Source organism: Palaemon carinicauda, chromosome 32 (assembly GCF_036898095.1).
Source record: "Palaemon carinicauda isolate YSFRI2023 chromosome 32, ASM3689809v2, whole genome shotgun sequence".
Taxonomy (NCBI): domain Eukaryota; kingdom Metazoa; phylum Arthropoda; class Malacostraca; order Decapoda; family Palaemonidae; genus Palaemon; species Palaemon carinicauda.
The window spans coordinates 25418294-25490382 of record NC_090756.1 but is presented as its reverse complement, the minus strand read 5'-3'; the positions used below and the strand labels follow the sequence as shown (position 1 = coordinate 25490382).

The window sequence follows — 72089 nt, the reverse complement described above, 5'->3', positions numbered from 1 at the left end:
CAAACGATCTAGGCCAAGGACGTGAAGGAAGTTCGTTCTTTGCTAGGAAACCAAGCTGAAAAGAACATGTTGCAGATTCGGTCATGAAACCAATGTTCTTGCTGAAGGCATGAACCTCACTGACTCTCTTAGCTGTTGCAAGGCAGACGAGAAAGAGAGTCTTGAGGGTAAGGTCCTTGAAGGAAGCTGACTGGAGAGGTTCGAACCTAGGAGACATAAGGAACCTTAAGACTACGTCTAGGTTCCAGCCTGGAGTGGATAGACGACGCTCTTTAGATGTCTCAAAAGACTTAAGAATGTCTTGAAGGTCCTTGTTGGAAGAAAGGTCCAAACCTCTGTGGCGGAGAACTGAAGCCAACATACTCCTATATCCTTTAATCGTAGGGGCTGAAAGGGATCTCTCATTCCTAAGATGTAGAAGGAAGTCAGCTATTTGGGTCACAGAGTTATTGGTAGAGGATATTGAATTGGCTCTACACCAGCTTCGGAAGACCTCCCACTTAGACTGGTAGACTCTACGAGTGGAAATCCTTCTCGCTCTGGCAATCGCACTGGCTGCCTCCTTCGAAAAGCCTCTAGCTCTAGCGAATCTTTCGACAGTCTGAAGGCAGTCAGCCGAAGAGCGTGGAGGTTTGGGTGCAACCTGTCTACGTGTGGTTGACGTAGAAGGTCCACTCTTAGAGGTAGAGTCCTGGGGATGTCGACTAGCCATTGAAGTACCTCTGTGAACCATTCTCTTGCAGGCCAAAGGGGAGCAACCAGCGTCAGCCGTGTCCCTTCGTGCGAGAGGAATTTCTGCAGAACTTTGTTTATTATCTTGAACGGTGGGAATGCGTACAGGTCGAGATGGGACCAGTTCAGTAGAAAAGCATCCACATGAACTGCTGCAGGGTCTGGAACAGGGGAACAGTACAGCGGAAGTCTCTTGGTTATGGAGGTGGCAAACAGATCTATGGTAGGTTGACCCCACAAGGTCCAAAGTCTGTTGCACACACTCTTGTGGAGGGTCCATTCCGTGGGAATGACCTGATTCCTTCTGCTTAGGCGATCTGCTGAGACGTTCATATCGCCCTGAATGAACCTCGTGACCAGAGTGAGGTTTAGACCTCTTGACCAAATGAGGAGGTCCCTTGCGATCTCGTATAGGCTCCTCGAATGGGTCCCTCCTTGCTTGGAGATGTAAGCCAAGGCTGTGGTATTGTCTGAGTTCACCTCCACCACTTTGCCTAGCAGGAGGGACTTGAAGTGCAACAGGGCTAAATGAACTGCTAGTAGCTCCTTGCAGTTGATGTGGAGTAATCCCTGTTCTTCGTTCCACGTTCCCGAGCATTCCCGTCCGTTCAAGGTCGCACCCCAGCCCGAGTCCGATGCATCTGAGAAGAGATGAAGATTGGGGGTCTGAATAGCCAACGATAGACCCTCCCTGAGAAGGAGGTTGTGCTTCCACCACAGGAGAGTGGTCTTCATCTCTTGGGTGATTGGGATAGAGACTGCTTCGAGAGTCGAACCCTTGTCCCAATGAGCTGCAAGATGGAATTGAAGAGGGCGGAGGTGGAGTCTCCCTAGCTCGACGAACAGGGCCAGTGATGAAAGGGTCCCTGTGAGACTCATCCACTGTCTCACCGAGCAACTGCTCCTCTTCAGCATGCTCATGATGCACTCTAGGGCTTGGCTTATCCTGGGGGCCGAAGGAAAAGCCCGAAAATCCTGACTCCGAATCTCCATTCCCAGGTACACAATGGATTGGGAGGGAATGAGTTGAGACTTTTCTAGGTTGACTAATAGACCCAGTTCTCTGATTAAGTCTAAAGTCCAATTGAGATTCTCCAGACAGCGACGACTCGTGGAGGCTCTCAACAGCCAGTCGTCCAAGTAGAGGGAGGCTCTGATGTCCGATAAGTGTAGGAATTTTGCTATATTCCTCATCAGATGAGTAAAGACCATAGGAGCTGTGCTTAGGCCAAAACACAGGGCTTGGAATTGGTAGACAACCTTTCCGAAAACGAATCTCAGGAAAGGTTGGGAGTCTGGATGAATAGGAACGTGAAAGTAGGCATCTTTCAAGTCCAACGAGACCATCCAGTCCTCCTGCCTGACCGCTGCTAAGACCGACTTCGTCGTCTCCATCGTGAACGTCTGCTTGGTGACATACGCGTTGAGCGCGCTGACGTCCAGCACCGGTCTCCAACCTCCTGTCTTCTTGGCCACAAGAAAGAGACGGTTGTAGAAGCCCGGGGATTGATGGTCCCGGACTATAACCACTGCCTTCTTCTGCACAAGTAGCGACACCTCCTGGTGCAATGCTAGCCTCTTGTCCTCTTCTTTGTAGTTGGGAGAGAGGTTGATGGGTGATGTGGTCAGAGGTGGTTTGAGGCAGAATGGAATCCTGTAACCGTTCCTCAGCCAACTGACAGACTGGGCGTCTGCACCTCTCTTCTCCCAGGCTCGCCAGAAGATCTTGAGCCTGGCTCCTACTGCTGTCTGGAGATGCGGAGAGTCAGTGTTTACCTTTAGATGTCCTGGAGCCTTTCCTGGACTTGCTCCTGAAAGAGTCTGGACGGGAGCTTCCTCGGCTGGGGGCTCTACCACGAAAGGGCGGTATGAACCTCGTAGCAGGGGTATCAGCCACTGGTGAGCGATAAGTCTTGGGGACTGAGGTAGTAACCTTAGACTTACGAGCCGATGAGGCTACAAGATCGTGTGTGTCCTTTTGTATCAGGGCAGCAGACAAGTCCTTAACCAGCTCTTCAGGGAAGAGGAACTTCGAGAGCGGAGCAAAAAGGAGTTGTGACCTTTGGCAAGGTGTAATGCTGGAGGAAAGGAAGGTACACAGCTGTTCCCTTTTCTTCAAAACCCCTGATACAAACATCGACGCAAGCTCACCAGATCCATCCCTAATGGCCTTATCCATGCAGGACATTAATAGCATGGCAGAATCCTTGTCCGCAGGAGAGGTCTTCTTGCTGAGGGCCCCCAGGCACCAGTCAAGAAAGTTGAACATCTCAAATGCTCTAAACAGTCCTTTCAGTAAGTGATCAAGGTCTGAGAAGGTCCAGCAAACCTTAGAGCGCCTCATTGCAGTTCTCCGAGGCGAGTCCACCAGACTTGAGAAGTCAGCCTGGGCAGAGGCAGGTACTCCCAAGCCTGGTGCTTCTCCTGTGGCATACCAAACGCTCGCTTTCGAAGTGAGCTTGGTCGGCGGGAACATGAAAGAAGTCTTGCCTAGGTGTTGCTTAGACTGCAGCCACTCCCCTAAGATCCTTAATGCTCTCTTAGAGGACCTTGCTAGGACTAGCTTAGTATAGGAGGACTTAGCTTGTTGTATGCCCAGCGAAAACTCAGATGGCGGAGAGCGGGGAATAGCAGAGACAAAGTGGTCTGGGTAAACCTCCCTAAGCAGAACCAAGACCTTACGAAAGTCAATAGACTGTGGAGAAGGCTTGGATTCATCCAAGTCTGATGAGGGATCCAGGTGTGCCTCCTCATCATCAGACGCCTCATCACCAGAGTGTAGCGAAGGTATCGGACAAGAATGCTGAACAGCAGAGTCAGAACGAGTAGGAACAATAGTAGTGGTTTCCTCTACAAGTAACTGTTGAGGGAGAACCTGAGGCTCAGACTGCAAAGGCTGATTAGCAGACGAAGCAGAAGGAAGGCGCATGGGTGGAGGAGGCTGACTCCTAGCATGAGCGGTTGAACCCAAGGATTGCGCTTGCTGAGCGGTTGGTGGAAGCGGAGTAGCAAGTTCCTGTTCCTGTGGTGTGAGCGGAGCGTGATGAGGTTGAGGCTGCGCAGAACAAGGTAAATGTCTCGCAAGCTGAGGCTCCTGAGGCGCAAGGCCAAGGTGTAGTGGAGCTTGCCTTGTGGATGGTTGAGCTCGCTGCAGCGAGAGCTGAGGAGACTGACTCATGGACGGGAGAGGTTGTTGTACCTCAGCCAAGAGTTGCACCACTGGTGGAGCAGCAAAGGGAGGCGGAGGAAGAGAGGTATAATCCTCCTGATCCCATAGCAAAGGTTGCCTTAAAGAAGGCGGAGGCTGAACACCACTGGGAACAGCAAACTCAGACCGTGGCTCAACATCGTACGCCTGGCAGGTGGTACTGCGATCAGGCGGAGCAAGCGCAGGCGGAGCGAGCGCAGGCGGAGCGAGCGCAGGCGGAGCGAGCGCAGGCGGAGGGAGTGTAGGCGGAGGCGGAGGAGCAACACTCTCAGCCCGACACTCACGCATCAAGTCCGAAAGCTGTGCTTGCATGGACTGAAGTAGAGTCCACTTAGGGTCGACAGTCGAGCTCTGTTGTGGCAGAACCTTACTCCTCTTGGGCGGAGTGCAGTCGACAGATGACTGCGGCGAGTCAGAGCTGAGCCAATGACTGCAACCTGGCTGAGCACTCGCGGACTGGACTCTGCGTTTAAGTGGTCTCGAGACCTGAGACCAACGTTTCTTCCCTGACAGATGATCAGCGGACGAGAAAAAGACGGGCTCAATCGTCTGCGGGTGGGAGTGACGGTCTTTGGAAGACACGCCCGCAACCACCGAGGAAACTTCTGTGCGCCTAACAAGGCCTGCCGAACCCTTATGCCCTTCGACATTGCTTCTCCCCTGGGCATGGGAGCTTGCAAGAGGTCCCGGACTGGGAGGACGACTGGCTCGCACAAAAGAATCCTCACGCACCACACTGGCACTGACACTAGCACTTGGCACTGCACTGACACTAGCACTCGTCACAGCACTGGCACTAACTCCACCCACTGCACTCTTGACCTTAAGTTCCTTAACTTCGGCCATCAGAAACTTATGGTCACTTACCACTGACTCTACTTTATCGCCTAAGTCCTGAATAGCACGCAAAACAACAGACATATCAGGCGGAGGGCAAACAGTAGGTTCGGGGGTAGCCACTACAGGGGTAGGAAAAGGTAGGGGATCATGAGGTGAGGAAAACATTGAAGAGTGAGAAGAACTCCTCCTAACTCTACCTCTCTCTAACTTAGATGAATATTTTAAAAGACGGACAAATTCCAGTTCCGAAAGTCCGGCGCATTCCTCACATCGATTTTCTAACTGACAGGGCCTGTCCCTACAGTCAGAACAAGCGGTGTGAGGATCTACCGAGGCCTTCGGAATACGCCTATTGCAAGACCTACATCGTCTATGGGAGGGGGCTTGCGAAATGTCAGACATCTTGAATCCAAAGAGTTAGCCAAAGGGGTTTCCAAAATCAAGCAAAAGATCGTTAACCGTTAATCAGGACTATATAAAAGCTATCTAGCTAATATAAGAAGGTTTTCAGTAATGCGACAGCCGAAATCTGAGAGAATACTTCACCAATTAGCCGTGAACAAACTCGAAGATCATAAGCGTATCCCAGAACGTCTTGCCGGAAGCACGACAGAGGAATAATTGAGGAGGTGTCAACAAGAAGTACTTGAGTACCTGGCCACAGGTGGCGCTGGTAAGTACACCCCCTTCTAGTATTGTGATAGCTGGCGTATCCCTCCATAGAATTCTGTCGGGCAACGGAGTTGACAGCTACATGATTATCGGGTAAGTTTAATATTGAAAAATTAGTATTTTTCTGAGGTATACAAATGAGATGAGATCATGGTGAGGGATAGATGGAGATGGTTTGGGCATGCTCTTCGCACTTCCCAAGAGAGATTAGTTCACCAACCTTTCAACTGGGCTCCACAAGGTACTAGAAGAGTTGGAGGACCCAGGCCTACATAGCTGAGGACTAAGAAGCTCGAAGTGAATGATGATGAATAGAGAAGTATTGAATTAAAAGCACAAGATAGAGACAACTGATGATATCTAACCAAGGCACTTAGCATCAATAGTCGTAGGAGATGATGATGATGATGATACAAACTTTATATGAAAGATTTACTTTAATATTGTTACTGTTCTTGAAACATTTTACTTTAATTGTTAATTACTTCTCTTGTAGTTTATTTATTTCCTTATTTCCTTTGCTTACTGGGCTATTTTTCCCTGTTGGAGTCCTTGAGCTTAGAGCATCCTGCTTTTCCAACCAGAGATGCAGCTTAGCTAGTAATAATAATTAGAGTCATTTAAAATATATATGACTGTGTGGGGCATTGGAATAACCTTTTAGTAGTTAAAAAAGTGGTTATTAATACAATTGGCACTAGAGGGATGCTCAGTTCACCTGCCTTTCACAAAATAGCCACTTTGTCCTTAAGCTTAAGATAAGGAAGGGTGGTTAGCGGGGAATTCAATTTAAAGGATTTTATTCTTTCAAGGACTATTTCAACTCCATCTTTTTCCTGGGATGGTTCAAGGGCCAACTCTTTACAAGGGAAATTTGAAGTCTCTCTCTCTCTCTCTCTCTCTCTCTCTCTCTCTCTCTCTCTCTCTCTCTCTCTCTCTCTCTCTCTCAGTAATACAAAAGAAATAAATAGATCTATAACCTCCCAATTGGAGTCAAGTGGCCCGCAATGGTAAAAAGAAAATCCCTGCGGCCAGACATAGATGCAAAAATGATAGCTTAAGATCTGCTTGTTTGTTTGGCTTAGAGATGAAGGTCTCTAGATATTGTGGTTCAACCGTGAAGGTAGTGCGCTTAAATATCTCTGGGAGAGGCAAAATAATCCCGATATAAAATTGTGGAGGCTGGGGGAGTTATATTATTAGAGTCTTGGTGCTACCAATATCCAAAGAAGGTTTTAACCGAACACATTTTACAAGAGATGTTTTCAACTCTACGTCTGGAACATAAACATTTTCAAAGGATGTTTTCAATATACTGTACTGTAAATCATCATTTACAAAACTATACTTGAACGATAACTCTGACCCAAGACAGTGGAAGACGTGGTAAATTTGAAGTTCTATTTCCAGAGAAGGCTTTAACCCAACACATTTTACAAGAGATGTTTCCAACTCTACGTCTAGGACATAACCATTTTCACAGTTTGTTTTCAATACAATTTAAATCATCATTTACGAAACTATACTCGAACGAGAACTCTAACCCAAGACAGTGGAAGACGTGGTAAATTTGAAGTTCTATTTCCAGAGAATGTTTTAATCTGACGCATTTCGCAAGAGATGTTTCCAACTCTATGTCTGGAATATTACCATTTTCAAAGGATGTTTTCAATATAATTTAAATGATTATTTACAAAACTATACTCGAAAGTACGTACCACTGTACGTCCCAACGGCAAAAACGGCAGGATTCGTCGGATGGAACGCGACGCAGAGAACGCACGACGATACTTCTATGAGTTTTTCCGGCTGGTTGCTGTCAAAATCACTCCTGGAAATTCAACTCTATTAGAACATTTTCTCTTCTAAAGCAAAAATACAACTAAAGTTTATAAAAATTATCTTCATTTCCCAACAGAAGGCTTCCTGCTGAACAAAGAATCAACTCTATCAGAATGATTAGTCCATTCTGATGTAAAAATAATACTAAAGTTTATAATTATCATTTCATGAGTTGTGATAAAGGCTTTCTACTTAATGTAACATTGCAAGATAAAAAATGGCCTTCCCTTAAAAATTCTATTGTTACCTCAGTCAACAATGTTGGAAGGAGGTTATGTTTTACCCTGTTTGTGTGTGTGTTAGTTTGTGATCAACTTCCTGCCCACAATTTTAATTGTAGAGTAACGAAACTTGCAGGGATTAACTGTTATGTAAAAAGCTGGAAATGATTAAATTTTGGAAGGTCAAGGTCACAGTCGAGCAAAAGGTCGTGAAATAAGCTGCCGCGGCGGAGGCATGCGCTCTACTAAGTACCCTTCTAGTTTTCAGTAAATTAACGATAAATCAGAGAGTAAAATCTATGATTAATCTACTGAATGTAACATTGCAAGATGAAAATATGGTTGTCTAATACCTTCCTTCAAAATTCTATTATTTTCAATAAATTAACAAGAGTAAAACAGAGAGTAAAATCTAACCGATTAATATTCCACGTGGTAACGACTCCTTTGTGGTCGCACCAATCTTCGTGGAACCTGCTGCCGTAGGCGACAACAACCACGGATCCAGTACAGCTCCAGTCGATGCCCGTCACAACGTGCTGGAATGGAAAATTAATAACTTAACTGTCGATGACCTATGAGACAGAGAGAGTCTCTTCTTTAACAACTTTACTGTCGAGGACCTATGAGACAGAGAGAGTCTCTTTTTTCTCGCTGTTATCCCTACATTAAGATGTTGGTTACCTAATGCGTCCTCTCCAATGCCTTCTATCAAAAGCATCCTCTTCCACTAAACCTCTTCTCTCCATATCATCCTTCCCCTTATCTCGTCACCTAATTCTCTGCCTCCGTCTTGATCTTCTCCTCTTAACAGGTTCCTCCCAAGCATTCTCACTCCCTCCCCACCATTCATCCTTAACACATGCCCATACCATCTCAGTCATGACACTCTAATCGTCTCTGTAACCTTTACTACGCCTGCCATTCCTCCTATTTCATCACTTTCCAGTCTATCAAGCAGCGATATTCCTTAAACCATCTCAGCATTCTCATCTGTCTTCTCTCAAGTTTTGCTTCCTGTTTTCGACTTACAGACCAAGTATCTGATCCATACATTAACACTGGGCTTATTACTGTGCAATAAATTTTGACATTTAGCTTGATTGAAATAATCTGGACATTTGTAAAAAGTAAACTAGATACTAAAGCAACAGTACTTGTTCTTTATGATGATAAATGGAAGAACTAGAATTAATGAAAGTTAGGGAAGAGCCACTATAGGACAGAGGAGGGTAGAGAACTCAAAGGGAGACACTTGATGTAAAATGGATTTTCATGAAAGGGATGGATTGATAGTCGATGGAAGATAGAGAATATCTGAGTATACATAATCAAAATACATATATCGTCAAATGGAAATTGAAAGTAACATTTTAGTTTACAAGTGAAATGTTCTACTTATAAAATATCATCATTAGTCTCTACGACTCAAAGTAAAGAAGTGAAAAGTCGTACTTATAAAATATCATCATTAGTCTCTACGACTCAAAGTAAAGAAGTGAAAAGTCGTACTTATAAAATATCATCATTAGTCTCTACGACTCAAAGTAAAGAAGTGAAAAGTCGTACTTATAAAATATCATCATTAGTCTCTACGACTCAAAGTAAAGAAGTGAAAAGTTCTACTTATAAAATATCATCATTAGTCTCTAAGACTCAAAATACAAAAGTGATAAGCTGCCGTAAACGCAAACTACAGCTACTGATATTTTACGAAGATAATTACCGGGTCACATAAAAGTTAAACAGGTCGTTAAGACCAAAATAATTAAAACCTAGCAAATAATAACTCAAAATCAAAACTCTTATTATTATCTTTATCATCACTAGCAAATCTGCAACCATAGTTGTACAGTATAAGAAAAATACTACACATCCAAGGACCATAACAGGCAAACAAGCCCAATGCTATGAAGAAATAAAGTAAAGAATAAACTATAAAATATAAATATAAAATATCAAGATTAGATGATAATGTTAACCCTTTTACCCCCAAAGGACGTACTGGTACGTTTCACAAAACTCATCCCTTTACCCCCATGGACGTACCGGTACGTCCTTGCAAAAAACTGCTATTTAAAATAATTTTTGCATATTTTTGATAATTTTTTGAGAAACTTCAGGCATTTTCCAAAAGAATAAGACCAACCTGACCTCTCTATGATGAAAATTAAGGCAGTTAGAGCAATTTTAAAAATATATACAGTGAACCCTCGTTTATCGCGGTAGATAGGTTCCAGACGCGGGCGCGATAGGTGAAAATCCGCGAAGTAGTGACAGCATATTTACCTATTTATTTAACATGTATATTCGGACTTTTAAAACCTTCCCTTGTACGTAGTACTGTTAATAAACCACCCTTTAATGTACAGAACACTTAATGCATGTACTACAGCACCCTAAACTAAAACAGGCACAAATATTAAAGGCGATTTTATATCATGTGTTTCCTAAACACCTAAAAAGCACGATAAAAAATGGCAACCAATGTTTTGTTTACGTTCATCTCTGATCATAATGAAGAAACAAACTCATTTAGTGTACACATATATGTACGTATAGGTTAGTTTTTGCATCGATTATATTGATTATACAGTACTGTATGTTGATTTTTTTATTACCAATGTTTTAGTTTACGTATTTTTCTTAGGACTTCCAAATGAAATCTTTTTCTTTATGACGCCGCCTGAAACGACGGCGTGTACGCTCAGTAAACAACCACGCTCAGAACAAACAAGGCATTTAACGCGCATGATGATAGTGATAAATAATGATACAGTACATACAGTATTTACAGTAAAAGCATTTACAAAATATGTTACCTTACAAATATAAATTATACAGTACTTGTACGTAGCAAAGCAGGAAAACAATTTGAGAGAGAGAGAGAGAGAGAGAGAGAGAGAGAGAGAGAGAGAGAGAGAGAGAGAGAGAGAGAGAGAGAGAGAGAGAGAGAGATTGTTTTACGTACGTAAATGTAAATTTTAAACAAAAAAAATATGATAGGTTACAACATGTAGACTTTTAAAACCTTCCCTTTAACTTAATGCATACAGTACGTACATTACTAAACTATAAAACAGGTTAAAGTAAAAAATAAAGATTGTTACTGTACTCACCACGAAAGAAGTTCAAGAAAAACTTGAATGACGATGGCGATGAATTTGCTGCACAGTAGAAATGATGATGATGAAGCTGATGATGTGTTCTACTGTGCAGTCAATGATAGTATTTTACGTCTCTTCAGACGGAGGTGTCTTTTCCTGGGACACCTCTTCAACTTCTTCAATTTCTTCCGAAGGCGTACTAGCAGGAGGAACTGGCTCTTTTTTGCGAGGCTGGAAGAACATTGTGATCGGAAGTTGTTGCCGCTGCTTCTTTTTTCGATCCAAGAGCATCCTGTAGGGAGTCATGATGTCATCGACCTTATTTGAGAATTGCATCGAGCGAACCATATCCTCGTCCCACTCTTGTAACATTTCTTTCGCCTCCTTCATATGGTTGCAGAACTTGGCAAGCCGTTCTAATGTTAAGCCCGTTTCTTCGACATTTTCTTGGGTCTCTTCCTGGGTACCCTCACTCTCTTCCTCACTTGCCGATTTCGTCAGGTCTTCGAGGTCTGCGTCAGTTAGGGGCTGGGAATGGCAGTCCAACAACTCGTCGACGTCTTCAGTCGTCATGTCGCCAAACCCGTCACCTCCAATTATGGCAGCCAACTGCACAGATTTCCGTATTGCAGAGTGTTGGATTTCCGACGGAGTAAATCCCTTGTCGTCGTAAACAATATCGGGCCACAGCTTCTTCCAGCTCGCATTTACGGTTGCAGGTTTCATCTCTTGAAGTGCCTTTTGAATATTCTGCAGGCACGTGGCTATGGTGTACTGCCGCCAGTACGCCTTCAAGTTGAAATCTTCATCCTCGTCATCTTGGGCAGCATCCACACACGCAACGAGGTCCGCCAAGGTATTCTTCGTGTAGAGGGCCTTGAACGCCCTGATAACCCCCTGGTCCATCGGTTGAATTAATGACGTGGTGTTGGGTGGCAGGAACTCAACCTGAACGCCCTCACGCGACAGGTCAGTTGCGTGTCCACCAGCGTTATCCATAAGGAGAAGGATCTTGAATGGCAAGCCCTTCTCTAAGAGATATTCATGGACTTGCGGGATGAAACACTGGTGGAACCAGTTGGAGGTCAGCATCTTCGTAATCCATGCTTTTTGATTATGCATCCAGTACACGGGAAGGAGATTCTTATTTTTATTTTTCAAAGCGCGAGGATTTTTCGACTTATAAATAAGCCCCGGCTTTAACAAAAATCCAGCAGCATTGCCACACATCACGAGGGTAACGCGATCCTTGAATGCCTTAAAGCCAGAGGCTTTGGCTTCCTCTTTGAACAGGAAAGTTCGCGACGGCATTCTCTTCCAAAACAAGCCGGTTTCATCCATATTAAACACTTGTTCCGGCTTGTATCCACCTTCAGCGATAATGTTCTTGAAAGTCTGGTTCACGTAAGTTTCAGCAGCGGCAGTGTCAGCGGAAGCAGACTCCCCATGCAGGGAAACGCTTTTCAGGGCGAAGCGTTTCTGAAACTTCGCGAACCATCCTTTGCTTGCGGAAAAACGTTTCTGAGGCTGGGAATCAGTGGATGTCCCTGGTTGAGGATCATCTGCATCATCATCATCTTCAGCATGGTTGCCGTCGTCGTCTTTAGGTTCCTTTGCAGCAAAATTCTCATATAAGCTCAAAGCCTTTGTTTGGATGGTGTTCGTATCCAACGCTATGTTCTTCTTCCGGCAGTCGGCAATCCGCACAGCTAAAGCACCTTCCATGCGTACGATCGTTTTATTACGCGTTGTAACGACTCGCTTCGCTGATCTGCTAAAGGTGATTGCAGCAGTCTTTCTAATGTTCGCCTCGTCCTTCTTGATGTAGCGAACGGTGGATTCGTTGATGCCAAAATGGCGGCCGGCGGCCGCGTAACTTCTACCATCTTTTAACATGTCGAGAAGCGTAACCTTCTCAGCTATCGTCATCATCCTTCGGTGGCGTTTAGGCTCACTACCAGCCTTACTAGAAGCAGAACGCTTGGGAGGCAGTGTAACAGAAAGTTCAACAAAAAGTTCAACTTAAAACAGTCGCACACAGCACAGATTAAACTTCACAAACTTAAGAACGTCTACTCAGCAATACGCGGAAAGAGGAAGTGAACGATCCAGCCCCGCGAGAACTTTGATGATGCGGGTAGAAGATGCGGGCAAAACACCAATCACAGGCTAGATAACAAAACTTGAGTTTTGATTCGTCATCTATCAGCGCTTGAACCAATCACAACCCGTCTTACAGTACTATGGTGCGTTGGTTACTCATAGAAGATGCCCCCGCGCATACTGAACGTACGTAGATTAAGTACAATACCGTAATAATAATAAATAATGATAATAATACTGTACAGTAATAATAATAATAATAATGATTAATAATAATAACAATAATAATTTTATTAACAACAACAACAATAATAATAATAATAACAATAATAATAAAAATTTACGTACGCTATTTTACGCTCTCTCTCTCTCTCTCTCTCTCTCTCTCTCTCTCTCTCTCTCTCTCTCTCGTACGCTTACAGTATTCGAAATGTGATTTTTGCAACAAAGAATATTATTGGATGCAGTACTGTACTACGTACGTATACATACAAAAGATTCATGGAAAAGAAGCACATCCATTACAGTACACACCATTCTAATATGGTATGACTGCATCTGATTTGCGTTTCATGTTCGATTTAATTTTACTACGTACTGAATTATCGTATGATCACATTCTCTTTTCGTGTTTTATTTCTTTCTGTGCTGAATTATATATCATATGTAATGCAATGAACAATCAGTAAGAGCAGATATTACTAATTACAGTATTAATGGAATTACAGGTAACAAAATATCGTATTTGGTTGTCTTCAGATTTCGCGGTATTTTCGAATTTTCCGGAAAATCCGCGATATGTATATATATGGGTTATGGGAAAACCCCGCGAAGTGGTGAATCCGCGATTGTCGAACCGCGAAGTAGCGAGGGTTCACTGTACTGCAAAATGGGCTTCAAAAAAAGTAACCCCTGGGGGTTAAGGGTTGGAAATTTCCAAACACCCTGGGGGTAAAAGGGCTAAAGTAACAAAAAAAACTTCGACAGGAGACTTACGTTAACCTGCCAAACAGCGTACGAATACTCACGTTACTCTGGAGTTGATTCAGTCGTATTTCCCAAGAGAATGAGACCAACCAGACCTCTCTATGACAAAAACTAAGGCAGTTAGAGCAATTTTAAAAATATATACTGCAAAATGGGCTTGAAAAAAAATAACCCCTGGGGGTTAAGGGTTGGAAATTTCCAAATACCCTGGGGGTAAAAGGGCTAAAGTAACATATAAACTTCGACAGGAGACTTACGTCAACTTGCTCAACAGCGTACGCATACTCACGTTACTCTGGAGTTGATTCAGTCGTAACGTGTGCAAAATCTTCCCGCCGGACGATTCTTCTTTTTCCAACAGCGAGAATCCGTCAAAGGCCCGGCTCCTGTTCTGTCTTTCTATTTCCCGGATAACTGGAAAAACGGGAGAATCAATGAATGAAAAGGAAGATCTTTTCCGTTTAAAGGATGACATGTAAGATAGGATAGTAGAGTAATTCGTACATTTTAACTAACACTTGCTTGTGATCAAACTCTAGCATAGCATTAAAGGGATTTTGACGAAGGAAAAATCTATTTCTGGGGAGAGACCTGTGACGCCCAAGAAAAAGTCCTTCTTTACACTTTTTCTGATATAAATCTTCCAAATATACCAGAGAAAGATAAAAGCATGGAATGCAGAGGTTACTACCCTCGCGCGAGCACCTCGTTGGTGTCGTGTATACATCAGGGGCGTGTGAAAACCACTATTCACAGGCTGTCTTCCATTTAGATAACTCCTTCATCAAAGGGAAGGGCCCGCATAGGCAACATGCGGCCCACGGCCCTTGAGACTTTATAGGTTACTAAAACTATATTCAATTATACTGGAAATGATCATCATCATCAATAGTTTCTATGTAAACATTAATAGTAAAAAAAATATAACATAGAAAACTAATAAAACAAAAATGAGAATATATTGGACAAGTAATATATCTTGCATATGTATCAAGGATGTCCTTCGATCAAAGGGAATAACTGGTGATGAAGTGTGGGACAGAGGTAGATGGAGAACACTGGCCAGAAACATCGACCCCACATAAAAGTGGGAAAAGATGCAGACAAAGAAGAAGAAGAAGAAGAAGAAGAAGAAGAAGAAGAAGAAGAAGAAGAATATATCTTGCATATGTGTATTATCATGCATCCCTCACTCACTTGGATAGAGTAAAATGTAACCTCCAGCTGATATACACTTGCCCAAGCCTGTAGTAGAGTATCATTAAGCTGGGCTCCACAAGGCACTAGAAGAGTTGGAAAACCCAGGCTTACATGGCTGAGGACTATGAAGCGTGAAGTAGGAGATGATGAATGGAGAAGTATTTCATTAAAAGCTCAAGATAGAGACAACTGGTGAAATCTAACCGAGGCCCTTTACGGCAATAGGCGTAGGAGGACATTATGATGATAATGATGTAGTTGTGTCTATTACAAAATCTCGGATTTTCATAAAGTTATTTGTATATTTCCTAACTATACAAACCAGAATCATTTAGTAGGAGTAATGGCTTCAGCCCTTTGACCTTAACCTAAGACTTGTCAGGTCAGACAGTGTAACTTGAAGGCAGAAAGTTCCAGATGTCCAAAACATCTAAGAGAATTGTTACATATTGCGCAGCCAACAAATCACGTTGACACAAATATACTTCCTGATGGTTTCAAACTATTGGGACCTAGATATACGTCTACTTACTAATTACTTCTCTTGTAGTTTCCTTATTTCCTTTCCTCACTAGGCTATTTTCACTGTTGGAGCCCTCGAGCTTATAACATCCTGCTTTTCCAACTATGGTTGTAGCTTAGCAAGTAATAATAATGATATTGTAGGCTATAAAGCCTTTAAATATGCGGCCCCGAGACTATATAATAAGCTCCGGCGAGACATCCGAATGACTGAAGATATCAAGGCTTTCGAGAGGAAACTGAGGACTTTCTTGTTTTCTGAGTACTTTGATACTGTAGTGACGAATTAACAATAAACGTGCAATATGCAGTGTGAAATGTTGACTGCTTTTGAACGAACATGATAACTTGAATGTCGAGGTCCTGTAGAGAGTAGGTTCCCCTATTGTATAGGACCATAAAAACAGCTCTTGAAGTAACGTACAGTAAGTATTACCAAATGGGCTGGTTTACTATCCCATGAAATGCTAATGCTCTTTGGTACTGTGGTGGATTGAAAGTAACGACATCTGTTCACCTACTAACGATCTAAACATGATGAAGTCACAGGTGTTATAAGAGGCCCCTACCAGGAGACTGGTAGGCAGTCGTGGAAGAACCTACAATGGAAAGAATATGTCTGAACATATGGTCAATATGAAAAATGAACTTGTTACGTTGTGTTGTGGGTCGAAACCAAAGCCAAAGCTGAACTAGAGTCCAAACGGTCGAGTCTTAGAAGAAGCATTCAGGACTACTCGCCAACCGCAAAAAAGACTGCGGGAATCATGGCCCAAGTATTGTAGGGTGGTTCTTGAGCTGAAAATGAAGAATGTTCGAGTGAGCCTGAAGAGGTTTCATGTAGATTTAATATAAAATTAGATTCGATGGCTATCGTAGCAAGTCGAACTGGTGTGCAAACAGCGCGTACTGTACATTGCTTCCATCCTTCCTCTCGTTTGAGAGCACCAGCAATGTCTAAAAAAAACCAATTGCCTTAAATTCACGTTGCCTTCGTCGTTGTAAGGCCACACTCGCGAGGGATAGAACAACAACAGACATGCCACCCAATAGGAACAAGTACTGTACGTTGGAGAACAACAGGTACCAGAAAACTATCTCATTTACAGTTATCAAGAAATACAGCATATCATTGACTTCTTCAATTAAAATCCCTCAATCATAATTATCTGAAAGCACATTTAATGTAAAAGAAAAAGCAAAATATCAAAACAGCCACTTTATGAGAAGGCAGAGCAGTATATGTGTACGGAACCACAGGCTCCACAGCTGAAGTAAAAATTAGAGGTTTGCTCTATCTGGAAAGTGGGCGTGGCCTATCCTCCAACCACCATCAATTATAACTACCTCGTTAAATGTTTAAACAACCATCAGAGCATTGCTGAAGTCATGATCCTCTTAACGAACAATGGTTCGTATTCATGTAAAAATAAAGTACCTTAGAAATCTCACCTTTGGGACCAACACTTTTGAGAAACATCAACAGCGACTCCTCATTATATTCAGGCGCCTTTGAAGCATTAGTCTGCTCTTCCTCTGTTTGTACTCCTGTCTGTAAAGGGAGTGAGAACATTAGAGGTTTAAAAATGAACTATAACTACGCATATTCTATTATTAATATTACTATTATTATAGTTGTTGTTGTTGTTGTTACACTTTAGAAAATTTCGAAGAAACTGGTCTTCATGAATGAACATATCACAGTATATTAAAATGAACTACAAGTTAACCTGTGGATAATAACATTTTAAAAGTGTTTTGTATTTTTCTTATCTATAAAAACCCGAGTTGTTTATAGAAGGGATATTGGTTTAGCATATATTTCAGTTTTTAAGTTATAGATTGTTTAGTTTATAAAGATATTACATCAATTTTTTTGTCTGTATTTATCCTTCAAAACCACATTTTAAAAGTGTTTTGTATTTTTCTTATCTATAAAAACCCGAGTTGTTTATAGAAAAGATATGGGTTTAGCATATATGTCAGTATTTATGTTATAGATTATTTAGTTTACGAAGATATTACATCAATTTTTTCCTGTATTTATCCTTCAAAAAACAAAATCTCGAACAACTTACCTCCGATAATTCTAGGACTTGGCAGCCCTCCTCCGCCAACTCCACAGGATCAGTCTGGCATCCTCCGTCAGCAAGAGATCTGCGATGAACAGGAGAAATGTTGATGGATTATTGGTAAAATTATTTACCTTAAAGTACTACTATTATTATTATTATTATTAGTAGTAGTAGTAGTAGTAGTAGCTAAGCTACACCCCTATTTGGAAAAGCAGCATGCTATAAGCACAAGGGCTCCAACAGGGAAAAACAGCGCTGTGAGGAAAGGAAATAAGGAAATAAATAAACTATATGAGAAGTTATGAACGATTAAAATAAAATATTTTAAGAACAGTAACAACATTAAGACCAATCTTTTATATATAAAGTATAAAAAGACTTATGTCAGCCTGTTCAACATAAAAACATTTGCGGCAAGTTTGAACTTTTGAAGTTCTACCGATTCAACTACCCGATTAGGAAGATCATTTTCATTCCACAACTTGGTCACAGCTGGAATATGACAAATTCGAAGATAATTTGTATTTTTCCTAACCATACAAACCTTAGCTATTTACAAAGGGTATTACTTTTAGCGTAGCTGAAATGGCGAGCCATTAGAATTTAACGAGGGTGTATTACCCCCGCGCTAGTTAGCGGGGGGGGTAGGGGAGTGGTAGCTAGCTACCCCTCCTCCCCCTCACACACAGGTGAATACTCACTTTCACTTAGAGGTAGGACTTGTCTTGGGGGACAGGGCTGGCGGGCAAATATGTGTAAATAGCTAAGGTTTGGAGAAAACTCGAACGGAAAGCCCCCCCCCCCGCCAAAAATCCTTCCAGGGAATGACGGGGAAGGGCTAACCCAGGTTCAGGAATAGAGGAGTGTTGCTCAGATCTCCCTTAAGTTTCTCCTATTCTTGCAAGTGCCACGCTCTGTGTTTACGGGGTGAGACAGTGTTCTGGAAATACGCTCCAGAAGAACTCGCCAGGCTGGTCATGCTGCGAAAACCCCATTGGGAATCGTGGTCGCAATTGCCCTGGAGCTCGCGCGACGGGAATTCCTGGTGGTCGGCGGGCGATAACCCATAGACGAGCAATGGATACTGCAAGAAATAAGCCGACATTTGTGCGAAGAAACACTGTAAGTTCGCGCGACGGAACACCATCCGTCTACGCGATGGAAAAAACCGTTGGTTCGCGCGTGGGCGAACATTGGAGAGCATGAGCGTAGACGTGCAGGCACGTGGGCGTGTGGGCGCGCAGGCGAGTGGTCGTGCGGTTGCACGGGCGAGCGGTCGCGCGGTTGCACGGGCGAGCGGTCGCGCGGTTGCACGGGCGAGCTGTCGCGCGGTTGCACGGGCGAGCGGGCGCGCAGGCGAGCGGTCGTGAGGGTGGGCAGGTGGATGAGAGCGAGTCCGAGGCGGCGAACGCAAGCGTTAGCGCGATGGCGAGGAAACGCGCTGCCGCGTGGGCGAGGAGGACTGCTGGCGATATGGATCAACAAGCGATCGGTGGTGAGCTGGTGAGCGCTAACGCGCAGGTTGGCGATGGCGCGTTGTGATATGCCGACGCGATGGTCGAGCAGTATGCGCAGGTGAGCGATCGTGCGATGGCGAGCAGTATGCGAAGGTGAGCGATCGCGAGCAGTGATCAGCATGCGCAGGGTCGCGCGATGGTGATCAGTATGCACAGGGTCGCGCGATGGCGATCAGCATGCGCAGGTTGGCGGTCGCGCGATGGCGAACAGCATCTGCAGGTGGGCGATCGCGTGATGGCGAACAGCATACGCAGTTGAGGGTCGCGCGATGGTGATCAGCATGCGCAGGGTTGAGCGATGGTGATCAGCATCCGCAGGTGTGCGGTCGCGCGATGGCGATCAGCATCCGCAGTTGAGGGTCGTGCGATGGCGATCAGCATCCGCAGTTGAGGGTCGCGCGATGGCGATCAGCCTCCGCCGTTGAGGGTCGCGCGATGGCGATCAGCATCCGCAGTTGAGGGTAGTGCGATGGTGATCAGCATCCGCAGGTGTGCGGTCGCGCGATGGCGATCAGCATCCGCAGTTGAGGGTCGCGCGATGGCGATCAGCATCCGCAGTTGAGGGTCGCGCGATGGCGATCAGCATCCGCAGTTGAGGGTTGTGCGATGGCGATCAGCATGCGCAGGTGAGCTAGTAGCTGGCGAACCATGTTCCTTCAGAAGTGTTGGAGAACGTTGGCGTGCCGGCTGTAACACACGTGGGCGATCCGGAGATCGCTGGCGAGCTGATGATCGCTGGCGGGCTGATGATCGCTTACGAGCTGATGATCGCTGGCGAGCTGATGATCGCTGACGAGCTGATGATCGCTGACGAGCAGAAGGCTACGCGTGGAAGCCTGCGCAAAGAAGAAGAGTCCTTGACCCCGACCTGAACCGAAGTTCTAGATCGCGAGGGCGAACGTGGGCGCACAGGGCGCGTAACAGGAACCAACAGGAACCGCAGGGAAGATCATCTTGAAAGCGCTGACAAACAGGAGAGCGCTGATGAGCAGAAGGGCGCGCAGGGAAACCCTGACACGCAAGGGAAGAACCCCCGTGGGGGCAACCCTTTGCCCCGAAGGGATCGTTGTCCGCCGGGAGACTGATGTCCGTCGGAAGACCGCTGTCCGTCGGGCAGACCGTTGTCCGTCGGGAAGACCGTTGCCCGTCGGAAGACGAGATCAGACTGCTGTCCATCTGCACCAAGGCGGAAGATCGAGAAAAAGGAGTTGTAGGCTGCAAACGGAGATCCAAAAAGGCGCCTCAAGCACCCTTATAGGGAGATGAGAGGCCCTTACGACGAGGCGGACGGTGGGCCTTACAACGAGGGAGGCCAACAGCAACAGCAACAGCAACAGAAGAAACCTCCGAAGAGGAGTCTCTATGAGTGTACTCTCTCGCGAACGAAAGAGAAACACTTCGTGGAAGAGACTGGTCAGCCAGTGACCTAAAAGGAGCAATCCTCCGAAGAGGAGCTCCTGCAGTTGCCCAGCCCCTTGAGCGAAACTGCAGGTGCGACCGCTCAGCACCAAGAGCATAGTCGCACGAAAAAAAAAAAAAAAAAAAAGGCAAGAGAAGAACCCCCCAAAAGGGGAAAACTCAAGCCTGGACAGGAAAAACTTCCCTCGGAAGGAAAGTTATCCGCCCAAGGAGGCAAGCCTCCTGACTGTTCTAAAATGAACTGGAGAGCTGTCCGTCGACATGGGAGTACTACCAGTAGAAGGAGACGCCCCTGACGAAAATACAAGGGGGGGAGGCAGCAACAGCCGAATCCCCAGACAGCTCACACCGTTGCTATATTACAGAAACGAACTAGATCGGTAACTGTAAAAAAATAAAACAAATAATATTAGTACACATTCATTCCCCCGGGAAGGCTCCGAAGAGGAATCCCGAGGGAAAGGAACAAGAATTACACAACAGGCACGTGCCCTCACAACCACTTACACTCGCGGAAGGAGAGCTGTAACCAAAACAGAATTATAACAATTATAATTATGTAACTATGTAATTATGTAATTTAAAAATGAATGAACACTAAAGAAAGAACGAAAACCCCGAAAGGAATCGTTCTACAAGCTGAAAAACAAAAAACAACTACAATTAGATTCATAACTAATTGATACAAACGTACGGCGTAGCAACCCCCCACACGGAAAAGAAGCTAGGCTACAAGGGCGTAGTAACACGTAGTAAAAGGGTGAACGACCTCAAGACAGAGAGAGAGAGAGAGAGAGAAAGACATAAGTCAAACTCGATCGCCACCCATAAAATACGCCGTGGTGGCCTAACTGCCGAGGCCTCCACGTAGATATCGTACACTACACACACATATCTGAAAAGGAAACTTACTTATTTCTATACTCAAATATATATACAAACATGAAAACATGTTTACATATATATTGAGTAAATGAAAAGTAAGCGATTAAGTAAAGACAAAACAGACAATGGCTGCCAAGCGAGGACCAAGACAGAGACGTCGGTCACAGTCCGAGCCAAAAGTTAAAGTGAGTATTCACCTGTGTGTGAGGGGGAGGAGGGGTAGCTAGCTACCACTCCCCTACCCCCCCGCTAACTAGCGCGGGGGTAATACACCCTCGTTAAATTCTAATGGCTCGCCATTTCAGCTACGCTAAAAGTAATACCCTTTGTAAATAGCGTGGTTTGTATTTCGGTTACGGAACAAAAAACTTTTAGATCACTGTGTAGTATTGAACCTCATGATGGAGAAGGCCTGAAATGTTATTTTTATTAATAAAATAAATTTTTGAATATACTTACCCGATAATCATGTAGCTGTCAACTCCGTTGCCCGACAGAATTCTATGGAGGGATACGCCAGCTATCACAATACTAGAAGGGGGTGTACTTACCAGCGCCACCTGTGGCCAGGTACTCAATCATTTGTTGTTGACACCTCCTCAATTATTCCTCGGTCCACTGGTTCTCTCTGGGGAGGAAAGGGAGGGTCGATTAAATCATGATTATCGGGTAAGTATATTCAAAAATTTATTTTATTAATAAAAATAACATTTTTCAATATTAAACTTACCCGATAATCATGTAGCTGATTCACACCCAGGGAGGTGGGTGAAAACCAGTGTACAAGATTAAAGGATAGCTAAGTATCCCATATTTCATATAACAGTTATCTCAAATAACAATGAAATAATAAGTACCTGGTAAGGAAGTCGAATAGAACCGTTACTCTGCCTCTTTATTTAAAGTTCGTCTTCCTTACTGAGCGCAGCGTTCCTCTTGGAGGCTGAATCAACCCAAAGGTGCCAAAGTACACGGGGTTGCAACCCCTACTAAAGGACCTCTACCAAACCTTTAACCCAGGCGCTTCTCAAGAATGAATAGACCACCCGCCAAATCCAAGGATGCGGAAGGCTTCTTAGCCTACCGTAACAACCATAAAAAACAACAATAAAAGTATTCAAGAGAAAGGTTAAAAAAGGTTATGGGATTAAGGGAATGTAGTGGCTGAGCCCTCACCTACTACTGCACTCGCTGCTACGAATGGTCCCAGGGTGTAGCAGTTCTCGTAAAGAGACTGGACATCTTTCAGATAAAATGATGCAAACACTGACTTGCTCCTCCAATAGGTTGCATCCATTATGCTCTGCAGAGAACGGTTTTTATTAAAGGCCAACGAAGTAGCTACAGCTCTTACTTCGTGGGTCCTTACCTTCAGCAATGCAAGGTCTTCCTCCTTTAGGTGAGAATGTGCTTCTCTGATCAGAAGCCTTATATAGTACGAAAGCCCATTCTTGGACATGGGTCTCGAGGGTTTCTTGATGGCACACCATAAAGCTTCTGACTGTCCTCGAATAGGTTTAGACCTCTTCAGATAATATTTGAGAGCTCTGACAGGGCAAAGAACTCTCTCTAGTTCGTTACCTACCATGTTGGAGAGGCTAGGTATTTCGAACGATCTAGGCCAAGGACGTGAAGGAAGTTCGTTCTTTGCTAGGAATCCAAGCTGAAAAGAACATGTTGCAGATTCGGTTGTAAAACCAATGTTCTTGCTGAAGGCATGAACCTCACTGACTCTCTTAGCTGTTGCAAGGCAAACGAGAAAAGCAGTCTTGAGGGTAAGATCCTTGAAGGAAGCTGACTGGAGAGGTTCGAACCTAGATGTCATAAGGAACCTTATGACTACGTCTAGATTCCAGCCTGGAGTGGAAAGACGACGTTCTTTAGACGTCTCAAAAGACTTGAGAATGTCTTGAAGGTCCTTGTTGGAAGACAGGTCCAAACCTCTGTGACGGAGAACTGAGGCCAACATGCTCCTATATCCTTTAATCGTAGGAGTAGAAAGGGATCTCTCATTCCTAAGATGTAGAAGGAAGTCAGCTATTTGGATCACAGAGGTATTGGTAGAGGATATTGAATTGGCTCTACACCAGCTTCGGAAGACCTCCCATTTAGACTGGTAGACTCTACGAGTGGAAACTCTTCTAGCTCTGGCAATCGCACTGGCTGCCTCCTTCGAAAAGCCTCTAGCTCTAGCGAATCTTTCGACAGTCTGAAGGCAGTCAGCCGAAGAGCGTGGAGGTTTGGGTGCAACCTGTCTACGTGTGGTTGACGTAGAAGGTCCACTCTTAGAGGTAGAGTCCTGGGGAAGTCGACTAGCCATTGCAGTACCTCTGTGTACCATTCTCTTGCAGGCCAAAGGGGAGCAACCAGCGTCAGCCGTGTCCCTTCGTGCGAGACGAATTTCTGCAGAACTTTGTTTATTATCTTGAACGGAGGGAATGCGTACAGGTCGAGATGGGACCAGTTCAGAAGAAAAGCATCCACATGAACCGCTGCAGGGTCTGGAACAGGGGAACAATAAAGCGGAAGTCTCTTGGTTATGGAGGTGGCAAACAGATCTATGGTAGGTTGACCCCACAAGGTCCAAAGTCTGTTGCACACACTCTTGTGGAGGGTCCATTCTGTGGGAATGACCTGATTCCTTCTGCTGAGGCGATCCGCTGAAACATTCATATCGCCCTGGATGAACCTCGTGACCAGAGTGAGGTTTAGACCTCTTGACCAAATGAGGAGGTCCCTTGCGATCTCGTAAAGGCTCCTCGAATGGGTCCCTCCTTGCTTGGAGATGTAAGCCAAGGCTGTGGTGTTGTCTGAATTCACCTCCACCACTTTGCCTAGCAGGAGGGACTTGAAGTTCAACAGGGCTAAATGAACTGCTAACAGTTCCTTGCAGTTGATGTGGAGTAATCCTTGTTCCTTGTTCCATACTCCTGAGCATTCCCGTCCGTCCAAGGTCGCACCCCAGCCCGAGTCCGATGCATCTGAGAAGAGATGAAGATTGGGGGTCTGGATGGCCAATGATAGACCCTCCTTGAGAAGGAGATTGTGCTTCCACCACAGGAGAGTGGTCTTCATCTCTTGGTTGATAGGGATAGAGACTGCTTCTAGAGTCGACCCCTTGTCCCAATGAGCAGCAAGATGGAATTGAAGAGGGCGGAGGTGGAGTCTTCCTAGCTCGACAAACAGGGCCAGTGATGAGAGGGTCCCTGTGAGACTCATCCACTGTCTCACTGAGCAATTGCTCCTCTTCAGCATGCTCATGATGCACTCTAGGGCTTGGTTTATCCTGGGGGCCGATGGAAAAGCCCGAAAATCCTGACTCTGAATCTCCATTCCCAGGTACACAATGGATTGGGAGGGAATGAGTTGAGATTTCTCTATATTGACTAATAGACCTAGGTCTCTGATTAAGTCTAAAGTCCAATTGAGGTTCTCCAGACAACGACGACTCGTGGAGGCTCTCAACAGCCAGTCGTCTAGGTAGAGGGAGGCTCTGATGTTCGATAAGTGTAGGAATTTCGCTACATTCCTCATCAGATGAGTAAAGACCATAGGAGCTGTGCTTAGGCCAAAACACAGGGCTTGGAACTGATAGACAACCTTTCCGAAAACGAATCTCAGGAAAGGTTGGGAGTCTGGATGAATGGGAACGTGAAAGTATGCATCTTTCAAGTCCAACGAGACCATCCAGTCCTCCTGTCTGACCGCTGCTAAGACCGACTTGGTCGTCTCCATCGTGAACGTCTGCTTGGTGACATACTCGTTGAGAGAGCTGACGTCCAGCACCGGTCTCCAACCTCCTGTCTTCTTGGCCACAAGAAAGAGACGGTTGTAGAAGCCCGGGGATTGATGGTCCCGGACTATAACCACTGCCTTCTTCTGCACAAGTAGCGACACCTCCTGTTGCAATGCTAGCCTCTTGTCCTCTTCTTTGTAGTTGGGAGAGAGGTTGATGGGCGATGTGGTCAGAGGTGGTTTGAGGCAGAATGGAATCCTGTAACCGTACCTCAGCCAACTGACAGACTGTGCGTCTGCACCTCTCTTCTCCCAGGCTCGCCAGAAGATCTTGAGTCTGGCTCCTACTGTTGTCTGGAGAAACTGAGAGTCAGTTCTTTCCCTTAGATGTCCTGGATCCTTTCCTAGACTTGCTCCTGTGAGAGTCTGGGCGGGAGCTTCCTCGGCTGGGGGCTCTACCACGAAAGGGCGGTATGAACCTCGTAGCCGGGGTATCAGCCACTGGGGAGCGATAAGTCTTGGGGACTGAGGTGGCAACCTTAGACTTACGAGCCGATGAGGCTACAAGATCGTGCGTGTCCTTTTGTATCAGGGCAGCAGACAAGTCCTTAACTAGCTCCTCGGGAAAGAGGAACTTTGAGAGAGGAGCAAAAAGGAGTTGTGACCGTTGGCAAGGTGTAATGCTGGCGGAAAGGAAGGTACACAGTTGTTCCCTTTTCTTCAACACCCCTGATACAAATAACGACGCTAGCTCACCCGATCCATCTCTGATGGCCTTATCCATGCAGGACATTATTAGCATGGCAGAATCTTTGTCCGCAGGAGAGGTTTTCTTGCTGAGGGCCCCCAGGCACCAGTCGAAAAAGTTGAACATTTCAAATGCTCTGAACAACCCTTTCAGTAAATGATCCAGGTCTGAGAAGGTCCAACAAACCTTCGAGCGTCTCATAGCAGTTCTCCGAGGCGAGTCCACCAGACTTGAGAAGTCAGCCTGGGCAGAGGCAGGTACTCCTAAGCCTGGTGCTTCCCCTGTGGCATACCAAACGCAACCTTTCGAAGCGAGCTTCGTTGGAGGGAACATGAAGGAAGTCTTGCCAAGGTGTTGTTTAGACTGCAGCCACTCCCCTAAGATCCTTAAAGCCCTCTTGGAGGATCTAGCTAGGACAAGCTTAGTATAGTTGGACTTAGCTTGTTGTACGCCCAGCGAAAACTCAGATGGTGGAGAGCGGGGAATAGCAGAGACGAAGTGGTCTGGGTAAATCTCCCTGAGTAGAGCCAAGACCTTACGAAAATCAATCGACAGTGGAGAAAGCTTAGATTCGTCCACGTCTGATGAGGGATCAAGGTGTGCCTCCTCATCATCCGACACCTCATCAGCAGAGGGTAGCGAAGCTATCGGACCAGAATGCTGAACCGCAGAGTCAGAACGGGTAGGAACAATAACAGTGGTTTCCTCTTCCAGTAACTGTTGAGGGAAAACCTGAGGCTCAGACTGCAAAGGCTGAACAACAGACGAAGCAGAAGGCAGGCGCATGGGTGAAGGAGGTTGACTCCTAGCAAAAGAGGTTGAACCCAAGGATTGCACAAGCTGAGCGGAGGACGGAGGCGGAGTAGTCCGTTCCTGTTCCTGTGAGATGAGCGGAGCATGATGAGGTTGAGGCTGCGCAGAACAAGGTAAAGTTCTCGCAAGCTGAGGCTCCTGAGGCGCAAGTCCAGGGTGTAGAGGAGCTTGCCTTGAGGAGGGTTGAGCTCGCTGCAGCGATGGCTGAGCAGACAGACTCACGGAGGGGAGAGGTTGTTGTACCCCAACCGAGAGTTGCACCACTGGTGGAGCAGCAAGGGGAGGCGGAGGAAGAGTGGAATAACTCTCCTGATCCCAAAGCAAGGGTTGCCTTAAAGAAGGCTGAGGCTGAACACCACTGGGAACAGCGAACTCCGAAAGTGGCTCAACATCGTACGCCTGGCAGATGGTGCTGCGACCAGGCGGAGCAAGTGCAGGCGGGGCGAGCACAGGCGGAGCGAGAACAGGCGGAGGGAGTGTAGGCGGAGGAGGAGGTGCAACACTCTCAGCCCGACACTCACGCATCAAGTCCGAAAGCTGAGCTTGCATGGACTGAAGCAGGGTCCACTTGGGATCGGCAGAAACGATAACAGACTGAGGTAAAGTCACAGTCGGGCTCTGTTTTGGCAGAACCTTACTCCTCTTGGGCGGAGTACAGTCGACAGATGACTGAGGCGAGTCAGAGCTGAGCCAATGACTGCAACCTGGCTGAGCACTCGCGGACTGGACTCTACGTTTAAGCGGTCTCGAGACCTGAGACCAACGTTTCTTCCCTGCTAGTTGATCAGCGGACGAGAATAAGACGGGCTCAATCGTCTGCAGGTGGGAGTGACGGTCTAAGGAAGACACGCCCGCAACCACCGAGGATAGTTCTGTGCGCCTAACAAGGCCTGTCGAACCCTTAAGCCCTTCGACATTGCTTCTCCCCTGGGCATGGGAGCTTGCAAGAGGTCCCGGACTGGGAGGACGACTGGCTCGCACAGAAAAATCCTCACGCACCACACTGGCACCACTAGCACTTGGCACTGCACCGACACTAGCACTCGTCACAGCACTGGCACTAATTCCACCCACTGCACTCTTGACCTTCAGTTCTTTAACTTCGGCCATCAGAGACTTATGGTCACTTACCACTGATTCTACTTTATCGCCTAAAGCCTGAATAGCACGCAAAACAACTGACATATCAGGCGGAGGGCACACAGTAGGTTCGGGGGTAGCCACTACAGGGGTAGGAAAAGGTAGGGGATCATGAGGTGAGGAAAACATAGAAGAGTGAGAAGAACTTCTCCTAACTCTACCTCTCTCTAACTTAGATGAATATTTTAAAAGACGGACAAATTCCAATTCCGAAAGTCCGGCGCATTCCTCACATCGATTTTCTAATAGACAGGGCCTGTCCCTACAGTCAGAACAAGCGGTGTGAGGATCTACCGAGGCCTTCGGAATACGCCTATTGCAAGACCTACATCGTCTATGGGAGGGGGCTTGCGAAACGTCAGACATCTTGTTTCAAAGAGTTAGCCAAAGGGTGATCCAAAAACAAGCAAAATTCGTTAACCGTTATATCAGTATTATATAAAAGCTATCTAGCTAATATAAGAAGGATTCCAGTAAAGCGACAGCCGTTAATCTGAGAGAATACTTCACCAAATATCCGTGAATAAACTCGAAGACCATAAGCGTATCCCAGAACGTCTAGCCGGAAGCACGACAGAGGAATAATTGAGGAGGTGTCAACAACAAATGATTGAGTACCTGGCCACAGGTGGCGCTGGTAAGTACACCCCCTTCTAGTATTGTGATAGCTGGCGTATCCCTCCATAGAATTCTGTCGGGCAACGGAGTTGACAGCTACATGATTATCGGGTAAGTTTAATATTGAAAATTTTAGAATTAACTGCATACCTAAACTATAAAAAATTCATGTGTTCTTTAAAATCACATTTTTTAAAGAGTAAATAGTATTTTTCTTAACTATACAAACCTCATCGCTGTACTAGGAGTACTGTAAGGTATGATTTTGGCAAGGCTGGTAACTATTATTTAGAAGAATATAATCAATTTATAAAGGTTATTCAAGTAAAAACTAGAAGCTTTTCCAAGATATATCGTAGGTCCTTTTAGGAAAGGAGATATCCTAGGGGGACAAACTCCTTTGGTTGAATAAGAAGGATCCAGGTCCCTAGATAAGGTTAGGTAGGTGTGGTTAGTTTACATGTTCCTGTTTTTCCGTCCTTCCAATTTAAGCATTTCTCCAACTTATGTGGATTATATATAAAGGTTATTCAAGTGAAAACTAGAAGTGTTTTCATAATATATCGTAGGTCCTTTTAGGAAAGGAGAAGTCCTAGGGGGACAAACTCTCTTGGTTAAATAAGAAGGATCCATATCCATAGGTTAGGTTAGGCAGGCGTGGTTAGTTTATATATTCCTGTTTTCCATTCTTCTGATTGATGAATTTCTCCAACTTATGTGGATTGATTTAAGGTTATCTGCTTTTAACGGACAGTGTAATACACTTGTTTTATTAAATTTTTTACAGGTTATATAGGAAATATTTATTTCAATGTTACTGTTCTTAAAATACTTCATTTTTCCTTGTTTCCTTTCCACAATGAGCTATTTTCCCTGCTTGGGCCCCTGGGCTTATAGCCTCTTGCTTTTCCAACTAGGGTTGTAACTTAGCAAGTAATAACAATAATAATAATAATAATAATAATAATAATAATAATAATACAGTAATAATACTGAAATAATAATAATAATAATAATAATAATAATAATAATAATACAGTAATAATACTGAAATAATAATAATAATAATAATAATAATAATACAGTAATAATACTGAAATAATAATAATAATAATAATAATAATAATAATAATAATAATCTATCTAACATAATTATCCATTTAAGTATTAATATTAATATTTGAATTAAAAAATCCATTTTCCTACCATAATAACTTTATAATTTCCAAAATTTCAGTTCTAAAAACGACACGATCGCTGAAAAAATAAAGGATTTACTTATTTTTCAAGACATTAAAGTACCTTGACATTACCATAGCCTCTTTTACGTACTTAGCCGATTATGCGAACGATCTTAACGACGGCTACTTTATACCTTAAACCTACAACTGATTAATTCTAGCCTAGACTAATTAAAAACCAAAATATAGTTTTTAATATTATTAATCATTATTTATTTCATGAAGGACCGAGTTATGTAATAAAACACCTCAATAGCCTGCACGGCCTGTACTTAACTTAAACGCTAAAGTTATTAGTAATTTGCTTAAGACAAATATTTAAGATAGTTTTGAGTAGCCTGAACGTAGTAGCAGGTAGGCTACTAGGTATCCTGCACATGACCTACCCGTAGGCTACTCGGGCAGCCTACGGTTAAGGTACAGTTAAAAAACACAGCCTGTAATCAACTTAAACATTGAAATTAATTGTAATTTACTTAAATCAAGTCTTTAAGCAACAGTTAAGTACCCAAGACGTAGTAGCAGGTAGGCTACTAGGTATCCTATGCATGACCTACCCGTAGGCTACGCAGTTAAGAAATACGGCCTGTACTTAACTAAACACTAAAGTTAATTGTAATTTAATTAAATCAAGTCTTTAATTTACAGTTAAGTACCCTGGACGTAATAGCAGGTAGGCTACTAGGTATCCTATACATGACCTACCCGTAGGCTACGCGGACAGCCTGCAGTTAAAAACTACAGCCTGTACTTAAACAATACAATTAATTATAATTTACTTGAAACAAGTCTTTAATTTACAGTTAAGTACCCTTGACATAGTAGCAGGTAGGCTACTAGGTATCCTACGGGTGACCTACCCATAGGCTGGGACCTACCCGTAGGCTACGGCAGCCAGCGTACGGTTAAGGCACAGTTAAATACGGCCTGTAATGTAATTTACTTAAAAACAAGTCTTTAAGGTAGAGTTAAGTACCCTAGACGTAGTAGCAGGTAGGCTACAAGGTATCCTACACATGACCTACCCGTAGACTACATGTGTAGCCTGCAGTTAAAAAATATAGCCTGTACTTAACTTAAACACTAAAGTTAATTATAATTTATAAAAAAACAAGATTTAAAGTACAATTAAGTAGCCTGGGCGTAATAGCAGGTAGGCTACTAGGTATCCTACACGTGACCTACCCGTAGGCTACCTGTAAAGGTGCAGTTAAAAAATACAGCTTGTATTTAACATAAACATTAAAATTAATTGTAATTTACTTAAAACAAGTCTTTAAGGTACAGTTAAGTACCCCGGACGTTTTAACAGGTAGGCTACTAGGTATCCTACGGGTGACCTACCCATAGGCTGGGACCTACCCGTAGGCTACGGCGGTCAGCCTACGGTTAAGGTACAGTTAAAAAATACGGCCTGTAAATGTAATTTACTTAAAACAAGTCTTTAAGGTACAGTTAAGTACCCTAGACGTAGTAGCAGGTAGGCTACTAGGTATCCTATGCATGACCTACCCGTAGGCTACGCGTGTAGCCTGCAGTTAAAAAATACAGCCTGTACTTGACTTAAACACTAAAATTAATTATAATTTATTAAAAAACAAGATTTAAAGTATAATTAAGTAGCCTGGACGTAATACCAGGTAGGCTACTAGGTATCCCACACGTGACCTACCCGTAAGCTACGCGTGTAGCCTGCAAGTTAAAAAATACAGCCTAAACTAAAGTTATTTATAATTTATAAAAAAAACAAAATTTAAAGTACAATTAAGTATCCTGGACGTAATAGCAGGTAGGCTACTAGGTATCCTACACGTGACCTACCCATAGGCTACCTGTAAAGGTGCAGTTAAAAAATACAGCCTGTACTTAACTTAAACATTAAAATTAATTGTAATTTACTTAAAACAAGCCTTTAAGCTACAGTTAAGTACCCAAGACGTAGTAGCAGGTAGGCTACTAGGTATCCCACACGTGACCTACCTGTAGGCTACGCGTGTAGCCTGCAGTTAAAAAATACAGCCTGTACTTGACTTAAACACTAAAATTAATTATAATTTATTAAAAAACAAGATTTAAAGTATAATTAAGTAGCCTGGACGTAATACCAGGTAGGCTACTAGGTATCCCACACGTGACCTACCCGTAGGCTACGCGTGTAGCCTGCAAGTTAAAAAATACAGCCTAAACTAAAGTTATTTATAATTTATAAAAAAAACACGATTTAAAGTACAATTAAGTAGCTGGACGTAATAGCAGGTAGGCTACAAGGTATCCCACACGCGACCTACCCGTAGGCTACGCGGACAGCCTGCAGTTAAAAAATATAGCCTGTACTTAACTTAAACACTAAAGTTAATTATAATTTATAAAAAAACACGATTTAAAGTACAATTAAGTATCCTGGACGTAATAGCAGGTAGGCTACTAGGTATCCCACACGTGACCTACCCGTAGCCTACCTAGCCAGCCTACGCTAAAGGTAGTTAAAAATTATCACCTATACTTACTGCTCCGTTTTCCAATTAGATGAAAAGCTAGCTCCTCCTCCACTCTTTTTCGAAAACATGATTTAATAAAGAATATATTAAATAAATATATTCACATTCCAAAAAAAAACTAATGTCAAAATTCGCTCTTTTTCGAAGACAGGAATTTTGGATGGGCGATTTCGAGACAGTAGTAGGTTTTGGGTGGGTCAGTCTTTGTAACGGCTCCCCCAATTAAGCCTTTTTTTATTATTATTATTATTATTATTATTTTTACAAGCTAAGCTACAACCCTCTAAGCAACAACCCTAGTTGTGAAAGCAGCATGTTATAAGCCCAGGGGCTTCAATGTGGGTGAAAATACCCCAGTGAGGAAAGAAAATAAGGAAATAAATTAGATTATTATTATTATTATTATTATTATTATTATTATTATTAATATTATTATTATTATTACAAGCTAATCTACAACCCTAGTTGGAAAAGCAACAGGCTATAAGCCCAAGGGCTCCAATGGGGTAAAAATAGCCCAGTGAGGAAAAGAAATAAGGAAATAAATTAGCTTATTATTATTATTATTATTATTATTACTGTATTATTATTATTATTATTATTATTACAAGTTAAGCTACAAACCTAATTGGAAAAGCAGCTCAAACGAGGAAAAATAGCCCAGTGAGGAAAGGAAATAAGGAAATAAATTAGCTATATAAGAAATGAACAAAATAGAATGTTTTAAGAATAGTAAGAACATTAAAATATTATTATTATTATTATTATTATTATTAATATTATTATTATTACAAGCTAAGCTACAACCCTAGTTGGAAAAGCAGCTTAAACGAGGAAAAATAGCCCAGTGAGGAAAGGAAATAAGGAAATAAATTAGCTATATAGGAAATGAACAATTAAATTAGAATGTTTTAAGAATAATAAGAACATTAAAATATTATTATTATTATTATTATTAATATTATTATTATTACAAGCTAAGCTACAACCCTAGTTGGAAAAGCAGCTTCAATTGGGGAAAATAGCCCAGTGAGGAAAAGAAATAAGGAAATAAATTAACTGCACAACAAAAATTAATAATTAAAATAAAATATTTTAAGAATAGTAACGACATTAAAACAAATCTTTCTTATACAAACTATAAAAAGAGACATTATTATTATTATTATTATTATTATTACAAGCTAATCTACAACCCTAGTTGGAAAAGCAAGATGTTATAAGCCCAAGGGCTCAAACAAGGTAAAAATATCCCAGTGAGGAAAGAAAATAAGGAAATAAATTAGCTTATTATTATTAATATTATTATTATTATTATTATTATTATTATTATTATTATTATTATTATTACAAGCTAAGCTACAACCCTAGTTGTGAAAGCAGCATGTTATAAGCCCAAGGGCTCAAACGAGGTAAAAATAGCCCAGTGAGGAAAGAAATTAAGGAAATAAATTAGATGATTATTATTATTTTTATTGTTATTATTATTATTATTATTATTATTATTATTATTATTATTATTATTATTACAAGCTAATCTACAACCCTAGTTGGAAAAGCAGCTTGCTATTGGCCCAAAGGCTCCAACGAGGTAAAAATAGCCCAGTGAGGAAAGAAAATAAGGAAATAAATTAGCTTATTATTATTATTATTATTATTATTATTATTATTATTATTATTATTATTATTACAAGCTAATCTACAACCTTAGTTGGAAAAGCAAGATGCTATAAGCCCAAGGGCTTCAACGGGGTGAAAATAGCCTAGTGAGGAAAGAAAATAAGGAAATAAATTGGCTTATTATTATTATTATTATTATTATTATTATTATTATTATTATTATTATTATTACAAGCTAAGCTACAACCCTAGTTGGAAAAGCATGATGCTATAAGCCCAAGGGCTTCAATGTGGGTGAAAATAGCCAAGTGAGGAAAGAAAATAAGGAAATAAATTAGATGATTATTATTATTATTATTATTAATATTATTATTATTATTATTATTATCATTATTATTATTATTACGAGCGAAGCTACAACCCTAGTTGGAAAAGCAGCTTCCTATAAGCCTAAGGACTCCGATGGGGGTGAAAATAGCCTAGTGAGGAAAGGAAACAAAGAAATAAATTAACTATAAGAGAAATGAACAATTAAAATAAACATTTTTAAGAATACTGTATTAATAGGCTCCAACGGGGTAAAAATAGCCGGTAAATGAATTAACTATATACGAAATGAATAATTAAAATATGTTTTTTAAGAATAGTAAGAACATTAAAACATATCTTTTATATATAAACTATAAAAAGAGACTTATGTCAGCCTGTTCAAGATAAAAACATGGAATCTATGACTTATAAAATGCAACAAATTTGATCTTTGAACTAACCCTTGACCTTACTAAATAGGTCAAGGTAAGATATATGTGTAGTATAAGTATATTAAATTTTCCTTACCCAAAATATGTATTTTTTCAATTTAAAACAGAATTCTAACACATACATATAAGAAAAAAGTTAATTAATTGACCATAGAGCTAACCCTTGACCTTATAAAATAGGTCAAGGTAAGATATTATGTGTAGTATATTAAATTTTCTTTACACAAACTATGTATCTTTTTTTTTAATTTAAAACAGAATTATAACAAATACATATAAAAAATGTTAATTAGTACATATATATATATATATATATATATATATATATATATATATATATATATATATATATATATATATATATATATATATATATATATATATGCAGTTAATTCTAACAGCCATGTCTTCTAACCTAAGGCTCAATACTAATTATTCTAGAAGTTTTATTCCACCTACGACATGATTGTGGAATGATCTTCCTAATCAGGTAGTTGAATTTCAAAACTTGCAGCAAATGTTTTATGAGTCTCTTTTTATATTTCATATATTAAATATCTATTTTAACATTGTTATTGGTTTATTATTATTATTATTACATCTCTCTCTCTCTCTCTCTCTCTCTCTCTCTCTCTCTCTCTCTCTCTCTCTCTCTCTCTCTCACTCAGTTCACTGACTTCCATTGTTTTAATTTCTTTTGTTTAAAACAAAAAAGTTACGTATCACAAGCAAAGATATGAGAGAGAGAGAGAGAGAGAGAGAGAGAGAGAGAGAGAGAGAGAGAGAGTTTATTCATACGATAGCTTAATCTTGAATAAATAATGTTTAATAATCGTACATGAAAATATATTTATCCACTATCTTCTAAGATAATGAAGATAGGACTAAACGTATTAATGATAATGACTTGGATAATGAAAATTGTGATAATTATGGGAAGAAGATAATAGAATAATGATAGAGATAGTGAATGTAAGATGTTGAATATTTAGATCATATTTTGGAAACTATTTCCATTTTCAAAAGTTTTCCATATATAATTCAAAGCTAAAATATAAATAAAACTATAAAAAAAAATTGTTAAATGAGGTTATTGATAATTAGATTAAATAATTATCAGATAATTAGGCCTATTTTACTTGAAATCTGACCTTCAAAGATGTTGAACTTAGACCTATGATAAGAAAATTATGTTCATTTTGAAATATAAACTAAATTAACAGACATTTTAACATATCCTAATCAAAGAAGGATATATATGTTAATATGTAATAAAACAGGATAATTAGAATAGATAATTAATAATTAAAGATAATAAAAAACTTGAAGATAGACATATGATAAGAAACAATTAGAAAAATATCCAATTCATTTTGAAATATAAACAAAATTAGCATACATTTTAACATATCCCAATCAAAGAAGGATATATAGGATAATATATATTAAACCAGGATAAAGAGGATAATAGATCATTAATAATCACATATATTAAATAACTTAATTGAATAAAATAGACCAATTCATTTTGAAATATAAATTAAATTAGCAGACATTTTAACATATCCTAACCACAGAAGGATGTATAGGATAATATATATATTAAACCAGGATAAAGAGGATAATGGATAATTAATAATTACATATATTAAATAACTTAATTGAATAAAATAGACCAATTCATTTTGAAATATAAAATATATTAGCAGGCATTTTAACATATACTAAACAAAGAAGGATATATAGGATAATATATATTAAACCAGGATAAAGAGGATAATAAATAATTAATAATTACATATATTAAATCACTTAATTGAATAAAATAGACCAATTCATTTTGAAATATAAACAAAATTAGCAGACATTTTAACACACCCTAATCAAACAAGGATATATAGGATAATATATATTAAACCAGGATAAGTAGTATAATAAATAATTAATAATTACATATATTAAATAACTTAATTGAATAAAATAGACCTATTTAGGCCTTTATAACATACCCTAACCAAACAAGGATATATAGGATAATATATATTAAATCAGGATAAATAGGATAATAGATAACTAATAATTACATATATTAAATAACTTAATTGAATAAAATAGATCTATTTAGACAAAGAAGATAATAAATAATTAATAATTACATATATTAAATCACTTAATTGAATAAAATAGACCTATTTAGACAAAGAAGATAATAAATAATTAATAATTACATAAATTAAATAACTTAATTGAATAAAATAGACCTATTTAGACAAAGAAGATAATAAATAACTAATAATTACATATAATAAATAACTTAATTGAATAAAATAGACCTATTTAGACCCATGTTCACTTTACATAACCAAAGAACCACGTGGTCAACACCTATAAACAGCTGATTCATGGTCACGTTGGTATGAATCATAACAAAAGTTACAAAAGTCAAATGTTACAGTTACAGACTTACAGACAGACATTTTACAGTCAAGGTAACATGTAACCTGTAACAGGATGTCCTGTAGTAGCATCCTGTAATCCTGTATCTCTCTCAACCCAGTCAGCTGTTCTTGTCAACATTGTCAGGGGGGCGTAAGTATAAACGACTGTATTGTTTTAATTATGATTATCTTTATAATTATATTGATTCTAATGTTTTAAATACTTTAAATATAATTAATTATATCTAATTAAATTATAAATATAATTATATAATTACAGTAAGAGTTGCGTAATATATAAGTGTTATAGGCCTATGCTTAGCCAAAACGGCCCTAGACCTATTGTATTAATTATAATATATTAAATTCTTTAAATATAATTAATTATATATAATTAAATTGTAAATATTATTATATAATCACACTAAGAGTTGCGTCATATATAAACATGTAATAGGCCTATTTGACTCAGCACAAACGCCCCTAGACCTATTGTTTGGTTAACCAGTGGCTATCTAGATTAGATCATCAATTCTAGATAATCTAGATTTCCTAATCTCATCTATGGTTTAGTTCAGTGTCGACCACAAGCTACGGTACATCCAGGCTAGGCTAAGGTAAGCTGTATAGGCTTGGTAATGTATAGGCATTGAAATATTTCCACAGGATAGAATTTAATAGTATTAGTAGCTTAGGCCTACTCGGTGTGATAGATTAGCCTACTGTAGGCTGTAGTATTAGCCTGCAAATATTGGTTTTATTATATTAAGGATAAAACTGAAAAATATTAAAAACTCACTTCCCATTTCAAAACTGGAATCCATGTAGGCCTATATATTGTGGCTTTTCATAACCCCCATACATAACTATATTATCTCGACCGACTTCAGTCAGGATGCCAGAGAACTCCAAATCAATCAATCAGTCAATCAACCGACTTCAGACAAGTTCTACTTTATCATAGATAGAAAGCAACTGAACGGTGCACGGGTAAAGTTTGACCAAATTCGACTTAAATTTGGATCGCTGTGGCTTCAATTACTGGGGTTGCGAGAATTAGAGTTCCTCTCCCTCATAAACCAAGAAATGGGGTTATTTATTCATATCTCAGCCTCGCTTGAGTAACAAAACCCCCAATTGGAGTGTATGTATGATGGCGGCCGACAGAGAATACTGCACTGTAAGGGGGGTCGTAGGGGGGGCGTTAGGTAAGTAGGTAAGGACACGGCTTGTAGTTTAGGTTAGTGTTTGTCCATTTATCATGCATGCGGGAGGAACTGGCCGCTAATATGCAAAGGCTCCCCCACCAGTTTTCAAGTACAATATATCGTAGGCTATTTTCTTCCTCTGCGGCCAATGTGGTAATATAAAGGAACCGTATGTGCTTATCGTGATTATGAGTTGAAAATAGTTTATGAATAATTGGCCGATTGAGATTTTGACAGGATAGAACTTTTATTATATATCCATCATTTTTCAATTGAATGGAAATTTGGTGAAATCGGCGACCTACAGCAAATCGGCATACATTAGCCTAATACCCGACATTAGTTCGCTGCAGTACTTTAAAATTTGATTGAATGGAAATAGAGTGAAATAAGCGATTTGACCGCTGCAGTACTTTATAATTAATGTGTGTTTATTTTGAATTACAAATTTTCACCCTGCAGTGTTACACTTGTTATTTCTATTATCAAATTGTACTTTTTTTTTTTTTTTTTTTAAATTTCAAGAGTTTTACCTTCTGATGAGACCAGAGAAATATGGACAAGAGCATGATAGGGTTATGAGAAATGCAAATATATTAGGGTGTATTTTTAAACTCATGATTTGATATGTACTTTGTGAATTATCATCTATGACACTTACGTGAGGACACCGTCCCTCACCTACTCCCTGCGAAGCATGGTGGGAATTGATGCTATAGGTAAAGAAGTACCGCATACTGTATACGTACAGGTAACGTGTAGGTAGTTGGTTCCCCAAATTTTTGTTCGCCAAAATACTAGCTAATGCGCAGAGCAAAGTGTATCGCTTCACAGAACAGAGGAGTAAGGAGGTAATGTTACATTGCAAGTGAGACAAGCCACGGCTGAGGAAACACCCAGAAGTGAATAATTAGTGTTAATTTGATGGACCAAGATACGCTTATGTGTGTGTGAGGACATACACGGTTAGGTAGGATTCTCATTTACTTTGCGAGCGGCAATCCTGGTAACCCACCGATCTACAAACTTACCCAACTACCTATCATACAATATTGAACTGAACATTTCCCTGAAATGTTTGAACCCAACATCAGTGTACAATGGTTAGGGCACAGAGATTTATGTTAGGTTAAGAAGGGGTGGGCCTTTGGTTAGTACTTATCCCTTTAAATTCCCCAAAACATTTAAATCTATCGTAGACCTCGCTCCTCATAGAAATTAGGATTGCTGATTAGGAATATAACGTAAAATGCATGCTGTACTGCATGTCATAGTCCAAGAATTCCAATATATATATCTAATGTATGATTTTAATTGCTTGCTAAACCCACACACTTCATTTACCTACATGTTTATCGTGTGCATTAGATTATTTTTTTGTTTTTTTAGGATGAGAGGTATTTTTATTTGGGCAAAGAGTTCAAATTTGCTAGAAAATTGAGCCTCCGCAATCCCTCTCCTTTTAGCTAAAATGAAATATCTCATAGTATCCGATTTCTTCAGCTTCAGTTCGACAGATATAAGTGGCACTGAGGAAGTTTAAATTTTTATTCAAAGAATCTCGGTGAAATTATTAATATAATTCTAAAATATGATTACTTCACTGGATGCAAAAAGAAAACTTTCCCTCGTCATAAAATTATTTACAGATACAATGATTACTATGCAAACTGCATATGCCAAGATATGTGAATGAAAATTGTGTCGGCATATTGGTACCGCCTTACTTTTTCCCTGAATGAGCTCACAAATACAAAAAATCAATAAAGAATAGAATTAAGGTCGGTTAGGTTAAGCTACATTCTTATAACTACCTTCGCCTAATTTGCTTAGCCACGATTAGGATGGTTCACATAGGCAACTATGGTAGTTAGTAATTTTCAATGCAATGTTTCACTGTATCTTCATTCTTTTCCTTACTCATTACCTATGATGGGAAGTTAACTTTGCAAGCTATATCAAGCTGTTAAGAAAAACTACAAATATGACTACATTTGAATAGTCCTTTTGAAAAAAATGTCTGGAATGTTGTACAACTCCTCCATTTTTTATACGTATTGTCAAAATTTGCAAGCTCTATCAAGCTGTTAAGAAAAACTACAAATATGACTACATTTGAATAGTCCTGTTGAAAAAATATTTGTTTTGAGTACTGTTTAGCTCTCCATTTTAGTGTACATTTTCCAAATAGGCATATGATTGACAGATATGTACTCAGCACTTGTCAATCTTAATTGAAGGAAATAGATGTACAGTAATAAATATCATTGGTTCTTGAATATACTCTGTGCTTTATATTTACTACAGCTTCTTTTGAAGCTTAAAAGAGAGGGCCTTGGTTTGTGCTAGACTATACAACTATAAAAAGCTCATCTAAGAAACCATAGCTAAAGATTATTCTACAGTTCAGGAAGAAAATATTATCCTTTCACCCCAATAATATGTTCATTAAAGATTTTAACCCTTTTACCTCCAAAGGATGTACTGGTACGTTTCACAAAAGCCATCCCTTTACCCCCATGGACATACCGGTACGTCCTTGCAAAAAAATGCTATAAAATATTTTTTTTCTTCATATTTTTGATAATTTTTTAAGAAAATTCAGGCATTTTTCAAGAGAATGAGACCAACCTTACCTCTCTATGACAAAAATTAAGGCTGTTAGAGCAATTTTAAAAAAATATACTGCAAAATGTGCTGGGAAAAAAATAACCCCTTGGGGGTTAAGGGTTGGAAATTTCCAAATAGGCTGGGGGTTAAAGGGTTAAAGATTTTAATGAGCTAGTCAGACCCAATTTGGAATTCCTTAAACATGATCACATTGCATATTCCAGTCACAAGAAAATATAGTAATGCAGCCTCAAAATCATTTAATGAAGTTGGATGCGTTGTGTCTTGTTTGAGGTTGACCATACCCGGAATAACTAGATATCATCGTTCACCAAATTAACAAACCTCGCGTTATTTATCATGGGTATTCTTTCGGTAAAGCTGGAAGGTAGCCAATTAGACTTTTTGGTCTGGGTAGGGACTGGCTAGGGGTACCAGTCACCTGTATATATATTCACGGAACGGTGAACTAGTCACTTTTTCTCTTTGGCTTGTAGAGAGTGGTTGTCTCCTCTCCTCCTCCAACTCCTCCTCCTCCTCCTCCTCCTCCTCCTCCTCCTCCTCCTCCTCCTCCTCCTCCTCCTCCAGGTTGCCATAGACATTGACAAACATCGTTGTTTTGTCTGAGCATTATGATCATGTTGAGATTCTACGGTCATCAGAAATTGACTAGAATTCTTGCCATGGTGGTAAAAGTGAGTATAATTTTACTATTTCCTTTTTAGCCACTGGTTAATACTGCTGTCCACATAAGAACATCTCCTATCCGGAAGTTAGTTTTCGAGGAGGCATCTCATTTCTCATATAAAAGAACTCAGCCATCCAAGTTGCCCTAGGCTGTATATTATTCTTGTCTCCACTCACGGTAGCTCGTGTGTCAGGTTTGTCTTGCTTTGTTGCACCTAAGTTCTGCCCTATCAGTCACTGTCATTCCAGACTTTTTCATCTAAGGCTGTCAAGCAAGCCTTTCTTAAATAAAGTCTCGGTGAATAAGTCTGTAGATACTTGTGCATTGCACTTAAAGTCATCATGTTCAGTTCAAATGGAAGAGAAGTCTGCCTTTAACAGCAAATAGTAACATAGTTTCCCTTATTCTCATTCCTTCTAATGGTAAAGCATCAGGTACAACTTCCTTAGATTAATTCTACATTCCTTCTCTGGTTGATGAGGCATCTTCTCGATGTATATCAACTGGCGTTTAGATGTCAGGATGCCAGATAACTCGTAATCAATCAATCAATCAACTGGTGTTGACAAGGGTTTTGTCTCTCCAGTTTATTATGGAAGTTTTTCTCAAGAAACTGTTTCTCCTAAAGTGCACCTATCTGACCTGAGGGACCCTTATTGACACGCGGCTATGTACCCTTACGCAAAACACATGCGAAAGGAAGAACTGTAATTCTGTTTCATATGAAAAACTAGTTCTGTTCTCATACAGTTTTTTAAAAAGGTACAGTAGCTACTGTATTTTCCAAATTCTTATAATCTAGGTTTCGGGCCATAATTTTTTGGGTGCAGACTACAGTACCTTTTTTTCTCTTCTATAAACCCAAATGCTCCTTTTTAAAACATCTCCATTTTTCATATCTAAAATATTATTTGAAACTCCTGCTTCTTGTCCTTATGTCCTTGACATAAGTCTTCTTATAGTTTACATATGAAACATCTGTTTTGATGTTGTTACTGATTTTAGAATGATTAATTGTTAATTTGTTCTCATCATTTATTTATTACCTTATTTCCTTTCCTCACCGGGCTATTTTTGCTTATTGGAGCCCTTGGGCTTATAGCATCTTGCTTTTCCAACTAGGGTTGTAGCTTGGCTAGTAATAATAATAATAATCTAATTGACATTGCCTGACATCTGGCATGCATTGACTGGCAAGTCAAGGCAAGGTTAGGTTAGGTAAGCCTGTATTGACGTTTGAAATTGCAGACACATTACAGTATCAAGTTCAACCTAAGAAGACTGTAGCTCTTAACCTGTAGAGAATATTGCAGTACTGTATTTCAATGTATCTTACTAGGGGCTTGCATTGCTTGAATCTCGGAGGAGCTGCCGCTCGATGCTTGCTTTGTGATGTCGGCAATGCATTGATGCTCGATGCTGTCTCTTTGCGAATATATGTAATATTTCATGTTTACTCTTTTTTGTTGTTATTTGCTTAGTTTTCTTTAAGTGGATAAGCTAGCTTGCCCTTTCTTTATCAATCTATGCTATGAAATAATAATTTTCCTAACAGAACTACTGTATAAGAATCAATTGCCTGCCATCTTTGTCTATACTGTACAGTACAGTAATTTTGTATGTACTTTTTTATAGTTACCCAGTAATAAGAGAAGCCATATAAAGATATACATTATATATAAGATTTATCTTGAACCCAGGTTTCCTTATCAATGTTATATTACTTAATGTCTTCTGGTTTAAGTAAGTAGACTAGACAGTTAACTTTTCACTTATAATGTGGGAGATTTTCAAAAAGTTTATCAATGGACTTACAAATACATTAATTAGATGTGATTGATAGATTGATAAACTTCATATATTTCATTGCCAATCAGTTGGAGGTCAAGTTTATTGATTGAATATTCAAAGTACAGTAGTTTACCAGAACACGATAAGCATCAAGGTCGCCAAGGGGTTTATCAGTCGTGTTAGGCTTAACCAAACGTTTGAAGTCTTCGAGATATGATAGTGGGTTCGTAGTAAGTTTAGATATATTCTAATTTTTCTTTATTCGGTCTCGATAAGTGTGAATGACCTAATTAGATAGACCGTTTCTTGTGATAACCTAGTATTATATTTTCCCTTTTCACCGTGAAGGTGTTCCAGTGAGTATCTTTTAGATTTTGTATAGCACGTTCTCTTGAAGTTTTGCCGTTGAGGGTATCGGGTATTCTTGAAATATATTGAAAATAGTAATAATTATACTTTAATTAGTGATAATAATGGTAATAATAATTATCAAAACTGAGAGTGGGTCATAGAATAGTAGCAGTAATAAAGGTAGACGAAGGAGAACACTAATTGGTAAGGGACCTCTCGTAGTGGTTTCAACACCCCCAAGTTATTATACCGACACCCTATAAGGGTGAGCGAGCTGGGTATATTCCTGGCATTCCATGCAACTTTTTTCTCTGGTATATTTAGCAGTATTTATACCTTAGAAAAGGGATTTTGAGGAAGGAAAAATCTATTTCTGGGAAGAGGCCTGTGACGGCCGGTGAAAAGGGTCCTTCTTTACTCTTTTCTGATATAAATCTTCCAAATATACCAGAGAAAGATAAAAGCATGGAATGCAGAGGTTACTACCCTCGCGCGAGCACCTTGTGGGTGTCGTGTATACAACAGGGGCGTGTGAAAACCACTATTCACAGGCTGTCTTCCATTTAGATAATCCCTTCATCAAAGGGGAGGGCCGTGACAGGCCCTAGAGAACACAGTTGGACTATCCCACCGACACCTACCACGCGCGGAGCATTTCATGGAGCGACAGAGGTCCCTCGCCCAGAAATAGATTTTCATTCGTCAAAATCCCTTTAATGTCTGATGGGATTGTTAAAACGACTCTTTTTATCATCTATTAGCGTCCTTTTTTCCCATTGGTATGGGTAACACAGTTGCCTTCTTTTGAAGGACTTTGCTTTGGCTTTTGGGATGGTTTGTATATGGATGATAATTGTGGATGTTAGATGCAAATAAAAGGAAAAGAAAGAGCTATTTATATAGTATGTATGGTACAGTATAAGAATAATTCATACTACAAACACAATTCTCTCTGTAGTTTTATATATGACAGGTCTATTTTAACATTGTTAATGATCAAAGATAGTTAATAATCTCTATTAATTTATATAGTTTACTTCCTTACTTCCTTTTCTAACTGGGCTGCTTTCCCTGTTAGAGCCCTTGTGCTTATAGCATCCTGCTTTTCCAACTAGATTTGTAGCTCACCAAGTTAATAATAATACTGTGATAATAATAATGTAAAGATACTCAAGTTATTAAAAGTATAGCACAGATGAAAGCACTGATCAGATTATTTTACGGTGGTTTAGCCATGTGAAAAGTATGGACAAAAATAGGTTAGTTAAAAGTATATAATAAAAAAAAAACTATGAGGCTCTGGAGGAGAGGAGAAGGATTCAAAAAGGTTGGATAGATGGTGTGAAAGACTAACGGTTCGTAGATAAACAATCACAAATCATCAATCTTTATTAGGAGCATGATTTTGGCGATGTTGGAACGGCTGTTAGATATTTAACGAGGTGGTTGTAACTACTTAGCTAATAATAATAATAATAATAAGGGAAATGCCTTAACGTCACTGAAACACAAGGTTGTGCATAAGATAGGGGGTATTATGCGGTGTGTTAGGGTATCGACTCCGTGCTAATGGGCCTTCTTAGTATATGTATGCAGACACTAATACTATGGATGTTTTACCGCATAGGGAGTTCAAGAGTGAATGTGGCAGTTACATGTATTTCTTCCCTTGTAGCTGCCAGCCCTGTTTGGGGTAATGTCTGAGTATTGAAAGACAAAGATTGTGGCAGTTACATGTATTTTTCACCCCTGGAGCCAGCCCTGTTTGGGGAGAATGTCTGAGTATTGAAAGAAAAATAATAACAGTAACTATGATAAAAAGGATACAGTAATTCTATTGAGCACATAGTTTCATGTATTACAGTACAATAGTTGAAGATGTGATTAACTTCAACAAATTAAAATTGCTATTTATAAATAGGAAAACATACGCAAGAGAAGTCAAGAAATAGACACAAATAGAATTTAAAACCTAAGAAATTATCCAAGAGAAGTATTTCATGTCTAAATAAACAACAGCTGAAACACATTCTGTTCCCCTTTCCTCAAATGTGATGGCAAAGGGAATAAAGTTAACTTAATTGGTAAATAATACATTGAACGAAGAGTTATCAATGGTAAATATAGATATACGGGTTTATCAAAGGGTTATCTTGTTGTCTTGATAATGGATATGATTGAACAATGGGTACATTTGGTTTAGATTACAGTATTCACTGTACTACAGTATGCTAATCTTGTAATTGAACTATATGTTTGTTCCCAGACGAATACAAACACTTCATTTAACGGGAGTAAATTTTCAGAGCTGGAAATCCTGCTGGTATAGTTTATAATGAAGTGTCTGTAGTTACTGGCGGGTAGTGCTCCCCCCCCCCCTCTCCCCCCCCCCCATAGCATCATTGAATAGCCTTTTGACTTGGTTACCCATAGATCCTTCGCTTTTCAACTCGTGCCTTTCCCCATTGGAGGCAGATGACACTAGGCTGGAATCTACTTTTTTTAAGGTGTTGGCCCTTATCAGGCAGATCAATAGTTTGGGGGAGCCTTCCAGAGCATGAATGAGATGAAGGAAAATCTCCATGGAAGCCTTTTTGGGCACTCGATACAGGTCAAGAATTACCTTTGAACTTCCCTGATCAAAACTGGCCAGAGGAAGCAATAAACTATGCTGGAAAACTTGCTTTGTGCAAGCCGCTCCACAAGGATCTAACTTAAACCCAGCTCTCTCAGGGCAGACAGTTCTACATTCCTCAGAATTCCACTCCTCTCCTCCAGCAGTTGATGCGGCCGTCACGACCCTAACACCAGGCACGTCGGTAGAGAGACTGGGGCTGTCGTCACCATCCTTTTGGCCTCTTAATCTTGCAATATGGAAGCTACTTCGATGACTAGCCTCCAAGTATCCTCGTGGTTGAACCACATCGGTGAGGAACGGTGGGCTTCTTTGTCTCTTCACAGAATTTGTCCAATCCTGGGAGTTAAAAAAGTTTAAAGACCGAGTTCTGTCCAGGGCAGAAGTGGTCACCTCCCTAGCCTACAAGTCTTCTAACAAGTCCTCTAACTGGTGAACTAATTGAATCCTTAACTGGAGGGACGCAGTGTTGCTAAATCTGCTAGGAAAATTGGTCGGTGAGAAACTCTATTACTGAGGAAGGCCCCAGTTAGCCTGAGCCTGGTGCTTTTCCCATCTAGAAGTAGAAAGAACAGAGAATAAGTGGAGAAAGAAATAGAATATTTAGGAGTAGAAGGAACAGAGAAAAAGTGGAGAAAGAAATAGAACACCTGGAAATAGAGGGAACAGAGAATAAGTGTAGGAAGTAATAAAAGTGTAATGTTAAAAAAAATTGTGGATAAAACCAAATGAATTTGACTGTGAAAACTTATGTTTTTGAGCTGGTATTTCTGTGATGTTTTATGTATATCGAATTTGTGTGCGTATTTTAATACCAAATGATTGTTACCGTATTGTTGTTCTAATTAAAATAAACGATATAAAATATTGGTTGTCAACAAAATATTGATATTGTTTCTTCTCTTTTCAGATAAATATTGGAAACACTGGGCCATAACCACACCATCATTCTAGTTGTCCTAATTTGATCTTAACCTTGGAATGGGAAAAAAAAGGACATGTTGAAAAAAGAATGATTTACTTAAATGATTTAATGCCTATTAACATTAAAGTGATTATTTGATTCGTGAATTCCTTCAAGAACATCTATGCGTATGAACTGGTCATTTCGCTGCGTGGATATTCCGACTAGTCAGTGTAACTAGAAATTTATTTTACAGATAAACGGAAGTCCCTTTCAAACAAAGTTATTGCTATTCAGCCCCTAGAGACTTTCAGAATGTTTCTAATCTTATTATGTGAGAATAGCGCCCCTCTTTATAATAGCAGAAGCTAAATTATATACATAGATTTTCAGGGAAGACTGTATATATTGTAAATACAATATCTTTTAGAAAAAAAATCTATTCATCTAATTTATTTATTTTATTGGTTTCGCTGTTTACCATTCCCGTAATTTCTTCGAGTAAAATACCTAAACAGTAAATACAAATAGTCCAACAAAATGGCCAATCTTGCATTCCGGACAAAGCTCGGGTATGGCGTCGGACACGTTCTCAACGACCTGTGCTCGGCGATGTGGTTTACGTACCTTCTCATATACTTTCACCACGTTCTCCTCTTCAACAACACGCTGGCGGGAGTCGTGCTACTTATCGGGCAGGTAAGCCAAGAAATCGTTCGTAATTGACGTATAATAAACGTAATAAGACTTAATTATCCCATGTTTTTATCATAACCCTTTTACTCCCAAAGGACGTACTGGTACGTTTCACAAAACCCATCCCTTTACCCCCATGGACGTACCGGTACGTCCTTGCAAAAAAATGCTATAAAAATATTTTTTTTTCATATTTTTGATAATTTTTTGAAAAAATTCAGGCATTTTCCAAGAGAATGAGACCAACCTGACCTCTCTATGACAAAAATCAAGCCTGTTAGAGCAATTTAAAAAAAATATACTGCAAAATGTGCTGGGGAAAAAATAACCCCCTGGGGGTTAAGGGTTGGAAATTTCCAAAGAGCCTGGGGGTAAAAGGGTTAAGGTTTTATACCATTTTAGGCGGGTCGTACAGTACTTGTGAGAATTCTATTTAATTATATTTTCAAGAGTTTCTATTGTCATTGTTCAATCTAAGATGAGTGGGGATACCTTAACGTGGTGAAAGGGTTTGTGTGTTGCCAGCTAAGCTGTACTATAGTCAATTTTTTTTTAGTGAGGCAGATTTTCACTGACTCGGATTGGTGATGGTGTTGAAGTTTGGTCTGATCGCTCACAGCAAACCAACCTATTACGAATAGCCCTGATTATAGTAAATTTTTTTTAGTGAGGCAGATTTTCACTGACTCGCAGGGGTGCCCTTTAGCTCGGAAAAGTTCCCTGATAGCTGATTGGTCGGAAGTATTATTATCAACCAATCAGCTCTTGGGGAACTTTTCCGAGCTAAAAGGGCACCCTTGCGAGTTGGCTCAAATCTGCCTCGCTAAAATAAATTGACTATAGTTGGGGCTATCTATAATAGGTTGGTTTGCTTTAACCAAGCAAACTAAAATCCCCCACCATGACCAGTCCGCTGTAGCTATTGTGGTGATGAAAATAGCCGAACCCCAGACATGAATAAGGACATGTCTGAGGCCTTTGTCCTGCAGTGGACTAAAAATGGCTGCATTTGTTGTTTTTCTGTTATTGGAACACAGTAGTATCTATTTTATTCATAGAAAGAGTTACAGTGAACCCTCGTTTATCGCGGTAGATAGGTTCCAGTCGCGGCCGCGATAGGTGAAAATCCGCGAAGTAGTGACACCATATTTACCCATTTATTCAACATGTATATTCAGACTTTTAAAACCTTCCCTTGTACGTAGTACTGTTAACAAACTACCCTTTAATGCACAGAACACTTAATGCATGTACTACAGTACCCTAAACTAAAACAGGCACAAATATTAAAGGTGATTTTATATCATGCATTTCCTAAACATGCTAAAAAGCATGATAAAAAATGGCAACCAATGTTTTGTTTACATTTATCTCTGATCATAATGTAGAAACAAACTGGAGGTAGAGCTTTGCTTATTACCCAGACATATTTCCCATACTTTTCCCTTAGAACTACATCACATCTTCCTATTTTAGATATATATATATATATATATATATATATATATATATATATGTGTGTGTGTGTGTGTGTTTGTGTATATATATATATATATATATTTATATGTATACACATATACATACCTACATATATACATAAATACATGCATATATATATATATATATATATATATATATATATATATTACTGTATATATATGGGTTATGGAAAAAATCCGCGAAGTGGTGAATCCGCGATGGTCGAACCGCGAAGTAGCGAGGGTTCACTGTATTGAGTATTGTACTATAAAATATTCATAAATATTTGTATGAAATGTAATGCTTTCCAAGACAATAACTCTCTTTGAACATCCAATTTGTGTACAGACTATGATTGTACAAACCAAAGGAAAAAATACTGTACAGAATGTGTAAATAGTCACTGTAAGCCATGGTAAGCAGCTCTTCTAGGAGAAGGACACTCCAAAATCAAACCATTGTTCTCTAGTCTTGGGTTAGTGCCATAGCCTCTGTACCATGGTCTTCCACTATCTTGGGTTAGAGTTCTCTTGCTTGAGGGTACAATCAGGCACACTATTCTATCTGATTTCTCTTTCTCTTGTTTTGTTAAAGTTTTCATAGTTTATATAGGAAATATCTATTTTAATGTTGTTACTCTTCTAAAAATATTTTATTTTTCCTTCTTTCCTTTCCTTACTGGGCTAGTTTCCCTATTGGGGCTCCTGGGCTTATAGCGTTCTGCTTTTCCAACTAGGGTTGTAGCTTAGCAAATAATAATAATAATAATAATAATAATTAGTGAAAGCAGGATTTTTCTACAAATGTAGTTCACATTTTTATTAGTCTTGTTTACATTCGTGGAGCATTGTCTTCTTTGCAGTATGTATGATAAAATTTTTGATCAGGTTTTAATGATCTTTTGTTTACGTATAGTTGTTTTTGCAGTAAATTTCTTTTACTATAAAAAAAAGATTGATGGAATGTTGCATTATACACAACCAAACATATTTATATGCATAACTTTGATCAGTTGGACATTAACCCTTTTACCCCCAGGCTATTTGGAAATTTCCAACCCTTAACCCCCACAGGGTTATTTTTTTCCCAGCACATTTTGCAGTAGTGTATATTTTTTTTAATTGCTCTAACAGCCTTAATTTTTGTCATAGAAAGGTCAGGTTGGTCTCATTCTCTTGGAAAATGCCTGAATTTTCTCAAAAAATTATAAATAATATGAAGAAAAAATTTTTTATAGCATTTTTTTGCAAGGACGTACTGGTACGTCCATGTTGGTAAAGGGATGGCTTTTGTGAAGCGTACCAGTACGTCCTTTGGGGGTAAAAGGGTTAACAATCATGGGGGTTAGCCGAGACACTGGCAGATGGTGAAAAATCAGGAATAATTTATGCCCCCTCAATTATATATTCCAGCCTTGAGAGAAAAGATGAAAATTATAGAATTAATAGTTATACAAAACTAATATTGTTACGTAAGGACTTGAAAATTCTCTTCTTATTAACGTATTATTATTATTTGCTAAGCTACAACCCTAGTTGGAAAAGAAGGATGCTATAAGCCCAAGGGCTCCAACAGGAAAAATAGCCCAGTGAGGAAAGGAAATAAGGAAAAAGAGAGAGCCATTATTAAACAAAGACTTGAAAATTCTCTTCTTATTAATGTATTATTATTATTTGCGAAGCTACAACCCTAGTTGGAAAAGCAGGATGCTATAAGCCCAAGGGCTCCAACAGGAAAAATAGCCCAGTGAGGAAAGGAAATAAGGAAAAACTACAAGAGAGAAGTTTAAGAACAATAATATTAAAATAAATTTTTAATATATAAACTATAAAAACTTAGAAATAACCTCAAAACATTTTTGTCTTTTGTGTTAAAGACGCATTTCAAATTATATAATAACCTTAACCCCTTTTACCCCCAGGCTCTTTGGAAATTTCCAACCCTTAACCCCCAGGGGTTATTTTTTCCCAGCACATTTTGCAGTATATTTTTTTTTAAATTGCTCTAACAGCCTTAATTTTTGTCATAGAGAGGTCAGGTTGGTCTCATTCTCTTGGAAAATGCCTGAATTTTTTCAAAAAATTATCAAAAATATGAAAAAAAAAATTTTTTATAGCATTTTTTTGCAAAGACGTACCGGTACGTCCATGGGGGTAAAGGGATGGGTTTTGTGAAATGTACCAGTACGTCCTTTGGGGGTAAAAGGGTTCAAGGTACATTTCCAATTATATAATAACTTTAACTGGAAAGAACTGAAAGATTTAGTTATATAAGAGCAAATAAAGCATAGAATACTCTCATTACGTAACGGAAGAGCAAGTTGAAACCGATACTGTTATATGAGTCATCAAGCCTTTGTTTGTGATATTGTCATGACTATTTTGTCTATTGTATCAAGGACTGTTCTGTATTTGGTGTTATAGAATAGTGAATGCACATCTATAATTATTACTTTATGTAATTCTTTGTCCTTCTTGTGAATAACAAACACGTGAAGACGTAGGATTTGAGTGTAACACCAGGACTGTTCTAATTTTGATTAGATAATTTCCAAACTTTTCTGGCTTAAAAGTATTTTACCTCATCATTATAAAATTATGTTTTTGCCCCATCAATATAAAATTATAATTTTGACTATATGAAATTATAATTTCACCTCTATATAAAATAATTTTGCCGCTATAATTAGAATTCTGACTCGATATAAAATGATAATTTTACTCTGATATAAAATTATAATTTTGCCTAATTATAAATTAGAATTTTACCTCAATATAAAATTATAATTTTGCCTAAATATAAAAATTATAATTTTACCTTTACATAATACTATAATTTTGACTTAATATACAATTATAATTTTACCTCTATATAAAACTATAATTTTGCCTCTATATAAAATTATAATTTTACCTCTATATAAAATTATAATTTTGCCTTAATATAACATCATAATTTTGCCCCTATATAAAACTATAATTGCTTTAATATAAAATTATCGTAACAGGTTGCCGATGGAATCGCCACCCCGTTTGTCGGACACGAAGCGGATCGCACGGACGACTTGGCCTTTTGTTCCCGTTACGGTCGCAAGAAGACGTGGCACCTTTTAGGTGAGTATTCTCTCTCTTCCAGACTTTCAAATAAAACTTTATTTCAATCTTCTTCGACTAAAGCTTTTCCCGCTATGCAGGGTCGCTATTTCTGGAGAGCCGTTTCCAATTTCTTCTGTCTCCGATGTCCGCCACTGTGAGATCTTTCTCCTCCCTCCACCTTCTCTTTGGTCTCCCCCTCCTCCTCCTCCTACTTGGATCATCCATCTCCAACATCCTCCCAACATACTCCTGGTCTCTCCTCATGCCCAAACCATTGGAGTCTCTTTTCATGGATTTTCTTTGACACATCTGTAACCTTTGTTGTTCTCCTTACCAAGTCTTAAAAGTTTATTTCAATGAATTCCATCGAATATTCATACACTAATATGCTCTGTTAAAAAAGAGAAAAATTACATCCTTTTCTATTTATTTGGGTTTCAATCTAGCACTCAGTGAGTGCTTGTATACTATTACTATTGAGTGCCTCACAAGTTGGGGGAAAAAAGGGACTACTTAGGGCAAACTTAGACAAATTCTGAAGGAGGCACTTAACCCAAGGGTTGGATAAGACACAACAGTACTTAAGTACTTGTGGACAAAGACAGAAGTAAAGTCTTTGATAGAAAAGTGGGCGGTGCTACTTATCAGAGCTAACCACCTGTCATAAACAACTACCATGTTAACAATTTTAACAGGTCTTTTAGCTCTGCTAAAGACAATCCCTATTTTGAAGGATGAAAGGTTCCTACACACATAGGAACAAAACTGTTGTGACCCTAGATATAATTGTTAAGGTCAGGTTAAATAAATAGCCACTCTTCCTCGGCCTCACATGGGTTGCACTATAGTAGGATTTTGCGTTTATTTTTCTTTCACGATTAAAAGAAAATTATTATTTTGTCTAAAAAATGAATTCTAGATCAAGGGGAAACCAAACACGTGTGTTTTGTGTGTACTGTAAACAGTATTATTATTATTATTATTACTTACTAAGCTACAACCTTAGTTGGAAAAGCAGTATGCTATAAGCCCAGGGGCTCCAACAGGGAAAATAGCTCAGTGCGGAAAGGAAAAAAGGAAAATAAAATATTCTAAGAAGAGTAACAACAATAAATATCTCCTATATAAACTATAAAAACTTTAACAAAACAAGAGGAAGAGAAATAAGATAGGAGAGTGTGCTCGAGTGTACCCTCAAGCAAGAGAACTCTAACCCAAGACAGTGAAAGGCCATGGTACAGAGGCTATGGTACTACCCAAGACTAGAGAACAGTGGTTTGATTTTGGAGTGTCCTTCTCCTAGAAGAGCTGCTTACCATAGCTAAAGAGTCTCTTCTACCCTTACCAAGAGGAAAGTGGCACTGAACAAGTACAGTGCAGTAACCCCTTGGGTGATGAAGAATTGTTTGGTAATCTGTGTTGTCAGGTGTATGAGGATAGAGGAGAATATGTAAAGAATATGCCAGACTATTCAGTGTGTATGTAGGCAAAGGGAAAATGAACCGTAACCAGAGAGGAGGATCCAATGTAGTACTGTCTGGCCAGTCAAAAGACCCCATAACTCTCTAGCGGTAGTATCTCAACGGGTGGCTGGTGCCCTGGCCAACCTACTACCTAGAATGATAATGATAATGTGACTTCAAGCCCATTTCAGAATACTAATCTTTATTCTTTTTTATTTGGTTTGATTAATAAATGATTAAATTTATGTCTACTGTATCATTACTGCATACATGCATATATGCTTTATTTGTGCATGCAAATTACTAACCAATTCTTTTATATTTTGCATATTTTAGTTTTTGTAAGAAAGGAATCCAAGGCATTGTGTTTATGGAAGGTATGTAAAGTATTTACCGGTATATAAGAATAGGGACTAGGCTGCTAGCATTTACAGATATTCAAAACTACCTATGCTTGTAGTCCCTGCAGATTATCAATGAATAAGTTACCAAGACAGCCGAGTGTGTATGCGAGGCATACTTTAGAAGACAGTAATGTAAGCTTGCCTATGTTCAGTCAATACAGTATGAAGTATTCGCTTCCACGTGTAAATAAATCTAGTCCTTTCTATTCAATGATATTAGCTTTTATTTGTATGGGCTGATCAGTCTTTTGAAAAAGTCCCTGCTTGGCAATGTGTTGGACGGGGATTGGAGACCCAATCAAGCTCTATAGTTTCTAGTAGTGTCTGCAACCTCGCCATCCTTGCGAACTAGGGATGACGGGGTTAGGGGGAGCTTATAGGTCTACCTGCTGAGTCATCATCAGCCATTGCCTGGCCCTCCCTGGTCGTAGTTTGGGAACTGATCATATGTGTATATGGTCAGTCTTTAGGACATTGTCTTAACCTTTGCTTCTGCCATTCATGAGTGTTCATTAAACCTTTAAATGTCAATTTGAAGGCTAGTAACTTTAATTCCTATGTTATATATGCTGCTACTGTATTTCTTTTTACGATAACCAATTAGGAATTTATGAAGTTTTTATTGAACTTATGAATGCAAGTAACTCTCTGTTCTATGTTACTTATGCTGTTATTTCTTTTTGCGATAACCAATTAAGAATTCATGATGTTTTATTGAACTGAACACTTACAAAGCAAGCTCTTAATGCAAAGAGAATCTATAGTCTATAGTCACTACAGTAAATGAATAATCTCCCGAACATTTTTAGATTTACATCTCTCTCCTTTTCAGGATCATTATGCGTCCTCTGCGCCTTCCCGTTCATCTTCCTCGGCTGCTTGGGATGCGCGTACGCGAGCGATTGGGCCCAAGTGATATACTATTCGCCTTTCGTCGTCATCTTCCAGTTTGGCTGGGCGTCGTCGCAGATAAGCCATCTGTCACTCATCCCGTCCATTACTCAGGACCCGCACGACCGAACCGAGCTGAATGCCATTAGGTAAATTCCTTATAGTTAACCCTTTTACCCCCAGGCTATTTGGAAATTTCCAACCCTTAACCCCCAGGGGGTTATTTTTTCCCCAGCACATTTTGCAGTATATATTTTTTTTAAATTGCTCTACCAGCCTTAATTTTTGTCATAGAGAGGTCAGGTTGGTCTCAATCTCTTAGAAAATGCCTGAATTTTCTCAAAAAATTATCAAAAATATGAAAAACAAAATTTTCATAAAATTTATTTGCAAGGACGTACCGGTACGTCCATGGGGGTAAAGGTATGGGTTTTGTGAAACGTACCAGTACGTCCTTTGGGGGTAGGGTAAAAGGGTTAAGGGTTATTAACTTCGCTGGCTTTGCTGTGAAGGTTATGTTTTGATAGGCGTGTATTTTTTATGTTTCTACGTATGTTCTTTTTGTGATTCGTATAACTCGAAAACTAATTGCACTACAAAATTCCAGTTATGAATTTCTTATATAAAACAAATTGAATTCCAATACTATGGGAATTGTAAAATGTGATGCGTCAACAATACTTTTTCCAGAAAATGGAATTTTATAGTAATTTTTTTTATATATCAAGCTTCTCTTCTTTGAATTAATAGAACAGGAATCCTGAATAAGTATGGAAATAATACTAAGTATGGAAATAATTTATTTTTTGAAGGACCCCTTTTATAGAATGTTGAAATTTCCTTTTCAGATATGGGTTCACAGTGATGTCAAACATAGCTGTTTATCTGATAACCTGGTTAGTCCTGGGTTTAGGAACGTCGGATCCGGATTCCGGCCTCGGACCAGACGATACGGGAAAGTTTAGGGTAAGATTATTACAGATGTCATTGACAAACTTTTTCAGGATGCCAGTGAACTAATTTTAAAGGTTTAAACCCTACTCGTGAATGGCAGAGGCAAGGGACAGTGACCATGGCAGAGGCAAGGGACAGTGACCATGGCAGAGGCAAGGGACAGTGACCATGGCAGAGGCAAGGGACAGTGACCATGGCAGAGGCAAGGCACAGTGACCATGGCAGAGGCAAGGGACAGTGACCATGGCAGAGGCAAGGCACAGTGACCATGGCAGAGGCAAGGGACAATGACCATGGCAGAGGCAAGGGACAGTGACCATGGCAGAGGCAAGGGACAGTGACCATGGCAGAGGCAAGGCACAGTGACCATGGCAGAGGCAAGGGACAGTGACCATGGCAGAGGCAAGGCACAGTGACCATGGCAGAGGCAAGGGACAGTGACCATGGCAGAGGCAAGGCACAGTGACCATGGCAGAGGCAAGGGACAGTGACCATGGCAGAGGCAAGGGACAGTGACCATGGCAGAGGCAAGGGACAGTGACCATGGCAGAGGCAAGGGACAGTGACCATGGCAGAGGCAAGGGACAGTGACCATGGCAGAGGCAAGGGACAGTGACCATGGCAGAGGCAAGGGACAGTGACCATGGCAGAGGCAAGGGACAGTGACCATGGCAGAGGCAAGGGACAGTGACAATGGCAGAGGCAAGGGACATTGACAATGGCAGAGGCAAGGGACAGTGACAATGGCAGAGGCAAGGGACAGTGACAATGGCAGAGGCAAGGGACAGTGACAATGGCAGAGGCAAGGGACATTGACAATGGCAGAGGCAAGGGACAGTGACAATGGCAGAGGCAAGGGACAGTGACAATGGCAGAGGCAAGGGACAGTGACAATGGCAGAGGCAAGGGACATTGTCAATGGCAGAGGCAAGGGACAGTGACAATGGCAGAGGCAAGGGACAGTGTCAATGGCAGAGGCAAGGGACATTGTCAATGGCAGAGGCAAGGGACATTGTCAATGGCAGAGGCAAGGGACAGTGACAATGGCAGAGGCAAGGGACAGTGACAATGGCAGAGGCAAGGGACATTGTCAATGGCAGAGGCAAGGGACAGTGACAATGGCAGAGGCAAGGGACATTGACAATGGCAGAGGCAAGGGACAGTGACAATGGCAGAGGCAAGGGACATTGTCAATGGCAGAGGCAAGGGACAGTGACAATGGCAGAGGCAAGGGACATTGACAATGGCAGAGGCAAGGGACAGTGTCAATGGCAGAGGCAAGGGACAGTGACAATGGCAGAGGCAAGGGACAGTGACAATGGCAGAGGCAAGGGACAGTGACAATGGCAGAGGCAAGGGACAGTGTCAATGGCAGAGGCAAGGGACAGTGACAATGGCAGAGGCAAGGGACATTGACAATGGCAGAGGCAAGGGACAGTGACAATGGCAGAGGCAAGGGACATTGACAATGGCAGAGGCAAGGGACATTGACAATGGCAGAGGCAAGGGACAGTGACAATGGCAGAGGCAAGGGACAGTGACAATGGCAGAGGCAAGGGACATTGTCAATGGCAGAGGCAAGGGACAGTGACAATGGCAGAGGCAAGGGACAGTGACAATGGCAGAGGCAAGGGACATTGACAATGGCAGAGGCAAGGGACATTGACAATGGCAGAGGCAAGGGACAGTGACAATGGCAGAGGCAAGGGACAGTGACAATGGCAGAGGCAAGGGACATTGTCAATGGCAGAGGCAAGGGACAGTGACAATGGCAGAGGCAAGGGACAGTGACAATGGCAGAGGCAAGGGACAGTGACAATGGCAGAGGCAAGGGACAGTGACAATGCCCCATCAAGCAGGACAATGCCCTAGAGCTTGATCATATATACATATGATCAGCACCCAAGGCCCCTCTCCATCCAAGCTAGGACCAAGGAGGTCCAGGCAATGGCTGCTGATGAGTCAGCAGATAAACCTAAAGGCTCCCCAAAACCCCCCATCCTTAGATCATAAGGATAGTGAGGTTGCACAGACCAAAGAAACTACAGAGTTTGAGCGAGACTCAAACCCCAGTCTGGCATTCACCAGTCAAGGGACGTTACCACATCGGCCACCACAACCCTAAATTAAGATGATAATAATCTTCTCTCCAAAGAAACATGTTACTGGTATCATAAAAATTATTATATATTTAACAATAGTATAAAATGTTTACTGGAGTTAAGATTTCAGAATTTTGAATAATATTATATTTAAAGGGACCTACAATAAAACATATTTCCATTCTTCAAGATATGAAATTCTACTTTAAGGTTATAGTACAAGGGTATAAAAGGTTTAATACTTAGGCACTGAGGTAATAGAAGTAACTTTAAACTTAAGATTTAGTTTTATATATGATGTATATTGCTGGAAATGTCTACCTGTGAGAAACACTAGTCCATCCTATCAGAAATATAAAGTAAAATTAGTTGAGGTGTACAATTTTCTATATTGGTCCAAAACCTTTCGAAGAATTTATATCTAATTAGGCTTTTATACAACTGGAATTGTCCATTCTATCAGAAATATAAAGTGAAATTAGTTGGTGTACAATTTTCCATCTTGGTTCAAAAGAATTTGATGAAGACTTAACAACATTTAAGGGGACCGTCCGCCATGCCCGCCATTTTTTTTTTCTAATGATCCAAATTACACAATTTCTATATATGTTTTAGACATATATAATACCTTCATCATATAAAAATTTCAAGTCATTTGATCAAAAACTTTTGGATTTATGAGCAAAAATCATGATTAAAAAAAAATATTTAGGTACATTTTCCCCCACTACTATAATACCAATTGTATTGAAACTTATACCACAAAAACTACTCTAACCCCCACATTTAATTTGACTTTTTATATAACCTAACAATGAAATCAGTCAATAAAACCTCTTATAATTTCCAGGTCATCGTCTTCACAGTTCTCGCTATCGGGACTCTATTCGCCATAATGTTCCACGTGTTGGTCAAAGAAGAGAACAGTCCACCGTTCGTTGAAATGCCGGACGAGGAACCCACTTCTCGGAAAGACGAAGAACCCAGTTCTCAGAAAGAGGAGGACCCCGACGTAGCGGACTGTTCGTTACCGCCGACTACCTTGCCCGAGGTTGCGTGCACTAATAAGCCGCGGCACGTTAGGATGTCTTCGACGGATTGGCTTAAAAATGCACAGGTAAGTCGGTAAAGAAATCTTTACGCTTAGCAGTTTTCAGTGACTATAAAAAAGGGATTTTGACGAAGGAAAAATCTATTTCTGGGCGAGAGACCTGTGCCGCTCAGTGAAATGCTCCTTTTACATAATTTTTACCTTAGAAATGATGTAAAAGGAGCATTTCACTGAGCGGCACAGGTCTGAGCCCAGAAATAAAGTTGTGGAATTAAAAAAGATATTAGTGATACACTCTAATAATTCTTCTTTGTTCCAATCCGGATACAAACCTTTGTCTTTTAATAGAAGTAAGTTTATGCCACTACCAGCTTTTATTATTATTATTATTATTACGAGCTAAGCTACAACCCTAGTTGGAGAAGCAGGATGCTATAAGCTCCAGAGCTACAGCAGGGAAAACTAGCCCAGTGAGAAAAGGAAATAAGGAGATAAATAAACTACAATAGAAGTTGAACTAAAATAAAATATTTAAAAAAAAATAACATTAAAATAGAGCTTTCATATATAAACTGTAAGAAACTTTAAAAAACAAGGGAAGAGAAATAAGACAATAGAATGCCCAAGTGTACCCTCAAGCAAGAGAACTCTACCCCAAGACAGACTTACCCATGCTAAAGGACTGTGTTTGTATATCTAGGAAAAATACAAATTACTTTTAAAATTTGTGATTTATGAAGTATCTATCATTGATGTTAGTTACACGGCTAAGATAAAGAACACAAACTTGAAAGTGTGGTAATAAAACTATATATATAAAGTAATGTGTAATAACAAGAATCGAAGTCTCTATAAACACAATTACTATAAAAAGTGGGGGAGTTTAAATTGCGCATAATATTAACTTAGCGTAAAAGTTTATTCTCGTGAGAAAATTTAAGAGAAAAAAATGGAGAATTATGAAGGGGGCAAAGATGGGAAAGGAAACAGATAGAAAAAATAGGATAAAGAATATATGTAAATGAAGTACAAAATTGGCGAACATTAGGAAAGGCAAGAAAGCTGTAGAATATAATAACAATTATGGTAAAGTAAAAGATGATAAGAAAAATGAATGACTTTTTTAAATTAAAATAGAAATAGAGGGAGTAAGTCTTCAACCTTTTTTACTATTAAATCAAACAATATAACTCAAATTCTATCTTCAGATCCCTTATATGTACTAAAAGCTAATAATTTACATAACCTATACCAGAAATAACTCTATGTAACCCTGTTAATACATTTACGTTACCGATTTGCAATTTTGACTAAAACAAAATAACTCAAATTCTACCTTCAAATTCCTTATATGTACTAAAAGCTAATAATTTTCATAACCTATACCAGAAATAACTCTATGTAACCCTGTTAATACATTTACGTTAACGATATAAATGTTCTTTTGCACGACCGAAATAACCTACTGACAACACCCACTCGCGTTCGTCTCAGTTTTACCAGGTAGCAGTGCTCTACATGGGCACGAGGTTGTTCTGCAACCTGACCCAGGCCTACGTACCGATATACCTCCAGGACACGTTGAGATTACCCCAAACGGCCGTCGCCTACATACCCCTGGTCATGTACGTCTCCGGATTCTTAACGACCACCGTCTTGAAGTGCCTCAACAAGTACGTGGGAAGGAAGGTGAGATCATTTTACTTTTTAACCCTTTTACCCCCAGGCTCTTTGGAACTTTCCAACCTTTAACCCCCAGGCATTTTGTTTTTCAAGCACATTTTGCAATATATTTTTTTTTAAATTGCACTAACAGCCTTAATTTTCGTCATAGAGAGGTCAGGTTGGTCTCATTCTTTTGGAAAATGCTTGAAGTTTCTCATAAAGTTATAAAAAAAAATGTAAATAGCGTTTTTTTGCAAGGACATACCAGTACGTCCATGGGGGTAAAGGGATGAGTTTTGTGAAACGTACCAGTATGTCCTTTGGGGGTAAAAGGGTTAATAGTTATGTAGCAGCAGTAGTGGATTCAGCGTTATGAAGCTTCATCTGTGGTGGATAAAGGGGGAGGGTGGGCTGTGGCACCCTAGCAGTACCAGCTGAACTCGGTTGGGTCCCTTGTCAAGTTGGGAGGAACGTAGAGAGGAGAGGTCCCCCCTTTTTTGGTATCATTTGTTTGATGTTGGCTACCCCCAAAATTGGGGGAAGTGCCTTGGTATATGATGATGTATGTGTGTATTTTAAGTATTTTTCAGGGTAGAAAGATAGATATGTGGAAGTTTTAAAGTATAAATTAAGTATAGAGAAACTGCAGAGTCTTATTTTCGTAGATTTCAGTGGGTTAGCTTTAAGGAATTAATGTTTAATTGCCATTTTAAAATTTAATTTAGAGGGCTAATTAAGCAGAAAATTTTACCTCGATATATTTGAGCCTTATTAGATTTTGGACTGTGATGGAACTAGCTTGAATGGTGTCATGTTTTGGTAACTTTTTAGTTACTATGTTAACCCTTATACCCCCAGGGTATTTGGAAATTTCCAACCCTTAACCCCCAGGGGTTAATTTTTTTCAAGCACTTTTGCAGTATATTTTTTTTAAATTGCTCTAACAGCCTTAATTTTCGTCATAGAGAGGTCAGGTTGGTCTCATTCTCTTGGAAAGTGCCTGAAGGTTCTCAAAAAATTATAAAAAATATGCAAAAAAAAAAAAGCAGTTTTTTGCAAGAACGTCCATGGGGGTAAAGGGATGAGTTTTGTGAAACGTACCAGTACGTCCTTTGGGGGTAAAAGGGTTAAATTCTCTGCAAAGAAATCCCTTGATTCAGCTTCAATGTGTAATTTGCATTTGTTTTTTTTTGACATTTTAACCCTTTTACCCCCAAAGGACGTACTGGTACGTTTCACAAAACCCATCCCTTTACCCCCATGGACGTACCGGTACGTCCTTGCAAAAAAATGCTATTTAAATTTTTTTTTCATATTTTTGATAATTTTTGGAAAAAATTCAGGCATTTTCCAAGAGAATGAGACCAACCTGACCTCTCTATGACAAAAATTAAGGCTGTTAGAGCAATTAAAAAAAAATATACTGCAAAATGTGCTGGGAAAAAAATAAACCCTTGGGGGTTGAGGGTTGGAAATTTCCAAAGAGCCTGCGGGTAAAAGGGTTAAATAATGAAGTACCTTGTAGAAGCTTCGTTACCGCAGCAATTATAATCACGATATCATTTACAACCTTTTCAGTTGAGGAAAAATGCTAGTTGATTACTACTTTCCATTCCACTCTCCAACCATTTATTCTCGATATATATTTTTTACTGCTGCTTCCTCCGATGCCTTAGATGACCGCGGAGGTAGCAGCAGTAGGGGATTCAGCATTATGAAGCTTCATCTGTGGTGGATAACGGGGGAGGGTGGGCTGTGGCACCCTAGCAGTACCAGCTGAACTCGGTTGAGTCCCTTGTTAGGCTGGGTGGAACCTAGAGAGTAGAGGTCCCCTTTTTTGTTTTTGTTTCTTTTGTTGATGTCAGCTACCCCCCGAAATTGGGGGAAGTGCCTTGGTATATGTATGTACAGTATGTATATATTTTGAACGTCCGTTTTTTCCAGATCTCGTTTTTAATAGGCTGCTTCCTCGGAGGGGCTTCCTGCGTATGCGTGTGGCTCGGGACTGGCGAGGCGTACTGCCACTACTGGTTGTACGCCGTAGCGGCTCTGATGGGCGCCGGGGCGTCCATAATGCTGGTGACGTCCCTCAGCATAACTGCCGATTTAATTGGGCCCAATGTGGAGTCCGGGGCGTTTGTCTACGGTGCTATGAGCTTCACCGACAAGCTGTCAAACGGCTTTGCTGTGATGATCATCCAGCATTTTAACCCGTGCACGTAAGTGATCGGACGGGCGGTGCGTTTTGACGGTGTATTTGTGGTATAAAAGCAATTTACTATACCTTATGACATTAAGGATTCCCGATTATCAAAACAGTAATTAACAATTTAAATTTTATTTCACAGAAATTCACCATTTGGGTATGTACAATATTCTTCTTATGCATGAGTAGAGTACAAATTTTTTAAGGAAAACTGCATGAATATGCAACTTAATCATATATTGCCCTGCACGAATGTACAGCTTGATCCTAACTGTGCACTAATCCTTTTCAGAGGGACATGGTCCGCATGTAGTATTGACCTAACACGTTATTTAGCTTACGAAGGACTGCTTTGAAGCTCTTTAGTGCAGATAAAAATCCATTTGTGTAGATAAGGGAGGGATAGGGAGGTATGTTTAAAAATGCCCCAAGAGAGGGTGGGTCATCCAAGAGAAGGGGACCTCCAAAGCAAGGCCAGAAAATATAAGTATAAGTGCAGAAGGTCTCAATGGGTAAGAGGGGAACAGTGGAGTCTTTTTTAAAATTCCCCAAAAGAGGGGAGGGGACATCCAAGAGAAGGGGCCCTCCATAGCAAGGTCAGAACATAAAAGTATAAGAGCAGAAGGTCCCAATGGCTGAGTGGGGGACAGTGGAGTCTTTTTTAAAATTCCCCAAAAGAGAGGGGGGGGTCATTCAACAGAAGGGGACCTCCAAAGCAAGGTCAGAAAATAAAAGTATAAGTACAGAAGGTCAAACATTCTGATATACAAAGACAAATCTAACTGAAAATAATAAAGATAAGATAAAGAACTACTGTAATAAAGCAATATTATATCATTTAATATAGTAAGCAAAACGTTTGTAATAACCTGATATATATTTCATACGAAATCCAACTATTTTTTGACTTGTCGCTGGAAATACCCTAAGTCAAAATTTATCAAAATTAGCTTACAAACATCTCGACTTAAAACAGCTTCTTGGAACCTACTTAGATTGTAAGTTGAGGACCTGTATACATTTAGAATTACCACCAACTCACCAGGGTAAAGGGGGAGGGGATCTCTTTACTTACTCGGCCCCCCTGGACCCCCAAATCTCTAAATATGCCCCTGTAAAAATCCTAATTTATAAAAATTAAAAAGTGAATAATGTAAGTTTTGCTAACCAAAAAGAAAAACAGAATCTTGTACTTTTCATCCTTCTACAGCCAGTCTGAAAAGACTTGCTGTATTATCCTTATGATAAATCCTTTGTAAGTTTATATCTGCACCAAAGAATTCTCAAAGCTACATTGAATGGATTTGGGAACTAAACAGATTAGTAATAGCCAATTGTAAGCCTAAAACCTAACTTTGAAATCTGGTTTGAGAAGTTGTTACAGAAAAAAAATTTAGTTTTTTAGTTAGTTGTAGACCAGTTTTATTTTTACTCACTTAGCCATGGCTTATTGCATCCTACTGTATTAACATTCTTTTTCTATTTAGTAAAGTAATTAACCTAATTTCCAAAACTAACCATGAAAATTCATGTCACCATTACCTTGAAAGTGAGACGGGTGTAGGACGGCACCTCGTTGTTCCGGGAGATGTTGATGAGGGAGAGGTCTAATTGGTGAGGTACCTATGGTCGTGGTTCTATTACGCCCCAGTTTTCTATACCGACACTCAAAGAGTGAGCGAGCTAGGTTTATTCCTGGTATTCCATGCTTCTTTTTTTCTCTGGTAAATTCAGCAATAACTATGCCTTAGAAATGGTGCTAGAGGAGCATTTCACTGGCCGACACAGGTTCCTCGCCCAGAAATAGATTTTTCCTTCGTCAAAATCCCTTTTATGCAACCTTTTTGGGCCGTATGTTACACAAGGGGATCTCCTTGCAAAGTCCTACTCCTTCATAAGGAGTCTACACACTGTTCCTCTGAGCGGAACTACTGCTCAGAATCCTGTCTCCAGTTTCACTGGATAAAAGAGCTCATGACTATATGCTCTTTGCTCCTTGCAACGTCTACTCCTTCATAAGGAGTCTACCGCACTGTTCCGCTGAGTTGAGCTACTGCTCAGAATCCTGTCTCCAGATTCACTAGATAAAAGAGCTCATCACCATATGCTCTTTGCTGTTTTGAACATTTTGAGTTTCATATTACACCCCCTTTGTATGTAGTTTATTTCCTTTACATTCATGTACAATAACATAGGTATGGCTTGAAATTGCCTTGAGCTTTTCTTAAAAGTCTACAGTTTTCATTTAAAGGAAGCCATAATTTTGAAACAGTGCACTGTGATTCCTTTACAAGTTTTGGTATCTAATGTTTCCTATTTATTTAAAAGGTTTTCCTCTAGATACGAAAGTTTCTGTATACGAAAAACTCATTTCACGAAACATACGAAGATGTTCACGCTTCATATTACAAAAAAATACTCGGGATATGTATATTGAATGATTCAAATGTATTTGGCTTTTTCGTTCTATTTCATTACACAAAAAAATTATATGACGAAAACCACTCCAGAATGAAATAATTTCGTATCCTGAGGTATTACTCTAACACTTTCTGTTGTGGATATATTAATTGAAATGCCGGGTCAGAGGTACATAAACTTTAGAGCAAAGCTTCACACTGAAAATGGAGTACAGGTATAAGCTTTATACAATAGCAGGTTCACTGTAGTTTTATAAGGAATTTATTGGATAGGTTCGTGCTTTTTAAGCAACGGAAAGGCTATGGTTTGCATTCATAGAAAAAACTAAAAAAACATTACTTTGCCATGTTTTAAATTGAGGCCAATTTGATTTGTTGTTAATGATGGAAATTTAACTGTGAAAGAATGAATCTTAATTACATATCCATTGCAATTATGATGACATAAAATATTTAATATTTCTTTAATAAAGAAAGTAATTTATAGAAACCCAACGGTTAATGTGAACTCCGGTCTATTTGCAGAAATTGTTGCCCGAAATGTGCGGGTTACTTCCGCGACGTTCTCTTCTACTACTGCGGAGGTGCGGCCGTTTTGTGCGTGATCGCCCTGCTTACTTTGTTACCCTTCAAGATTGGTAGTCGTAATTCAGGTAAGTAATTGGCGAGTCTTTCTTATATATGGCGGACATTTCAATGCAGTGCACATCAGAGTATGATGGTCAAACACAGTAAGCCCCTTTTACCCCCAGGGTATTTGGAAATTTCCAACCCTTAACCCCCAGGGGTTATTTTTTTTCAAGCACATTTTGCAGTATATATTTTTAAAATTGCTCTAACTGCCTTAATTTTTGTCTTAGAGGGGTCAGGTTGGTCTTATTCTCTAGGAAAATGCCTGAAGTTTCTCAAAAAATTATCAAAAATATGCAGAAAGAATTTTAAATAGCAGTTTTGTGCAAGGACGTACCGGTACGTCCATGGAGGTTAAAGGATGAGTTTTTTGAAACGTACCAGTACGTCCTTTTGGGGGTAAAAGGGTTGAAAGGTCCTCGACTTACAAACTTTCGACTTACAAACACAACGGAAATACAAACTCAAATCTAAATGAAAATGCAAAGATAAGATAAAGACATACTTTAACCAAACAACTTCTATAAAAGTACGTTTCTTTTAGGAGGCGAGAGCAGCGAAAGAGAAACTGGATGCTGCGACGGAGGCGAGAGAGAGAACGGTACCATCACCGTAGTTCCGGGACTGTCGGATGACGATATTTCTCCTATTGTTAGCACAAGCGGCAGTGAAAATCATACTTCTCCACTAGGTAATTCAACATAATTTTGTCTGTTATGTGCCGTTCAAAGTAAATAATAATGCATTAGCTATTCACTTATGGTGATTTTATTATACTTCTGAATTTATGTAATATTATTACAGTATTATTACTTGCTAAGCTACAACCCTAGTTGGAAAAGCAGGATGCTATAACCCCAAGGGGCTCCAATAACGAAAATAGCCCAGTGGGGAAAGGAAACAAGGAAATAAATAAACTACAAGAGAAGTAATTAACAATTAAAATAAAAAATTTTAAGTACAGTAAGAACATTAAAATAAATATTCATACATATACTATAAAAATTTTAACAAAACAAGAAAAAGATAAATAAGATAGAATAGTGTGCTTGAGTGTACCTTCTTTGTTAATTTTATGATTTCATCTAGTGCGCTGTTCATTGTCAATAACATATGATTTGCTATTAACTTTTGGTGGTACTTATTATACTTCTGAATTTATATAATACTTTAGCTTAAAAGTTTGACATCATTATTTGTGTATTTTTATTACCTCTGTATTTAAAGAGTAATCAAACTTGCAGGGATTAACTTTTTATAAAAAGCTGGAAATCATTAAATTTTGGAAGGTCAGGGCCTTAGGTCAATGTCACGGTCGAGCAAGAGGTCGAGAAATAAGCTGCCTCGGCGAATGTCTGCGCTCTACTGAGTGCCCCTCTAGTTACCATCTTTGTTACTTTTATGATTTTAAGTGAAGTTTTATAAGGGCAAGGTCACGTTCGAGAAAATGGGCTAAAAAATAAGCTGTCGCGGCAGAGGTCTGCGCTCTACCGAGTGGCCCTCTAGTTATCATCTTTGTTACTGTTATGATTTTAAGTTAAGTTTTATATTTTAATAACTGATACATATCTTTATTTCAGTCCATACGGTGCCAGCGGATTATCACGCCGATATACGGGCCCGCGTCGTTTCCTTGTCGTCCAACAGCGACGACAACGAGAGTAATGCTTAACGTATAAATGTCACACTTCGTAAGTGGAGTTCCCAAGGTTGTTTTGTATCTAGAGTAATGTATATAAGAAGGTTGTATAGTTTCGAATGTTTAGTATTATGATTTTGTATCGATGATGAAATATAAAAAAAAATATTTTTATAAATAAACTTTGTGTTGCAGTAATTTTAGAGATTTTTAATATTTGTTGTTAAGTACTGGAGTACTTTCATTACAAATTATTTTATCACATGTTGAATGACTTAATATTCGTATGCAGTTATTCGTGAGAATGGTCGAACGGTGAATGCTTCGAATGACTATCTTCGGACGTTCGTACTCTACATGAATTTGTCATAATCTTTAGACGTTCCTGCATTAAATTTGTCACAATATTTAGACATTCTCACTTTACCTAAATTTGTCATAATCACAAAAAAGTATTGGTCATGATTTTGGAATTTAATTTGTCATAATCTTTGGACGTTCCTACATTAAATTTGTCATAATCTTTAGACACTCCCACATTAAATTTATCACAATCTTTAGACATTCCCACATTGAATTTGCCATAATCTTTAGACACTCTCCCTTTAGCTAAATTTATCATAATCATAAAAAAAGATTGGTCATGATTTTGGAATTTAATTTGTCATAATCATTAGACATTCCGACATTAAATTTGTCACAATCTTTAGACATTCCCACATTAAATTTGTCATAATCTTTAGACATTTCCCACATTAGATTTGTCGCAATCTTTAGACATTCCCACATTGAATTTGTCATAACCTTTAGACATTCTCCCTTAAGCTAAATTTGTCGTAATCACAAAAAATGATTGGAAATGATTATGGAATAAACTAAATAGATCTAAAGTATATTATTGATGTTATTCAAAAAACTTAACAACTGTACAATACACTAACTTTTATCAAGATGATTCCACGGGCATTGTGATTTCATAAATGCAAACTGGTTTATTTTTGTAGTAAATTTTTCTCCAACTAGTTTTTAGATTTTTTTATATACCTCATTGAGTATATTATTTATCTGCGGCCAAAATTATTTCATATATAGATTGCTTATTACCGTTGCCTTATATACGATATAGTATATTCTTACGTAAATATTAAAATATCTACTCTTGCATTTGTTTCTAAAATCCTGCGGATTTCATAAATTTATGACCTGGTATATGCAAGATTAAGAAATCTATTGAAAAATATATTTGAATCATTCCATTATTGAGAAAATATTTAGCCAACTATATATAATGATGTTCGACCTAAATCTTGATAAAAGAATTTAGCGTACTTTCTGTTTTAAAGCTTTCTTGAGTTCAGTGGCATTTCAGAGACTATTTTTCAGTTATCTATCTTGTCTAATAAAGAAAACCAAATTTAGCCTTATATTCTTTCTAACGATACTTTTATTAAATCTTTCATTAATATTACTGTGACACTGTTTAAGTACATTTAGATTTCATCGTTCTTTTCATATATCGCCTATATTTTGATATTTTGTAATTCTTATTTATTCTTGTTGTATGAGTCTGAGTTTACTCATGTACTTAAGGAAAGTGTTTGCTTATCGGAAACGTCCTTGCGTAACAATCTGTTGGACGGGGGTTCTAGACCTGCCAGAGCTCTAGTTTCTAGTAGTGTCTGCAACCAAACCATCCTTGTGAGCTATGGATGAGTTATTAGCAGCCATTACCTGGTCCTCCCTGGTCCAACTTTGAGTGCTAATCATGTGTATATGGCCAGTCTCTAGAACACTGTACGGTACTCACCTCAACCTCTGCCATTCATGAGTAACCTTTAAACTACCACCATAACCTGGCCCTCCCTGGTCCAAGCTTGAGTGCTAATCATGTATATGGACAGTCTCTAGAACACTGTACTCCCCTTGACCTCTGCCATTCATGAGCAAACTTTATTGAAAGTTACCTGTATTCCACTATAGATTAACGATAACACAAGCGATATTTTTTTGAGAGTACTTGCACAGTATTGTTCTAGCAATTGCATTTACCAAGGAGCTGTAAAGAACTATAGTCAATTCTTTTTGGCAAGGCAGATTTGCACCGACTCGCAGGGGTGCCCTTTTCGCTCGGAAACTTTTCCTGCTCGCTGATTGGTTGGACAAGATAGTTCTAACCAATCAGGTAGCAGGAAACTTTTTTCCGAGCTAAAAGGGCACCACTGCGAGTCTATGCAAATGCGCCTCATTAAAAAAGAATTGAGTATAGTGAAGGTTTTATTTTGTTGAACAAAAATGTGTTACTTGAAAAAGTGTCTTGGAAAGTTTGTCTAGCCTTAGAAATATTTTTAAGCATACCCTTTTATAAACGAAAATCAACGGAGTATTTGGTGCTATGACTAATAGTTGTCGCGATTTATTGATTTATTGTTATGCAGTAATGGCACTAAATGAAATTTCTCTCTGAAAGACGAGCGGCACTGTAGATTTTTGCTTTTGTCTGCCGTTCTCTTACAGTTGTAAAATTGTACTTACTTGACAAATATCTTTCAGATGTAACATTATTCACCTCTAATCTTGGTTGATATATTATTATTCTGCATTTTACGTGAATTAAGCCGCCGAGCACAACTTATCTATGCAAATAGTTCACACGAGTGTACGTAGTGTTATGATATAGGAACATTAAATGAGCCATTTTCCCTGCTTTGGAATAATTTAGTTTGAAGTGAGCTTATAGTGCCACCTGATGTGACAATACTTTGAACAAATATGTGCTTGAGATATTGCAGGAAGTGCTAGTGAATATACGGACACTACTCCGCAAAAGTTTCTGTGGCCTCGTTAATGTGTTGTGATTATGTGAATGGAAACATTTTTAATAGTTGCTTCAATCTAGGAGTAAGACATTCATGTGGACTTAAAAGTTACTGGTTACTTTACTTTAAGGGCTGCTTTTCTGGTGCTATACAGCAGGGGAACCCTACTCTCTACAGGACCTCCACGGTCATTTTATCATGTTCGTTCGAAAGCATTCAGCACTTCACACTGTATATTGTTCGTTTATTGTCAAATCCACATTATCGAAGTCTTTAGTTTCCTCTTGAAAGCCTTAATATCTTCAGTCTTTTGAATGTTTAGCGAGAGCTTAGTGTATAGTCTCAAGGGCCGCATATTTAACCCTTTTACCCCCAAAGGACGTACTGGTACGTTTCACAACACTCATCCCTTTACCCCCATGGACGTACCGGTACGTTCTTGCAAAAAACTGCTATTTAAATTTTTTGGGGGGCATTTTTTATAATATTTTGAGAAACTTCAGGCATTTTCCAATAGAATGAGACCAACCTGACCTCTCTATGACGAAAATTAAGGCTGTTAGAGCAATTTTAAAAAAATATACTGCAAAATGTGCTGGGAAAAAAATAACCCCCTGGGGGTTAAGGGTTGGAAATTTCCAAATAGCCTGGGGGTAAAAGTGTTAAAGGCCCTAGAGCCTTCCTTAGACGTATATTTATGGTTAGATTAAATTATATTACCCTGTTGCAGTGCTATTGTTAAGAGGAAAAAATACTTTAGGAATAAACACTGTGATGCAAGGCTGTGAGCGTAATCTGACCATCGCAGATATAAGGTGTTACTTTAACATGAGATTGTTTTGGTTGTATGCATAATTATTTTATAAAAACTTTAATAACTTTAATCTTTTACTTAACCATGATATAAGCCAAAGAGGAAGGTTATTTGAAGGTTGTATATATAAGTTTTCAAAGAGTGACTTAAGGGAATTCATCTTTTTAAACATTGTGCAAAAATTTGAATATATGTAAAAATATGGACATTTTACTTGAATAAGGAAATTGTACGTAAAAATAGGAAAATTTTACGTAAGAATAAGAATATTGTACGTGAAAATATGAAAATTTTACGTAAAAAGAAAATTGTATGTAAAAATATGAACATTTTAAGTTAAGAATAAGAAAATTGTACGTAAAAATGAGAATTTTACGTAAGAATAAGAAAATTGTACGTAAAAATATGAAAATTTGACGTAAGAATAAGAAAATTGTACGTAAAAATATGAAAATTTTACACAAAAATATGAAAACTTCCGTAAATATATGAAAATATTACGTAAAAATATGAACATTTGATGTAAAGAAACATCACTTTGTATAATCAAACAATTACTGTATACAACTCCCTGTAATTAAGTTTATTGTAATTAAAATACTTTAATGAAACTATGGTGTTATGAAGTGGTTTGT

General features: G+C 39.4%; 2 protein-coding genes across 4 annotated transcripts in view; one reads left to right on the top strand and one right to left on the bottom strand.

The window, feature by feature from the left end:
• Positions 1–32324, bottom strand: part of LOC137625743 (cytoplasmic dynein 2 intermediate chain 2-like) — a 52441-nt gene extending 20117 nt beyond the window's left edge. The window contains exons 1-6 of the mRNA XM_068356635.1: positions 32133–32324; positions 17513–17591; positions 16887–16986; positions 14002–14126; positions 7933–8054; positions 7171–7283 (exon numbers count right to left, since the gene is read on the bottom strand). Coding sequence (XP_068212736.1) covers positions 7171–7283; positions 7933–8054; positions 14002–14126; positions 16887–16986; positions 17513–17591; positions 32133–32191 — 598 coding nt within the window. The 5' untranslated portion in view covers positions 32192–32324. The remainder of the gene's footprint in view (positions 1–7170; positions 7284–7932; positions 8055–14001; positions 14127–16886; positions 16987–17512; positions 17592–32132) is intronic.
• A 4620-nt stretch (positions 32325–36944) lies between these two features.
• LOC137625349 (major facilitator superfamily domain-containing protein 12-like) lies at positions 36945–68847 on the top strand. Of its 3 annotated transcripts, none has more exons than XM_068356197.1 (12): positions 36945–37093; positions 47136–47828; positions 52312–52417; positions 55099–55306; positions 56006–56123; positions 59064–59330; positions 60759–60953; positions 62874–63148; positions 63278–63292; positions 66081–66208; positions 66730–66876; positions 67766–68847. In XM_068356197.1, exons 2-12 carry the CDS (start codon positions 47670–47672, stop codon positions 67855–67857), a joined length of 1710 nt encoding a protein of 569 aa, XP_068212298.1. In that variant the 5' UTR covers positions 36945–37093; positions 47136–47669; the 3' UTR covers positions 67858–68847. The 3 variants fall into 3 exon arrangements, with proteins under 3 accessions (XP_068212298.1, XP_068212301.1, XP_068212299.1); XM_068356198.1 differs by lacking the exon at positions 36945–37093 and adding an exon at positions 37542–37559; XM_068356200.1 differs by lacking the exon at positions 63278–63292.
• The last annotated feature ends 3242 nt before the right edge of the window (positions 68848–72089 follow it).

What these genes read in the sequence shown, in the direction of transcription:
- LOC137625349 (XM_068356197.1), top strand. Translation starts at nt 47,670, where the DNA reads ATGGCCAATCTTGCATTCCGGACAAAGCTCGGGTATGGCGTCGGACAC. An exon ending in ACCGAGCTGAATGCCATTAG is followed by an intron (nt 55,307 to 56,005) that starts GTAAATTCCTTA and finishes TTTCCTTTTCAG; the next exon opens with ATATGGGTTCACAGTGATGT. An exon ending in GATTGGTAGTCGTAATTCAG is followed by an intron (nt 66,209 to 66,729) that starts GTAAGTAATTGG and finishes CGTTTCTTTTAG; the next exon opens with GAGGCGAGAGCAGCGAAAGA.